Raw genomic sequence first — 71,501 nt, 5'->3', positions numbered from 1 at the left:
TCACCACGCTGTCGTGCTGACGAAACTCTCCCCCGACCTCAGCCGGATCAAGAGTTCGAGGGACGTCACCGAGCTGAACGTGTGCAGATCGCAGAGGTGTCGTACATTTGGTACCTGATCGGTTGGATCGCGAAGACGTTCGACTACATCAACCACGTTGCTTAACGCTTCCGCTTTCGGTCTACGAGGTTACATAAACACACTCTCTCCTCTCGTTGATATGCATCTTCTAGATAGATCTTGCGTGATCGTAAAATTTTTTTTTTCAAATACTGCTTCCCCAACAACTTTTTGTTAGTTTCCCACAAATTTAGGAAATAAAAAATATCACGGTTTTCAACCAAATTGTTAATAGAAAAATTGTAATATAAAAGGTCACAAACCTCAAAAAAGCCCACGGATTGAAAAAAGTTTATGAATCTAAAAAATATTCAAGATTCTAAATGGTTGTGGATTAGAATTTTTTTATGAATTTTTAACTATTTGCAAATACGAAATGCAATCGCGGATTCCAAAAAGGTTTATTGATTTAAAAAATGTCCACAAATGCAAAAAAAAATGTGAATTGAAAAAAAGTTAATGAATCCGGCAGATATTCACAAATTAAAACATGTGTATGAATTAAAAAAAGGTATGCTGATTTGAAAAAATCATTATTTAAAATATTTTGATGAATTCAAAAATTATGGTTACAAAAATGTTCAGGAAATTATTATTATTTTGCTAATTTAAAAACTGTTCACGAAATAAAAAAGTTCTCGAATTTTTAAAAATCATTAATTTAAGATATATGCATGAATTTGAATAGTGATCATGAATGCGAAAAATGTTCACATATTTTTGTTCGAAAATTTACTAAAAGTTCAGGTTTTCAGAAAGTTTTTAAATTTTGAAAATTTTTATGAAATGAAAAAATGTCTTTAACTTAGAAAATTTGATTGTTCACGAATTCTATATTGTGCATGAATTCAAATATGTTCAGAAAGTCAGATTTTTAATCAGAATGAGTGCACGAATTTGTTTATTTTTCATTAATTTAAAAAATGTATGTGGATTTAAAAATGATTGCGAATTTAATAATATTCACGAATTGAAAAAATGTCTCCAACCTAGAACATTTTCGTGAGTTTAAAAAGAGTTCACGAATTAAATATTGTTCATAAATTAAAAATTGTTCACTATTCAGAAAATATTTCTTAATCGGAATGAGTGCATGAATTTGTTTATTTTTCATTAATTTCAAAAATGTATGTGGATTTAAAAATGGTTGCGAATTTAATAATATTCACGAATGAAAAATTGTCTCTAACTTAGAAAATTTTCGTGAATTTAAAAAGAGTTCACGAATTCAATATTATTCATAAATTAAAAAATGTTCAAAAATTTAGAAATAATTTATAATCAGAAACTGTGCACGAATTTATTTATTTATCATGAATTTAAAAAATGTATGTGGATCTAAAATGTTTGCGAATTTAATAATATTCAAGAATTGAAATAATGTCTCCAACTTAGAAAACTTTCGTGAATTTAAAAAGAGTTCACGAATGCAATGTTGTCCATGAATTAAAAAAATTTCATAAATTTTTAAAATAATTTTAGTCAGAATGAGTGCACGTATTTGTTTATATTTAATGAATTTTAAAAATGTACGTGGATTTAAAAATGTTTGTGAACTTAATAATATTACCGAATTCCAAATGTTCGTGCATTTGAAGGACAAACATGATACCAAAACAGTTTGCAAATTTGTATCAGAAATAAAAATTTAAAACCGAAAAAAAATGAAAACCGAGAGAAAACTGGTGAAGAAAAAAGGAAATAAAACCTCTGCACTGTGCCCGGCCGGAGTTAATTGAACGGTCTCTTTCTGATTCAGCCCATATGTCAATGGGGTTTACTTTTAGCCGATCTTCTGAAACTGTAATAAGTGGAGGAGTCTGTATCGATAGATGATACTGCGTGAACTCAGTGCGGTCTTTGCTTTGCTTCTGGGCGAGTGGAGTGCGCCATCCCTGAGCTTTACAGAAAAAGCGGTGGAGTAGAGTGCGGAGATGCGAGGCCAAATTGCGGAATCGAGAGAGACATCCACGTACTGCCGCAGAAAGTAGAGATTGGGATTCCGTTTCTTTGAGAAGAATGCGTGAGAGTTTCATGCCTTCCGGTCTACGCACGTGTAACATCCATCCATCCTTCCAAACGAGTAAACAAAGAAAAACAAAGCGAATAAGCAAGGCTAGCTAATGGGCAACAGAGATGATAACCCGACCGTTGCTCGCGCCGTGGGATGCTGCCTAATGGCATCTCCAATGGCAAACCTTAAAAAAAAACCCGCATTCGTACATGAATAAAGTAGGGATCAGTTCGTGAACACGGATGCGGGAGGCAGCTATCCAACGCTGGTTGTATATATTTTCACAACAATTCAGATCAACCAAACGAAATTTGTGCAAACACAGTCGAATTTCATATAAATAAGACGAAATTCATATAAAAAATCCGCATTTTCATATAAACACGATGGATTTCAATACATTTATATCAACGGTGTAAGTCCGGCTCTAGAGGTATAACTAATACCTAATCTAAATCGCCGCTCGTGGATCCCTTCGTCTTTCTCATGTCCGGCAGCCCAATCACCGGACTGCCGGAAGCCCCGGAGGTATATGCTTCAGCGCAAAGGACGGCTCGCTTCCCCGCTACTCATTGGAGTGGAACCCCCGACTGATACTTCAGCGGGAGGGGAAGGCGACGCCTCCGCTTCCGTGGAGCCCATGTCGGATCGACGGAGGTCCTTGTCGGTGTCAAAATCGGCGGATCTCGGGTAGGGGGTCCTGAACTGTGCGTTTAGCCCGGATGGTAACAGGAGGCAAGGGACACGAAGTTTTACCCAGGTTCGGGCCCTCTCGATGGAGGTAAAACCCTACGTCCTGCTTGATTAATATTGATAATATGGGTAGTACAAGAGTAGATCTACCACGAGATCGGAGAGGCTAAACCCTAGAAGCTAGCCTATGGTATGATTGTTGTTCTGTATGTTGTCTATTCTATCGACTAGCCTGGCCCTGGTTTATATAATGCACCAGAGGCCTAGGTTAACAAGAGTCCTAGCCGAATAAGCCGGTGGGGAGGAGTCCTTGTCTTGATCGCCAAGTCTTGTGGAATCTTACTTGTATGCGGCTGCTGTCCGAACTGGCCCATGAGTATACGGCCACGGGGGTCCTCGGCCCAATCTATCAGATCGGGAGATGACGTGTTGAGTACCCCCTAATCCAGGACACCGTCAGTAGCCCCCTGAACCGGTCTTCAAGTTAGGGACGCTCCTCGATTCTTCCGAATTGTTCTTCATCTTCGGTCGTCGGTCTTGAAAACTGGTTCAACAAATCTTCTTTATCTTCGATCTTGAGGATCGCCGAAATGCATTCGACGGGTTTACACGTCGGGTATCCGAGGAGCCCCTTTAAGTTTCCGGCCTTTACCAATGCCTTGTTATTTTTATGCCGCACCTCGGGTTTGAAGTTATTCCCGAGAGGCAGTGTCCTCTTGTGTCCGAGCTCCAACGCTGGACTGCATTAGAGGTATCTTTTGCAGCCGAGCACCAACTCCGAACTACTTTCGAGCTCCAACGCCGGAATGTATCCGAGCTCCAACGCCGGACTATATCCAAACTCCAACGCCAGACTGTATCCGAGCTCCAACGCCGGAATATATCCGAGGTGTCATATCACCTTGGTTCAAAAAAGTTGAAGGAGTTTAGCCGAGCTTAATACTGGAAATGCCCTCTATGGAGCCAGCCACTAGCGCCCGAGCTTTATGCCGGACTGCTTCCGAGGTGGTGCACCCCCCCCCCCCCCCCCCGCTGTGGGTCGATTTTTCTCAATATTTTTTATTGATGCAATTTATTCTCTGCCGAGATATATAGCCAGTAGCCCTCAAGGTGTGTATCGGTTTAAAACCCGAGATGCACCTGAAGGATGGCGTAAGACCGCTGATCCCAGTAGCCGCTAAGACTCAGGTTGATTTGCAAAATCGGCCTGAGGATCAAGTCCAAGCTCGGCAGAATACTTCAGGACACTAAAAGCGGCGTGCTCAGTCCTTGAGACTCAGGTTGGGTGCGGCCGACCAACCTGAGGATCAAAATCTCCTCAGAAACTATATTGCACATAAAATTTTCTGCATTGGACAAGCAATGCAGTAGCCCCCGATACACTGGTCGGGTGGCAACACCAGATCAGAGGATCGATGTGCCCCTTTAATATTTGTAAATAATAAGCCCGAAGCCCAGTAGCCCCCGAGTCTTAATGCGGGCACGGGTGGCCGAATTAAGGATCAATATCCATAGTAAAATCACAAATTATGTGTAATGACTCTATGTATCCAAGTACTTTACGTCATTAATGCTCGGATCCGCATTGTACAAAACTTTGTTGACCAACCATCGGCTTCCACCTCCTCAGGCAGTAGCCGAGGAGTGTTTGTCCTACTTTATAAAGCCTTTATGAGGGCAAAGATTTACAACAAATAAGGCAATCTGCCATACGGTTTTATAAACAAAGGTACGCAGAGAGATATGTTATATTACTGTTTAACAGAAGAAATGTCTTCCAAAGAAAATAGTCCCGCTATCGGTTCCTTTTTTTGGGTTGTCATGTTGAGCATGATCATTAAACCTCAGCTCTAATGTAAGAGCAAAATATCGAGGATTTAGTTTGAGAGGCCAGTTAATAGCCCCCGGTAGTGTTCGGCGACAGTCGGGGTCAAGCCGTAAACACTTCGGCCAATGTTATGAACGACCTGTCATTTAACATAGTCATCGGATCGCTGACCAGTTTACGCTTATTGTGACAGTCAGTTTTCGGCTTTCTCCACTGAGGTGCTTAACCATGTGAGCTGGAAGCATAATCGCAGTGGTTCTCCCTTTGCACACCTAGCCGAAAAAAAACGGAACGTAGGAAGCAAGTGCAGGAGCCAGGCAACCCAACTATTGACCGAAGACACAATTCAAAACCGATGCATATATAGCAATATCTGAGAATGTTTTTACCGAATCCCTAAAGGTGTCCGGCGTTGCATTGCGAGACTAATGCTGGAAAAGCACAAATAGTTTAAAAGTGCTAAAAAGCTTGGAAAACCAAGAAACGTCAGTAAAAACATGACGTCCGAACAAGATCAAGTGTTCGGTGCCAATCCGAAAATTGGTCTTAGAAAAAAGAAGTGCTTCTGTCATGCTTTAACATGATACATCCTATCTCAAGACTTCGAGCGGGTCAGCCTACGGCTTCAATCTCCTATCCCGAGGCCGGAGTACTTCTCATCAGGCCAGTTTAGCAAACTAAACTCTAGCGGCTTTGAGAGAGAAATTAGGCTCCCCGGCTAGTGACCGCACACTCGTGTCGAAAAAAGGAGTGATAAATAATAATAATAATAATAATAATAATAAAACTTTGCAACGACTAAGAAGAAGAACACTTATTATAAAACGGCTCAAATAAACTTAAGAGCCCCCAAGTGACTTGGGTAGAAGAATGATTGCATGTACCGAAGTACTTATATCATATCTATGTTCAACCGAACTTTAAACGCGTCTTAACCGACCGTCGGCTTCTCCCTCTTCGGTCAAGGACCGAAAAGTGTTATGTACTCCATCGGTCGAGAATATCGACGGTGTTTCCAATAACTAGGCAATCAGGCCATAAGGCTGTAACAGACAAAGCGCGCTCAGGGAACTTATGCTATATTACCGTGAAGTGTAAGAAGCATTTTCGAAGAAAATAGTACCCCCACCGATACCTTTCTTCGGTGCTCATTGTTATTATGAGACTTGTGCAATAGATTTTTTGTACTCATGAGTTCCGTTGTGTGCCGACCATCATTGAAAACTATAAGAGCGCTAGCTTTTGGCTTCACCCAGTCTGAGGTCCGACTCGGGCGACCCGATCGTGACAATCGCAGAGGTGCTCCCTTTACTCCCTAGCCGAACAATCGGGAACGTAGGGGTAAACACAGGAGCGAGGCAACCCAGCTTGCAAATCGCTTAAGTCAATATGGTGCATATTGTGGCGTAATACACGAACAAGGAACGAAGTCGTACAAGTATAATCATATGCAAGTGGAAAAACTTCATGAAGGAAGCCCTCAAATGAATTGGATATTTGAATTTATGTGTCACAAACAAAGTTTGGACAAGGAAATTTTTTACAAGCAACTTTTTTCCAAAAAAGTATAATGCTTGGTCGAACCGAACACAAGTTAGAAATTAAAGCTTTGAGCATGAAAGCGACTTAGCTGGTTAATGTGTTCGGTATTGATGACGCGGTCCGAGCTTGATGCGGGGCAAGGTTCCATCCCCCAAGCTGGTCCCGAGGTGGCGGAGCGGAGAGCTCGACACGCCGAAGTGGTGACATAGCACGGTCAATGCAGACCGGCAGAGTGACGCCGAAGTCCCCGGATCATTTTCCTGTGCATAAAAAATAGTGCAAACCGGAGATAATAGTAATAATGATAATTAAAAAAAATGTTGCATAATAAATAATTTATGCAAAGTGAGGAATAGAAGAAATATGGCCTGGCGCCGAAGTCAATGTCGACGCAGGGCGTCGGCGTGATGTAGTAAAGGCGTGGCAAAGCCTGAATTCACAGGTCGGTCCGAGCTCCGGATGCGGCGTTCGCCGGACTATGTACGGAAACTGATCGAACCACCATGCGACTGTCGTTAATGCGGTCACCATTTGATAGACTTGTGTACATATCATGGACAAATCGGAGTAATAATTCCTTGGGAAAAATGAACCCAAACAAGCAAAAGATACTGGGATTAATAGCACCTGGTTTATTTGTTGTAGCAATCCGAAGGAAGGTGATTCCCAAAATTGGGACTCGCTCCGCACACCCATTTCCTGATGGGCGATAAAACGACGGCATGGCAATGCTGGTAAATGTTGACTCACCGAGGCAAAGCCCTCGGCCCAGCTAACGTGACGGAGCTGGTCGGCTAGTGACGCCGAAGTGTCCAGAGTAGGTTGATGAAGAGATGGCGAAGCCCCTGGTCCAGCCGAGATATCGAAGTCTCGACGTCAGCCGATGAGTCGAAGTAGGTCGGCGTGATGGACACCAGCTTGAAGAAGCAATAGTGCAGCCCTGTCGATGCAGGTCGCGATGTGGTCGATGCCGGCTTGATGAAGCGACCGTGCGACGATGCCGGTATGACCGCTCTGTGTAATTCGTGGCGGTGATGTTGATGATGATTTATCCTTCGCGATGCCGGACTCTTGTTCGGCTTGCCGAGATAATGATCCGAAGAAGTTGAGCTCGGCTAAAGTGACGACGTGTCTAGCGCAGGTCGGCAGCCGTGGAGTAATATTACCGGACTGGTTTGACACCAGCATGATGTTGAAGATCATGTTCAAAAGATCTTAAAGTTAGTGGGATGTGTTCGGGAACAAAACACAATACCCCATACAAAACTTCCTTCAAAAGGGATGTCCGAAATCCCATTCATAAAAAAGATGAACTCGGGTCGGATTCGTTTTCACGCGTAAAACAGATCCAAAAAGTGATGCACTAATCGGAAGGTTCCCAGAGTTTGGACGGTCGGATCGAGCTGAAATTTTGAGAGGTGGTAGATATAGGAATTCCGCAGCCGATCAACGGTTGGATCTTCCAAAGGACGTCCGAGCTAGAAGCTGGACACCACGCCCTAAACTCATCCAAATTCCCATTCAGATTTGACAGGGCTCCGATATATCGTGGATTGCCAGAGATTCCTCCGTCGGAATTCGATGAAATTTTCCAGGGTTGTTATAGACTCAATTCCGCACAATTCCACCAAAGCGATCGTCAAAGCGATACTCGAGGAGGTGGTGGCGGCAGATAGGAGTTTGATGTCCAAAAAAACAGCACGGTCGCTTGAGGGCAATGTTGACATTGAGCCCCCGAGCTCCATAGATGATTCCTCCGTGATCTTGATAGAGATCGGAGTTGATGTTTGATGAAGGGCCTCGTTCGAACATGGTGATCCGAACATGGGGCGCAATTCTTGGTCGAACCAAGGTGACCAGTCGAACTGGTGACGAAGACGCCGAAGTCGCAGTTGATCTGCAGGCGAGCCATCGATCCTTTTATCGATCACACAGCGGAACTCTCAATGAAAGCACCAATGTCGGTGTCAAAACCGGCGGATCTCGGGTAGGGGGTCCCGAACTATGCGTTTAGGCCAGATGGTAACAGGAGGCAAGGGACACGAAGTTTCACCCAGGTTCGGGCCCTCTCTATGGAGGTAAAACCCTACGTCCTGCTTGATTAATATTGATGATATGGGTAGTACAAGAGTAGATCTACCACGAGATCGGAGAGGCTAAACCCTAGAAGCTAGCCTATGGTATGATTGTTGTTCTGTATGTTGTCTATTCTATCGACTAGCCTGGCCTTGGTTTATATAATGCACCAGAGGCCTAGGTTAACAAGAGTCCTAGCCGAATACGCCGGTGGGGAGGAGTCCTTGTCTTGATCGCCAAGTCTTGTGGAATCTTCCTTGTATGCGGCTGCTGTTCGAACTGGCCCATGAGTATACGGCCACGGGGGTCCTCGGCCCAATCTATCAGATTGGGAGATGACGTGTTGAGTACCCCCTAGTCCAGGACACCGTCAGTCCTCGAAAGAGAAGAACCGGGCAAGACACCGGTTGTGTACGCCGGTGTCGCCTAGTCGGTGGCCTTCATGGGACCGAAGTGACAGCATACTCATGTGTTCTACTTCTCGATGATGGCGGCAGACGCGGAGGCGTCGGCTGACGAAGCTATGTACCTAGGGTAGGGTCATGGACCTGTCCAAACTGCCCTACCCAAGGACATCTCTAGAAGAAATCACCTTTCAATCGACTTGGAGGTGTTCCACTCGACAGACTCGAAGACATTCGACCAAGAAGCGATCACTCGACCAAGACCAAACCACTCGACGGCCAGGAGACCTAAAGGCACTCCGCATGCTAACGGTCGGTTATTAAGTAGCCTTTATGGTCATCATAGCACTTTATTAGGGGCGTTACCAGCAATGCCCGACCTTAATGTATTTAAAACCCTGCATAACTGAGGGCCGGAGGGGTCCGGCGAACTCTATATAAGCCACCTCCCTCCTCACTGTAAAGGGTTTGCACCCCTGTAAACCATACATGCATAATCCAGTCGACCGCCTCCAGGCTCCGAGACGTAGGGCTATTACTTTCTCCGAGAAGGGCCTGAACTCGTAAACCTCGTGTGCTTACAACTTCTCCATAGCTAAGATCTTGCCTCTCCATACTTACCCCCCTACATTACTGTCAGACTTAGAACCACGACAGTTGGCGCCCATCATGGGGCAGGTGTTTTAGCGATTTGTTGGAGGAGTTGCGATCTTTTCCGATCCGAATCATTATGGTTTCTGGCGGAGTTTTGGTGGAGGGCCGCGAGATCCGTCTCGGCGCGCTCACGTTCATCGCCGACGACTCCGCTTGGCTTCAGGAGGCTCCGCTCGATGTGGATGCGCTCCCTGTCCGCGGGGCGACGCACTTTCGTGTGTGCGCCTGCGGCATCCTTTTGCGGCAACCGTAGACCAACTATCGGTCGGCTCCTGTGCTGTCCTCCCTTCTTGTTTCCCGCCGGCGCAAGTGCTCCGGTCGGTCGAGACTTCAGCGGTGGGTGAGACACGCGGTGGCACGCCAGTCGGCCACCCCTCAAGTTGTGGCGATCGAGCCCGACGAATCCCTCTACGGCCTGTTCGATCTATCGACTGGCTCTACAGAGACCGCATCCGAGTGCGGCAGCAGTGATCCGGCGGCGGAGGTTCTGATGGTCGATGGACCACCCAGTCCTCCAGGTTTTCCCCGCACCGACGGGGGCACGGGTGGAGGCGACCCGTCGCGTCCCCATGAGGAATATCTCCCCGAGCCTCTCACGTCGTTGCAGAGAGAAGAACTTCGTCGCCGGAACATGGATGCGCTGTACACTCCTATCGTCGGAGAAACCCCCGAGGCTCGTGCCTTGGAGGACGCGCGCCTGGCAAACTTGGCCGAGCGCACTCGACTGGAGAACCTCCAGCGAGCACTCGACGAGTGTGCGTGACAACGGGTTCCCGAATCCAGTCGACGTCAGCTCTTCCCGCCCCCGCAGGTATATCGAACTCCGATTCAGAACTTAGCAGCTGCGGCCCGTATAGCAGAGTCGATTCAGCCTTCCCAGTCGGAGGCTGGCAGAGGCTTGTTGCAGATCAGAGCATTACTCCGGGCAGCAGGAGATCGGAATTCCGTTGTTTCTCAGTCGTGGAACAGGATTCACAGCAGATCCGTTGCTGCAGACACAGTCCAGTCGGCTCATAGCCCAAGATCGCCCCCGAGGCGTGAGGGCGTGGGGACCGGCGTAATCAGTACGGGAACCGTGAGCAATATGATCACCGATTCGATCGTAATGATCGACGTCGAGTGCCCACCCCTCCCCCGAGGAGCGGGTCGTATGCGCCTCGACAGCGGGATGACAGGCGCCCTCATAGTGTTGGGCGAAGGATTCCAGTCGACTCCAAGGAGCCATGCTTTGATGCGAGATCCATTCTCATTCAAGTTTTGGTCGACAGGAATAGAGCCCACCGAGAAGGTCATGACAGAGATGCACCTACCAGCAGACGAGCACATGTTTCGGGGCCAGAGTGCTTTAGTAGAGCCATCAGGGCCGCCGTGATTCCTCCCAACTTCAGGTTGGCGACTGGAGTCAGCAAGTTCACTGGTGATTCCAAGCCTGATACTTGGCTTGAATACTACCCAGTGGCCGTCCAGATGGCGGCGGCAATGATGAAGTGGCCATGAAGCACCTGCCTCTCATGTTGGAGGGCTCGGCCAGAGCGTGGCTAAACCAGTTAGCACCCAGCAGCATTTACACTTGGGAAGATCTCACCCGAGTGTTTGTCACCACATTTGAAGGAACATGCAAGCGACCGGCAGGGCTGACGGAACTGCGGTCTTGCGTGCAGAAGCCGAATGAAACATTGAGGGATTGCATCCAGAGATGGATCACGTTACATCACACGGTAGAGAATGTGCCTGACCACCAAGCAGTCTGTGCCTTCAAAGAAGGCGTCAAGTACAGAAAACTGAATTTGAAATTCGGTCGGACCGGAGATATGTCTCTGAATTAGATGATGGAGATTGCCACCAAGTACGCTAATGGTGAAGATGAGGATCGACTCAGGCGTGGCAAGCTCAAGTCAGTCGCTCAAGAAACCGGAGGAAATTCCAATCGGAAACAGAAGCGAAAAGCCGAGCCAGCTGCTCCTGGGGAAGCCTTGGCCGTAACCTAAGGAAAGTTTAAAGGGAAACCCAAAGGACCTTGGAACCCCAAGAAAGTTAAAGATCAGGACGGAAATGATGTGTTGGACTTGCCATGTCTCGTCCACACCAAGAAAGATGAAGAGGGTAATTTTATTTACCCGAAACATACCACTCGACAGTGTCGACTCTTGATCCAGCAGTTCCAGGGCAAGCAGCCCAAAGATAAGGAAAAGGAGTCGGACAAAGTTGAGGACAAGGAAGATAGTGACGATGGATACCCCCAGGTCAATTCCACCCTGATGATTTTTGCTGATGTTGAAAGCAAAAGTCGACTGAAAGTTATCAACCGAGAGGTGAATATGGTTGCTCCGGCGACACCCAGTTATCTGAAGTGGTCTCAGACTACCATAACATTCGACCGGTCCGATCACCCAACGCACATTGCCACCCCTGGGAGGCAAGCTTTGGTGGTCGACCCAGTTGTTGAAGGCACTCGACTGACCAAAGTCTTGATGGATAGTGGCAGTGGTTTGAACATATTATATGCTGAGATGTTGAAAGGGATGGGAATTTCGATGTCCAGACTCAGTACCAGCAACATGAGTTTCCATGGAGTCATTCCTGGGAAGAAGGCTGAATCACTCGGCCAGATAGCTTTTGATGTGGTTTTCGGTGATTCCAAGAATTACCGCAAAGAAAAGTTGACGTTTGAAGTTGTAGACTTCCAGAGTGCCTATCACGCTATTTTGGGTAGGCCGGCTTACACACGCTTCATGGCCCGACCATATTACGTGTATCTCAAATTGAAGATGCATGGCCCCAAAGGTGTGGTCACTATTACGGGCAATCGGAAGAAAGCGGAAGAATGTTTTCAGAAAGGTTCAAAGATCGCTGATGCTCAGATGGCAGTGGTGGAGCTGCAGGAATACCAAAAGACTGCAGACCCGAGTGATTTGTTGCGAGCCAAGAAGCCCGCTACAGAATCAACTTTTCAGTCGTCTGGCGAAACGAAGACAGCTCACATCCACCTGGCCGATCCCAGCGCTGCTCCAACTCATATCTCAACAACACTCGACTCCAAATAGGAAGAAGCGCTCATCCAGTTCCTTCGTGAGAACTGGAACATTTTCGCATGGAAACCTTCTGACATGTCGGGTGTTCCCAGGGAGCTGGCTGAGCACCGCCTAAGAGTCGACTCAAAAGTAAAACCTGTCAAGGAACATCTCCAACGGTCCGCCGTCCAGAAGAGAAAGGCCATTGGCGAGGAGGTGGCTCGGCTCTTAGCAGCAGAGTTCATCCGAGAAATCTACCACTCTGAGTGGCTCGCCAACGTTGTCATGGTCCTCAAGAAGGACAAGTCACTTCGCATGTGCATTGACTTTAAACATATCAATCGGGCCTGCCCGAAAGGTCATTTTCCTCTCCCCCGCATCAATCAGATAGTCGACTCGACTGCGGGATGTGAGCGACTGTCTTTTTTAGACGCCTATTCCGGGTACCATCAGATCCGTCTGTATGGACCTGACGAGATCAAAACAGCTTTCATCACTCCATTCAGGTGCTTTTGTTATGTTACCATGCCGTTCGGCCTCAAGAATGCCGGAGCCACGTTTATGAGGATGATTCAGAAGTGTTTGCTCACTCAAATCAGTCGGAATATGGAAGCATACATGGATGACATTGTGTTCAAGTCACGGAAGGGTTCCGACCTGCTGGCTGACCTTGCTGAAACCTTTGCCAACCTCAGGAGGTATGATATCAAGCTTAATCCATCAAAGTGCACATTCGGAGTTCCTGGCGGAAAATTACTCAGTTTTCTCGTTTCCGAACGAGGAATCGACGCCAATCCAGAAAAAGTCGGTACTATACTCCGAATGAAAAGTCCTGTGCGAGTGCACGACGTCCAGAAGCTTACTGGTTGCTTGGCCGCTTTAAGTCGATTCATATCTCGTCTCGGTGAAAAGGCATTGCCTCTTTACCGATTGATGAAGAAGTCCGACAAGTTCGAGTGGACTCCCGAAGCTGATGCAGCATTTGCAGAGCTCAAAGCTCTGCTCTCCACCCAGCCGGTGCTTGCTGCCCCAATCAGCAAGGAGCCTTTACTGCTTTACATCGCAGCCACGGGACAAGTCGTCAGTACGGTACTTACGGTCAAGCGGGAAGAAGAAGGAAAAGCCTTCAAAATTCAGCACCCAGTATATTATATTTCTGAAGTTTTGACCCCGTCGAAGCAAAGATATCCTCATTATCAGAAGCTTGTATATGGGATTTATATGACCACAAAGAAAGTTGCTCACTACTTCTCTGATCATTCCATTACAGTCGTCAGCGACGCTCCATTGTCAGAGATCCTGCACAACAGAGATGCAACTGGTCGAGTGGCAAAATGGGCGATTGAACTCCTTCCTCTAGATATCAAGTTTGAGGCAAAGAAGGCTATCAAGTCCCAGGCAATAGCAGATTTTGTCGCCGAGTGGATTGAACAGCAACTCCCGACTCAGGTTCACTCGGAGCATTGGACCATGTTCTTCGACGGTTCCAAAATGCTGAATGGTTCCGGTGCCGGGGTGGTGTTGATCTCCCCCCGAGGAGATAAGCTCAGATATGTTCTTCAAATCCACTTTGATTCCTCCAATAACGAGGCGGAATATGAAGCACTTTTATATGGGTTGCGCATGGCCATTTCACTTGGCGTCCGTCGCCTCATGGTCTATGGCGACTCAGATTTGGTGGTTAATCAGGTGATGAAGGAATGGGACGTCAGAAGTCCAGCCATGACTGGTTATTGCAATGCAGTGAGAAAGCTGGAGAAGAAATTCGAGGGGTTAGAGCTTCATCACATACCCCGACTGAAAAATCAAGCGGCTGATGATTTGGCAAAAATAGGTTCCAAAAGAGAAGCCATTCCCAGCAATGTGTTTTTGGAACACATCCACACACCATCAGTTCAGGAGGATCCCTTCACTGAAGAGGCCCCGCAGCCAAAAAGTGCCACGGATCCGACTGAAGTTGAAATTCCAGCTATAGTCGACCTGATCATGGAAGTCTTGGTCATCACTCCCGACTGGACAGTACCGTACGTCACTTACATCCTAAGGAAAGAATTCCCAGAGGACGAAGAAGAGGCTCGACAGATCGTCCGTCGATCCAAGGCCTTTACAGTCATAAAGGGACAGTTGTATAGAGAAAGCGCGACTGGAGTCAGTCAGAAGTGTATAACACCAGAAGAAGGTCAGATGATCCTTAACGATATCCACTCGGGGACCTGTGGTCATCATGCGTCCTCTCGGACCATTGTGGCTAAAGCATACCGAGCGGGATTTTATTGGCCAAGGGCCAATGAAATGGCAAAAGAGATAGTCGACAAATGTGAAGGATGTCAGTATTACTCCAATATGTCGCACAAGCCCGCGTCAGCTCTGAAAACCATTCCACTCGTCTGGCCCTTCGCTGTTTGGGGGCTGGACATGGTTGGACCACTAAAAACGGGCAGGAGCGGCTTCACTCATGTGCTAGTAGCAGTCGACAAGTTCACCAAATGGATTGAAGCTAAGCCTATCAAGAATCTTGATGCTTGCACTGCTATCAGTTTCATCAGAGAGTTGATATTCAGATATGGAGTTCCGCACAGCATCATCACTGACAATGGGTCAAACTTCGATTCCGACAAATTCAGGGCCTTTTGCGCCTCTCAGGGCACACGAGTCGACTATACTTCGGTCGCTCACCCTCAGTCGAATGGACAGGCGGAAAGAGCAAATGGCCTAATTCTCAAAGGACTGAAACCTCGATTGATGCGCAATCTCAAGCACGCAGCAGGTGCATGGGTCGACGAGCTTCCATCAGTTCTTTGGGGATTGAGGACGACCCCGAACCGATCGACCGGAAGAACCCCATTCTTTCTGGTCTACGGAGCCGAAGCAGTCTTGCCGAGTGACATGCTTCACAACGCCCCTCGAGTCGAGCTCTACTCTGAAGAAGAAGCAGAACAAGCCCAGCAGGACGCAGTCGACCTCTTGGAAGAAGAAAGAGAAATGGCCATGATCCGATCGACCATCTATCAGCAAGACTTGCGTCGATTCCATGCCAGAAATGTGAAGAGTCGAGCCTTCCAAGAAGGAGACTTAGTCCTCCGCGTGGATCAGCAAAAACCACACAAACTCGCTCCTACTTGGGAAGGCCCCTTCATAGTCACCAGAGTCCTCCACAATGGAGTGTACCACCTCTACAATGTCGATCGCCAGATTGATGAGCCACGAGCCTGGAATGCGGAGCTACTCCGCCCCTTTTATACTTGAATTCTCACTCGGATGAGATGTAATAAGAAAAAACTCCTATAGTTTATTTATCAAAGACAAGAGCGTTATAATTTTCCCAGCGATTGTTATTATTTTTTTTTGTATAAGAAATCCCCCAGTGGGTGGCTTAGCTGCGAATCCGCTTCGCCTAAGTTTGTAAAAATAAAATCCTACCGAGTGGAGAGCAATCCTCCCACTCGGGGGCTTAGCTGCGAACCCGTTTCGCCTAAGTATTTAAAAATCCTACCGAGTGGAGAGCAATCCTCCCACTTGGGGGCTTAGCTGTAGTCCAGTACTCGCCTAAGTCTTCTCACTCGGAGACTTAGCTGCAGTCCGGCACTCGCCTAAGTTTGAAAAAATCCTGTCGAGTGGAGAGCAATCCTCCCACTCGGGGGCTTAGCTGCAGTCCAGTACTCGCCTAAGTCTTCTCACTCAGAGACTTAGCTGCAGTCCGGTGCTCGCCTAAGTTTGAAAAAAATCCTGTCGAGTGGAGAGCAATCCTCCCACTCGGGGGCTTAGCTGCAGCCCAGTACACGCCTAAGTTTTCTCACTCGAAGACTTAGCTGCAGTCCGGCGCTCACCTAAGTTTGAAAAAAATCCTGTCGAGTGGAGAGCAATCCTCCCACTCGGGGGCTTAGCTGCAGCCCAGTACTCGCCTAAGTTTTCTCACTCGAAAACTTAGCTGCAATCCGGCGCTCGCCTAAGTTTGAAAAAATCCTATCGAGTGGAGAGTAATCCTCCCACTCGGGGGCTTACCTGCAGTCCAGTACTCGCCTAAGTCTTCTCACTCGGAGACTTAGCTGCAGTCCGACACTCGTCTAAGTTTGAAACAATCCTACCGAGTGGAGAGCAATCCTCCCACTCGGGGGCTTAGCTGCAGTCCAGTACTCGCCTAAGTTTTCTCACTCAGAGACTTAGCTGCAGTCCGGTACTCGCCTAAGTATTTGAAAATCCTACCGAGTGGAGAGCAATCCTCCCACTCGGGGGCTTAGCTGCAGTCTAGTACTCGCCTAAGTTTTCTCACTCGGAGACTTAGCTGCAGTCCGGTACTCGCCTAAGTATTTGAAAATCCTACCGAGTGGTGAGCAAACCTCCCACTCGGGGGCTTAGCTGCAGTCCAGTACTCGCCTAAGTTTGAAAAAATCCTACTGAGTGGAGAGCAAACCTCCCACTCGAGGGCTTAGCTGCAGTCCAGGACTCGCCTAAGTTGGAAAAAATCCTACCAAGTGGAGAGCAAACCTCCCACTCGGGGGCTTAGCTGCGGTCCAGTACTCGCCTAAGTACGAAACACATCTCAATCCTCAAGAACGATGAGGTGCAGGTCGACTGCCACCTTCTCCTGGGGAGCTTCGCCACAAATACAATGTGCGCTCCATCCCACTCTGTAGTAACGAGGTGCGGGTCGACTGCCACCTTCTCCTGGGGAGCTTCGCCACAAATACAATGTGCGCTCCGTCCTGCTCTGCAGTAACGAGGTGCGGGTCGACTGCCACCTTCTCTTGAGGAGCTTCGCCACAAATACAATGCGCACTCCATCGCCGACCCGCAAGGGCAACAAGGCGCGGGTCGACTGCTTCCTTCTCCTTCGGAGCTGCGCTACAGATACAAAATTTGTCTCGAATAAAGAACGGGTTCACTCAGCAGGGGATTCATGAAGATATTCAACGATAAACCAAGTTCAGATAAATCCTAAAGGTTCCGGACCACGGATCGAAGTGCTCAGGCATTCAGCCCGAAAGAGTTTAACGGTTACAAAAACCACTGGGCATTCCGAGGCAAATTTAAGGTGAGGCATAAAAGTTTGTTCACTCCACGGGAGGAGGACTAGCAGGCTCGACGAACTCGTCTAAATCGACGCCATCGGCGATCGGAGTGGCTGCAGCGATGAAAGTCTCCATAAAAGATCGGAAGTCATGCTTATGGGTGTTGGCGACCTTGATTGCTGCCAGCTTATCTTGTCGCACCTCCTTGCAATGGACGTGAACCAAAGACAGAGCCACATCAGCGCCACACTGGGCAGAAGACTTCTTCCACTCCTGCACTCGGTCAGGGATTTCGTTAAGTCGAGTCATCAGGGACTCAAGATCATTTTGGAGCATGGCCTCTGGCCAAAGTGCCGGGTCGATCCATGACATGGCGACCTTCAGTCGAGCCAAGTAGTCCACGGCACCGTCGATGCGGGATTCCAGTCGGAGCAGATTCATGGCAGTTTCATCTTTCACGGGAGAATTGATTGGATCCAAACCTGGTTCGATCCGCCAGTCTCCTCCTCGAAGTTCTGGCAAAACTCTGCATTCACGATCCAAGAATAAGTCAATTTTCATACGCTGAGTCGACACAAAAAAAATCAGTCGGAACAAAATGTGCACCTTCAAGCTTGATGAACAACTTCTTGGCAAGGCTCCTCAGATAGCTCTCCATATCGTCCCTCCTGCGAGCGATGCCTTCCATCTTCTCGCCCAGGTTGAGGTTCTCCTTCTTCTAGCGCGAGCACTCCTTGTTGGCTTCGTTCAGAGCAGATTTCAGCTTGGTATTCTCTTCTTCCAACTGGCCGACCGAAGCCAGTTTCTGTTCAGCCAGGGCGGTTCTGTCGTCAGCTTCCTTTCGAGCAGTAGCCAAATCCTGATCCTTCTTCGCCAGAGCTTCTCTCAGTTTTTCTGCAAAGAAACGATGCTTGATTTAGAAAGAGTGGAAGGGTACTCAAGCCTAAGACAGACCAGTCGACAAACTCGTCTTACCAGTGGCGTCGTCCTTGACCTTTTGCAGCTCTGTCTTGGCCAGCTCCAAGTCAAGGTTCAGTTGAATCTGCTATTTCTCCAAGTCAGCAAAGCGAGCTCCAAGATCACAAGATTTCTAAAATCAAAGGGGAGAAGTTATTTTACAGCGAAAAACGACAAAGACATTAAGTACTAAGACTACGGTCGACTGCCCGTAGTCCACCATAGTCTCGGGGACTACACCCAGTGGGTGCACTTTGCGTGCCCCCACCGGTTCTGATCCCACTCGACCGGCCCGCCGGAGTCGAGTGCAGGGAGTAAAAAAAAGGAGAGAAAGTAGAACTCAGACCACAGTCGACTGCCAGCAGTCAACCGCGGTCTCGGGGACTACACCCAGTGGGTGCACTTGGCGTGCCCCCACCGGTTCTGATCCCACTCGACCAGATCGAGTGGAAGAGACAAACTACCAATTCGGTTTACACTCGACAAAATACAAAGACTACAGTCGACTGCCAGCAGTCCACCGTAGTCTCGGGGACTACACCCAGTGGGTGCACTTAGCGTGCCCCCATTAGTTCAAAAATTTAATCGACGCACCCAGTGGGTGTACAGATACAAAGATTTTCGGAAAGAGTCTTCAGATAGCATATCCTAACAGAACAAGCGACGACCAACTAACCCGAACATTGCTCTGGAGAGCCGAGCTGGCATCGTAGGCGGCTTGGCTGGCGTCCCGCACCGTCTTTGTCTTCTCCATCATAATGCCCGCCTGGCGTATGGCTTCCCTGGAAGCATTTACCTCGTCCTCTGGGACATGATGGGTCGCAAAAACTGAAGGCGGGTCGACAGGGGCCTGAGCAGTCGGCGGGGAAGGCAAGGCACTCGACAATGGCACGGCGAAGGTAACAGAACCCCGATTGGCATCGCCAGCGTCCTGAACGACTGGCTCCGCCCTCAGCGTTGATTGTGGCACCTCGCTCGCAGGAGCTTGCCTATTTTTCCTCGTCAAAGGCCTCTCGGGCTCTTCATCATCATCATCATCAGGGAGGTCAATAATGTTAGGGGCTGTTCAAAGTTCAATCGACAAAATCACATCACCCAATGGTACACATTGCAGTTGAATCGACCAAAATAAAGACAGTATGGCAGAAATCATACCCAGATTAGAAGTGACCGCATCCTCCATCACCTCATCATCGTCCCTGTAAGCTGAGGTCCCGGAAGTAGCAGCGCTGACAGTTCCAAAGTTTGTCCGGTTAAAACAAGAAAAACAAACAGCACAGGGCGTCGAGTAAATATGAAGGGAGACACTCACGCGGAAGCGATGGGGATGTCAATCTTAATCTTCGGCAATGCCTTCCGAAGCTTCGGACCTGCGACTTTGGGATGCTTTGACGCTTTTTCAGTCGGAGTTGGCGAAGAGGTCCGAGGACGCTTTGAAGACTGACCAGCTTGAGCAATCGCCTTTTCACGGGCGCTCGGTCGTTCTTGGTCAAGTTTGGACCGCCTCTCCCTGCGAGGAGGCGACTCGACTTCTTCTTCGTCACTTGGATCGTCGCTTTCTTCGTCCCCTCCACCGTCAGACTCCCATTCGCCACTGTCGCCGCCGCTCGCTTCTCCTTCCGGGTCCTGCTCTTGCTCTCCGTTGGGCATTGAATACATTTCAATAATGGCCTGAAAGAAAGCAGGAAGAACAAAGTCAGTCGACTCAGTATAGGCAGCTGCGCGAGTGAATTCAGATTACAAACAAAAGCTCAGAATCGAACCTTCTCTGGTACATGAGACTGGTCGAATGGAGGAACTCTCCTGGCTCCCCTGGGGTTGTCCTTGTTCCCGGTCATGCCCGACAGCCACTTCTCCAGTGTGTCGTCATCGACCTCCTCCGGGTGAATCCGAGTGGAGTCTTCAAGACCCGAATACATCCACATCAGATGGTCTCGGGCTTGAAGAGGCTGGATGCGCCGCTGAAGGAAGACCTCCAAGAGATCCATACCGGTGACCCCGTCACAGATAAGCTGGACCACTCGCTCTACCAGCACCCTCACCTGCGCCTTCTCCTCCGGGAGCACCTTCAAAGGGGAGGGTTTCCTCACTCGGTCCATGGTGAAAGGAGGGAGGCCAGTCGACTGCCCTGGCATCGACTGGTCTTTGCAGTAAAACCAGGTCGACTACCATCCGCGAACTGAGTCGGGAAGAATCATGGCCGGAAAGGAACTTTTCCCTCTCATCTGGACACCAAGACCCCCACACATCTGAATCACTTGAGTCCTCTCATCACTCAGATTAGCCTTTTTCACCGTCTGGGAGCGACAAGTGACAATGTGCTTGAAAAGGCCCCAGTGAGGCCGACAACCCAGGAAATTCTCACACAGAGAAACAAAAGCGGCGAGATAAACGATTGTGTTGGGAGTGAAGTGGTGGAGTTGTGCCCCAAAGAAGTTCAGAAATCCCCGAAAGAAAGGGTGAGGAGGCAAGGAAAATCCACGGTCGACGTGGGTGGCAAGGAGAACGCGCTCACCCTCCCGAGGTTGCGGCTCGGATTCCTTCCCTGGAAGCCGCGCTGATTCATAGGGGATCAGCCCTCCTTCGGCTAGGTCGTCGAGGTCTTCTTGGGTGATCGTTGAGCGGATCCAGTCGCCCTGGATCCAGCCCTTCGGCAGGCCGGTTCGCGAGGAGGATCTGCCCCGACTGGTCGCCTTCCCCTTCGACCTCGCCGTCGCCTTCTTCGCCCGCTCTAGAGCCGCCGTCTTCTCCTTCCCCATCGTCGCCGGCGAAACGCATACGGAGCGGTGGCGCTGGGGCGAAAGCGAGCGCGGCGAGGGAGCGTGAAGAGGAGAAGAGATAATGGGGACGCACTGTTCGAAGAGGCCCCGGTCCGACGCCTTATATGAGGCCGCTTCCGAGTGGCTGACTGGTAGGCTCGGGCGGCCCTGTCAAATCCCGTAACAATCGCGCGCGTGATACGTGGCGAAAAAGGTGACACGGGGATCGAGGCGGCTCCGCTCTATCCCATCCGATTACTGCGGCCTCCCCCGTCCCGCGCACTTCCCAAAATTCGGATCCCGCGAAATCTGCGGGCAGCAGAACAACTTGTCAGACCGAAGATCTCCTCCGCACCGTCACTCGGAGCCTTTCAAGTAAAGAAACTCACTCGACAAAAAGCTAAGAATGGATCAAGGGACTGAAAAGGAAGTTGCTGTCATCACTCAGGTTCATTGATCCGAAACCAGATATGCTCATGGCATGAAAAATGAGTCGGGAAAATCCCAACTCCTTCCCCACTCAAACCTCGATCCATTTGGGGGCTAATGACGAAGCTATGTACCTAGGGTAGGGTCATGGACCTGTCCAAACTGCCCTACCCAAGGACATCTCTAGAAGAAATCACCTTTCAATCGACTTGAAGGTGTTCCACTTGACAGACTGACATTCGACCAAGAAGCGATCACTCGACCAAGACCAAACCACTCGACGGCCAGGAGACCTAAAGGCACTCCGCATGCTAAGGGTCGGTTATTAAGTAGCCTTTATGGTCATCATAGCACTTTATTAGGGGCGTTACCAGCAACGCCCGACCTTAATGTATTTAAAACCCTGCATAACTGAGGGCCGGAGGGGTCCGACGAACTCTATATAAGCCACCCCCCTCCTCAGTGTAAAGGGTTCGCACCCCTGTAAACCATACACGCATAATCCAGTCGACCGCCTCCGGGCTCCGAGACGTAGGGCTATTACTTCCTCCGAGAAGGGCCTGAACTCGTAAACCTCGTGTGCTTACAACTTCTCCATAGCTAAGATCTTGCCTCTCCATACTTACCCCCCTACATTACTGTCAGACTTAGAACCACGACATCGGCCACTGACTCGTCGCTGTCCGCGCACCCGACTTTTGTCTCTACCTGCATGGCGCGGGCGCAGACACAGGAGGCACGGTCGTCGACGGCAGCGATGACGCCCGTGCCGCTGTGCTCCCCGCCATGCCGGCGTGGAGCGACTCGCCACTCCGCATGGAGTGGCCCTGGAGCGGCGAGTTGCTGAACCACGTGGCGGCTTGGGGCGCAACTTGCTCCGTCGGGTCAGGCGCGGGACGTGGAGCAGAGAGCTGCCTCGCTCGTATCCGGTGGGCCACCCAGGTGGCTTGTATGCGGGAGAACTGCTGTTCAAAAGCCATCGAAAGAGTGGTGAAGGAGAAGATGGGGAGCGACGAAGGGGTGTGGTTGTTGCCCGGCTTCTCGCCTCGTTCAAATAGAGGGCGGAGGGAGATGTTCGGCCAGCGTTGCATTTAATGTCGCCCCGCTCATGAATGGACGTGTGACCGGAGTAGATTTCCCGACTTTCACGTGGAGTTAATGAAGGCACATGAATGCGCGAGGAGGCGTATTCAGCCGGGCGTGCAGCGGGCGGCGCCCTCGGCCGGCACGCCGATTCATTGGTGGAGACGGTGAGAGGCGTATTCAGCCGGGCGTGCAGCGGGCGGCGCCCTCGGCAGGCACGCCGATTCATTTGTGGAGACAGTGAGAGGCGTATTCAGCCGTGCGTGCAGCGGGCGGCGCCCTTGGCCGGCACGCCAATTCATTGGTGGAAACAGTGAGAGGTCACGTCCGCTCTGAGCCGTCTTCAATGCGGGGCGACACGCTCTAAAGCGGCATGAATGCGAGCAGCTGGCGTCAGAAGGAGCGCGCGCCCGCGAATAAGGAAGGTTTTTTTTATGGGCCAGGACGATGAAAAACGGGTTTGAAAGCGGTTCAGACTCCCACAAACTCTTCCAATTTTATTTCCGGCCTGTGAAAAAAATCAGGTCTGGACCGCCCCGTAAAAAGATACAGATCAACGTGAGATGACTTCCACGATCCATACAATACGTTTTGCACGGTTACGTGAGGTTTACGGGTCTGGCTTAGAGATGCGCTAATTTTCAGACTGTTACGCAATCTCGGTATAGTGCTCCGTCGACAAAACCCCGAGAGGACGCAGGACTGACTGCCACGGGCCCGCGGCGTAGGGGACGGGGATGCAGCACAACTTGATTTGAACGCGTAGGATCGACAAAGAAAATTGGTGTATAAGAAAAAGCAGATTCTCGCCAAAAAACAAGACAGATGTCCGGCCGGTCAACGGGTGGGAACCGGCGAGGATTCATAATTTATCACCTGAGTTAGCTGGGCGGCTGGCGCGGTGGGGTTGACATTGAAACCAAGCACGCCCCGTTGCTCAATTGACAATTGAATGCCGTTTGGAATTCGTCCGACCAGGCAGTGGGCATGTGCCATCTCAACCACTGCATTTCATTTCTCGTCGTGCAAGTTTTTAAGACCATTTTTCAGATCAAATGCAGACCAGTTCAGGCTGGCCGGCATTATATATGAGGGACCATATCGGCATGGAAGCAACCGCATGTTATAGAGATCAAGTTATTGGCATTGCGTCGTTGCCGCACTTAAACAATGGATGGACGGATCACGGATGGATAGACAGCTAGGCCGTCGCACTGGCGTGAGATAAGCTAAGAAATTCTCCCACCGAGGGCGCTCCTCCGCTGCTGATTGCTGCCGCGTCGGCAGTCCACCCAGACCAAACGGCCCACACTTCCTTTCTACCCGCTCGCACCGATCCTTTTTTTTTTTTTTGCGAATGAAAATGAGCCGATGGTTGCTTTACCCTGCACGAGAGTGGAGATGGTCCGGTCGTCTTTCCGAGAGAAACACGGGATCGATCGATCGTTCGTCGTCGCTGTCCGAAATCACATGATGCGGTTTGACCCCCTCCTGTCGCCCGCGTACCAAACGGGTTCGCGCTCCTCCGTCACGACTCGACGGGTCGATTTTCTCTACGCGACTCCATCTACTACTATACCCCACTTTCATGCACGAGCAAATGCAGAAACAGTTGGTAAAATATCTGTACGTTTCAAATAGTCAGAGAGAGACAGTGCGACTTGTGCTGGCGCAAGCGGCCAAAAAAAAAAAAGCCTCACGCGTCCGTCTGTAGCTCCGGCAAGCCGACGCCGCTGCCGAAGCTGCTTCGAACGTCACGGGCGGCAGCCAGCCAGCCAGCCGCCGGGAGCGGAAGGGGGCTCTGCCGCGACGAGACATTCATTCCCCCCTTCCACGCGCCCGCAGTCTTCTCATCTCATCTCATCTCATCGTCTTTCGGAAAAGAAAAAGAAAGCAAGGCCTCGGGAGGGAGGGACAGACCAAAAGCAAGAGGTTAAAAAATACTAGTTGCGCACACAGTTTCCTCCCACCCCCCGCCGTCCCGTCCGCCCGCCCCATTTCCGCGTCTCGGCGTGCGGAAGTCAACCCCAACCCACCCCCGAGAGCCCCGCGGCCCGCAGGAAATCGCCGCGAATCCGGCGGCCATGTTCGGCGACTCCGACGGATCCAAGGACCCCGGCGCCGCGCCGCCGCCCGCCGACCAGCCCTTCCCCAACCGCGAGCTCACCCTCAGCAGCTACCTCTGCGACAAGCCCACCCTCGCCTCCGCCGCCGCCGCCGAGGCCGCTGCTTCCGCGGCCGCCGCGGCATCCGCAGCGGCGCCGGGCCCCTCCTCGCCTCCCAACCCCAACCCCGCCGCCGACGCCGCGGCCGACGCCGCCAACGCCAAGCTCTGCGTGGAGCGCGACTTCCTCCACCTCTCCGCGCCCAAGCGCGGCGATCCCCCCGGGGACGACTCCTCCGTGGTCGGCGGGAAGAAGCCCCGCCTCGACTCCCTGCAGCTCTCGCTCTCCCTCCCGTCCGACGGGCCCGGGCAGGGGCAGGCGCAGCCGCAGCAGCAGCTCCCGTCGGCCCCCGCCGCCGATGGAGATCTCCGGGCCGCGTCGGCCGGCGCCGCCGCCGCGCCGCCCCCAAGGCGGACCTACAGCGCCACCACGGGCCGCACCCGGAGCATCAACTCCGACGACATGTCCTACTCCTACTCCATGTTCTCGCACAACCCCAGCTGCTCCCTCACGCACAACTCCACCGACATCTACGCCGCCGGGGAGGGCACCAACGGCTCCGTGCACAGCCGATTCAATTTCCGCCCCATGGGGGACGGCAGCGTCGCCTTCGCCACGCCGCCGATGAAGGAGGGCACCTCCGCCTTCTTCCCCACCGAGCTCCCCGCCAAGATGGCGGCGGGCAGCGCCGGTGGCAGCTTCGACGGCGGCCGCGGCGGGCATACGTCGCGGCCTGATAGGATCCTGCGGGACATCGTGTCTGACTCCGTGTCGGCCATGGCGCATGTGCTGCAGGAGTTCCCCAGCGAGTCCCTGGAGGTGCTGCGGGCGGCGGTGCGGAGCATGGTCGACGCTCCGGAGAAGAGGGACGACCTGGCCAGCCTGCAGCGGAGGCTGGAGCGCCGGTCGGACCTGACGGCCGAGGCACTGGCGCGGGCCAACAGGACGCAGTTGGAGATCCTGGTGGCCATCAAGACTGGTTCGGCCGCGTTCGTCACCGGCAAGGGCCGCGTACCGAGCAGCGAGCTCGTGGAGATGTTCCTCATGACACGGTGCCGCAACCTCAACTGCAAGAGCATGCTGCCTGTGGACGATTGCGAGTGTAAGATTTGCTCCAGCAACAAAGGGTTCTGTGGAGCATGTATGTGCCCGGTGTGCCACAAGTTCGACTGTGCTGCAAATACCTGCAGCTGGGTCGGTTGTGATGTTTGCGGCCATTGGTGCCATGCCGCATGCGGTCTGGAGAGGAACTTGATCAGACCAGGCCCGACGCTGAAGGGGCCGATAGGGACGACTGAGATGCAGTTCCAGTGTCTTGGTTGCAGCCATTCTTCTGAGATGTTTGGATTTGTTAAGGAGGTGTTCAACTGTTGCGCAGAGAACTGGAATGCTGAGACGCTGATGAAAGAGCTAGATGTTGTCAGGAAGATATTTGCTGCTAGTGATGATTTTGAGGGGAAGGGGCTTCATGCCAAGGCTGAAGAGGTCCTCAGCATGCTTTCAAAGAAAGTTATCTCCCTGCCGGATGCATTGAACAACATGCTGCAATTCTTCAAATGTGAGATCTCTTTACTTTATTACATTCTAAAGCACCATGTTACAAACTTGAGTTCTCTAAATGAATTATTACTTGCTTTATTATTTGTGTTAGCATGATCATGTCACATCTGCATACACTTTCCATGTGGGTCCCTCCTTTGAACTGCTTGGAAATGCGATCATTATGTATATTTTGTGCGACACGCCATCTCTGTCAGTCATGTTAGGTATTCACAGTTTCTTCTGTTTGACCCATATTCGGGGAATCCATTTGCTGTGGCACTACAACTCTGGCATTGCTCAGTCATTGTTAGGTGTTCACAATTTGTTTCCGGTTGTCACATATTTGGGAAATCCTTTTGTTATGCATGGCCACATCATCGGTACATTTGTTGATATGCACAATGAACTTCCAGTCATTTAGCACTGCAATAAGGGCAAAGCTGGATAGTGTTTTGGCCGAGTGACTTTGATTGAATTGAGTTTGAAAGGAAAAAAATGATTATAGCATTAAGCCAATGGCTCTAAATGAACGAGTTAACCTTGAATATCTTTCTTTTGCCAACAGTAGCTTTCTTGAACTCTGTTGGAAAACATATTGCTCCTACTGAACCATGAACAGTTAAGGGTTCCAAAATGCGATGTTGGGCATGATGTAAGAATCAAAATGCGTATTCTGTTGAGACTAAATCTATTATAATACTCCCACCTCTCCAAATACAACTAAAATCTGGTGTCATTATATATGTTCTTTTAGAGCAATGGAAAATAATTCCGACATAGTTTTATATAATTTCTCAGGTACCACAGCTCTAATTAATCTTTATGTTTTCACAGATGGCGTTACCGACTGCTCTGTTACTGGCAGCAAGTCCAAAGGCATATTGGCAGCAAATCAGGCGAGCCAATCTACGATTCCCCTTCTATCTCCGACCATCAGTCCACCCAAATCCTTCAATTTCAATGCCAGCACCTCCATTCTCGACTCACAGATTGATGCGCTCAAGACCAGCCCAAAGTCCCTCTCTATTGAACCCCGTTTTGGCTCCAGCTCAAACCCGCTTGCAATTGAACCCCGTTTTGGCGCCAGCTCGAAGCCGCTGTCCGTCGATTCCCGTTTCGGCGCCAGCCCGAAGCCGCTGTCCGTTGATTCCTGTTTCAACGCCAGCCCAAAGCCGCTGTCCATTGATTCCCATTTCAGTGCCAGCCCTAAGCCGCTCTCTATCGAGCCTCATTTCAGCACCACCTCAAAGGACGACGAAGCCTCCACCCTCGAGACCGTCGTCAAGTGCAAGGAAGCCGAAGCAAAACTGTTCCAGAAGCTGGCTGACGACGCCCGGAAGGAGGTGGAGAACTACCGGCAGATGGTCCGCAACAGAATCCAGAGCATGGAGGAGGAGTACGCGTCGAAGGTGGCGAAGCTGTGCTTCCAGGAGGCGGAGGAGAAGAGGAGGAAGAAGATGGAGGAGCTCAAGACGCTGGAGAACTCGCACTACGACTACCACAAGATGAAGCTGCGGATGCAGACCGAGATCCAGGGCCTGCTCGAGCGGATGGAGGCCACAAAGAAGATGTGGGTGTAGAGAGGAAGCCCGGTAAAAAAACAAAAAATCACCACCTGCTGCTCCTGAATGCCTGGAGATGCGTTGCTGTTGTTGTCCATTAGAGTGGAATGGTTTCTAAACCAAAGCTGCTGTGTTCCATCTGTAATCTGTTCTTTTTTACTACCCGTTGTTAACTGTTGTTATAAAGCGGAGGAGGCCTAACCTTGCGCCGGCGGATATAACTTGACAGCATTTTCAGTTCATTGCTTGCCCATTGCCTGATGGTGTGCAGAGTGCAGTCGTTGGGTCATGACCTCTGCATTCAGCCCCATGCTGTGCTACTATGCTATGCTACAATTGGCATCGTCGTCATGAGAATATTTCAACTTCCCAGCGTGTCATTTTCTCCTCTCTTTTTCGATGTTTTTCTCCCTGGGCAGGTCAGGCCACACTGTTGGTGTGCGCGTTGTGATCCCGCGTGGATTTTCTTGTTCGGTTGTTGGCCTGGCCCTGATCCTGGTCACAGCTACAGGCTGCAACTCCTGTTAGGACATCATGGTCCGACAGCAGCAGCGATGGCCTCGACCTCGACCCGTCGCTCACCGTCGTACCACTCCGGCTCCGCCGCCGAGAGCGACGGCGAGGGCGGCGTGTCGACGCCGCACTGGCCGGGACGGGGAGTCTCACACGACAGCATTATTAGCAAGGAAAAGGGGAAAAAACATTCTGGAGTTCATGGACACAGCAACATGATTTTGATTGATCACATGAATCTTTATACCGCGGGAAGTTGTAGGTAGGGTACACGCTACTACCAATACCACAGAAGAGCACCAAAACTGTACAGAAATACTTCCACGAGCGTACCTACGTACGCACGCGCGCATGAAACAAATACGGGTCGTCGTCTACCATCATGGTCCGTTGATCGACGTCGGGAGCCTGACGAGTTGCACCAACCTAGCAGTACGTAATGGCGTAGCGATCGACGGCGTACGGGCGGCGGCTAGAGTCTAAGCGTGAGGTCGGGCTCCTCGTCGGCCTGCACCACGACGCTGCCGCTGCCGCTGCTGCTGCCGAAGTTGGGGCCGGAGTGGAGGAGGGGGAGCACGCCGGCGCCCGGCGGCGGCGGCCTGAAGCTGCCGGGCCACCCGAAGCTGACCTCCTCGTCGCCGCCCACGAGGAACGGCATCGGGCCCAGCAGCGCCCGCGCGCGCGCCGGCGTGGCCGCGAGGACGGCGGCGTCCTGCTGCTGGTGCTGGTGCTGCTGCCGCTCCGCCTGCGCCGCCGCGCCCTGGAGCGCCGACGCGTGCGCCTGGATGCCGATGGGGTACAGCCCGGGGGAGCCGTAGAGCGGGAGGGAGGCCACGTCGGCGTAGCCGTAGGGGTAGGCCTCCAGCCGGTGCACCGCGCGCCGGGCCAGCGTGCGCTCCCGCCGGTGCGCGTTCTGGTGCCCGCCCAGCGCCTGCGAGCTGAAGAACTTCCTCTGGCAGTAGTTGCAGGTGAACACCCGCGTCGGCTCGCGCGCGGCCTGCGCGCCGCCGTTGCTGTCGGTGGTGCTCGACTCGGCGGTCGTCGTGGCGGCGGCGGTCGCGGTGACGGTGAGCGATAGGTCGAGGGCGAGCTTGGGGCGGGAGGAGGTGTTGGACGCCTCGTTGTTGTTGGACGCCGCCTGGCTGCTGATCTCGGACACCTGATCCTCACACGCTTCTTGGACGCCGCTGCCGCTCTTCATCTCTGAACAATCTCTCCCTGTCTTCTTCCTCTCGCTGCACTTCGTTTGCTCCTTTATCTATCTCTCACCTGCATGCGTCCAGAGAACAAGCCAAGTCATGTAAGCAAGTGCATGTGTTCTTCTGTACTTGGTGAGATGATTTGATGCATAAAACTGAAAAGGATCTCTTGTTTCTAGTCTCGGCTGCACTCATTGACTCACTCACCACAGTTGTACAAGGATAAAATAGCATGTGTTGCTCTTGTCAGTGCGGTGATCATGACAGACTGAATCTTAGACATGGGAGTGCTTGCAGTTAGACAGCCCTGTGGATAAGCACTATGGAGTCTGAATTGACACACCTTTTGTTCTCCGAAATTGCTTCGGGCTTACGTGATTCCGAAGACGACTGTTCATTATGCTGTCGAAATAGGAATCTAAGCAAATAGTTCAGATTTATCCAGATGACTAGAGGGCTGCTAGAGGAGCACAAGCAGAATTTTTCAAGCTTCATGTGTGCTGAATAACTGAATGTGTCTGAATGTGGAGTGCAGTCAGATCAAGACAAGTATCCGATCCATTGCTAAGCCTGGATATGCTGCCTCTGATGCCAAATCAGAGGACAAACAGATGAAAAGCGTGGCCTCTTTTCCGGTCCGGGAATCTCTAAAACGGAACCTTATCTGAAAGAAAGAAAAGGGCCCAAGAATAGCACATTGAGTTGTTGTCATGAAAAGATGGAAGCCCTGGTGTTCCCATCCAAAACCCCTGTGGTGTTTCTGGAGATCTGATGAGAGCACGAATATAAATGCTGGACAGCTACGCCGAATTCACCAACAAAGAATGCTTTTTTGTCAAAGAGGCCCAGGAAACAAGGCTTCCCTGGTGGTGTTTTTTATGTGCCTGCTACAGGTGATCTGATGCTGGTGTTTCTGAAGGCCACTTGATTGGCATGGACTTGTTTTTGTCCATGCCATTGCAAATATCACCAGATCACCACTACTACCAGACTGCATTACAAATAAGCTGAACAACACCAACCCTATAGGTTCGAATTGTGCATCGTGGTACTACTCGATGGCAACTGGAGTAATAATACTAAGAATTAATTTCGGGAAAAGTAGTGTCATGCACCACAGCTTAGTTATGGAGTAGTATCTTATTTAGGAGATATATAAATAATTGAGGCACTTGGACCAGGAGATTTGCCAATTTTGGCAAGACACATGAAGCAAGAAAACATAATTATTCAGAGAAGAGACTGCCAAATCCCATCAACTCTATGTATGTATAAAGAACAAAACCCTGATGGAGCGACGTGCTACCAACCGGCGGAGCAGGAGTGGGCGTGGACTGGAGCGCACACGAACTAGATTCACACCACCGCAATATATTTGTAACCAAAAAAAAAAGCCCATGCTTGACTTGAATGAAGCATCAAAGCAAAATTACTTGAAAGATCTTAATAACTAGACCGAATTGTGGTGAACCCCCTTGAGCCGCCGAACAAGACATGCGTGCACGAAGAATTACTCTACTCAGAACCGAGAAGGCAAGAACGGATGAAGTGAAAAAAGAAAACGCCGGAATCAAGAAGAGAAAGAAGATGAGGAAAAGCAGTAGAGATGCATGCGCTTCTGCGAGGAGAAGAACCGAATTAATTACCTCAAGCACACCCCTCCTTGCGTCTCCGATCAGCCCCACACCACTCGCGAAGAAGATCTGAAGAAGGAACCCCGTAAGTCAGGCCATGGCTCCCCGCGTCCAAGACCTAGCGCCGCCTGCGCGCACCGACTCGAAAGGGGGGAGGAAGGGGGAGAGGCGAAGTGAGGAGGAAGGAGGGGAGGGCAGGCGGGCAGGCAGGAAGGTGGTGTGTTCAGTTAAAGTGGCGGCACCCCCACTCGGACGCGAGCCCACCGTGGTGCTTAATTGTGGAGGAATGCAGAGGTTTGGTCTGGTAAATTACTGGTAGGGGGGGGATGGGACGGGAGACAGTGGTCAGAGCTGGGAAGTGGTACAAGAAAAGGATGCATCTCGTCTGATACAACAACACAAGGATGAGATGAGATGAGATGAGATGAGATGAGACTGGGCAATGGGCAATGGGCATACACACCCACACACACGCGCGCTTCTGGCTTTCCTTTCTACTCCTGCTTTCCCTTGTACCATGGCCATCGGTGGCCACTAGCGCCACCACCGTCCGAGAAAAGCAGCCGGAAAGCGCCCCACAATTGCTAGACAATTCAGGCTGGGGCTGCTCCTTCCTTCCTGGTCTAGCCTAGCTAGGGCTAGCAGCCCCTTGTTTATTCCCGGGGTTAAGTGTGCTCCATCTACCCATCCATCCAGTACTACACGATAACAATTATAATTACTAGGCAAAAAAAAAACTGGAGCAAAATAGTACTACTAGTGTGTAGAAAAATAAAAAGAGGGGTCGAAAAGGATGATGATGCGCGTGAGGTGTGTGTGTGTGCAAGATGTGAGAGAGGAGAGTTGCAGGGGGACCAGAGGGTGGCATGATGCTTTAGTCAGGGGTGAGTCAGGATTGTGCCCTTTTTCCGTTGCGCATTGCGGTGAAGCCAGCTCTGGTTGCTGCGCAACATGACATGCCGATGCCATGCCTGCCTCCGACTCCCAGTTTATTACTGGTACTTGCTCGCCGCGTGTACTTGCTTGGGTTTGCTTGGGCGGTGGCCGGTGTACTTCCGCTCATTTTATTTATTTATTTATTTTTTCTTCTGTCGTCTGTGCTGTGCCCAATGGTATGGTCATGGGGTCATGGGGTCATGAGCAGCGCGTGAGTTATTTTCCTTGTCAGAAAGCAGTTTGAGTGTGGCTTTTGCGTTCCCTCTGCGCCTGCGTACTGCACAACATGCCTGCCTGCAAGTTAACTCTGCTCCTCCCACTGCCTCCGTCCTTTGCCCTGCTCTTCTCTGATGGATCCCATGCAATGCCACTGCCACTGCCATCCCATGCCATCTCCTCTGGATGCTCGGAAGGGGGACAGCCCTGTGAAAGCTCCTCCTCCTCCTCCTCTCATGCCATCCCCATCCTTGTGACAAGACTTCTTTCTATGCTCTGCTGTTTGCAACTACTACAATGCGAGTTCTGGATTTTTGCAACTTTTTCTTTCCTGAGGAGAACTGCAAAGAAAGTGCGTGCCATTGAAGTGGCACACCAGATGATGCTGAACAGCTGAAGCCAATCAACTGCGACTGCAATTGCATGCAAAACCGTCCATCCACTTTATCTCTTCTTTTTTTTTGGGATTTTTTACCTTGTGATGGATTAAAGGCAAGAGCATATGCTTGGTCACAAGTGACGAGTTGAACGAGCAGGACCACCACATCTCCTCTTTTCTTTTGAGGAGCCCTGCCCCGGCTGCCCCATATATGTATATGTATGTGTATGCTGTGGTGTTGGCCACGATGATCTCATTCCGTTTGGTCAGCACACACACACGACATCGAAATGCTCCACCAGCTCACACAACAGCATGGAAAAGGGATCAAAAGCGTGCCGTGCCGTGGCCATCCCACTGCCCACGTGATTGACAAAAGCGCCCGACTGGTGACAAACAAAAGAGATGAAAAGGCAGCTGCCGCATCCTTTTTCCCTTCATGTTTGAACAGGATGATGGATCATGGATGCGAAGACCTTTTGTTTCAACTGGGCATAGACTCTACTAAGGCCAACTCCACCGCGCGATCCCAAACGGACGTCCGTTTTATTCTGTTTTTGTCCCTTTGGGTAGGGATTTGGGGTCGTGTCCGGGCCTGTCCTGGGATGCGGTGGCCGTGCGCCCAGCGCGCGGTCGCATCCTTTTGCCCCATCCTGTCCGTCAGGGCCAAGAATTGTCCAAATTTGCATTAAAACTAGTTTCGAACTCAAATATTTGTCTGAAAATTAAAATAGTTTTACAACCCAATTGAAATTGTCTTTAATAAAATAGTTTTACAACCAAATCGAAATTGTCTTGACTGAACATAAAATGGACAAATACATCTATTGGTTGGCAACGTGATCCCACACGTACTCAACCAAGTCATTTTGAAGATTCACATGAGTGTGCCAATCACGCATCTCACGGTGAAATTGGGCAAACTGTTCAAATGTGCATGATCATGTACAATCAAATCCTTGGTCGAAGATACTCTCATCACGCTCGTCCTCGACGATCATCTTGTGCATGATCACACAAGCAGTCATCACCTCCCAAAGCTTCCTTTCATCCCATGGCAATGCAGGGTTTCGAACGATACCCCACCGGGATTGAAGCACACCAAAAGCACGTTCCACATCCTTTCTAACACTCTCTTGCATTTGGGCAAATCTCTTTCTCTTCTCACCTTGGGGTTTCGAAATTGTCTTCACAAAAGTTGACCACTGAGGATATATACCATCTGCTAGATAGTATCCCTTGTTGTAATGGTGGCCATTGATCTCAAAGTTGACAGGTGGGGAGTGGCCTTCTGCAAGCCTCGCGAAGACTGGAGAACGCTGCAGCACGTTGATATCATTGTGAGAACCTGCCATGCCGAAGAAAGAATGCCATATCCAAAGATCTTGTGATGCCACCGCTTCTAATATGGCAGTGCACCCGTTAACATGCCCCTTGTACTGGCCCTGCCAAGCAAATGGACAGTTCTTCCACTCCCAGTGCATACAATCTATGCTGCCAAGCATACCTGGAAAGCCTCTAGCTGCGTTGGTCGCCAACAATCTCTCTGTATCAGCGGCAGTTGGCTGCCTCAAGTACTCTGGGCCAAAGACCTCAATCACAGCCTGGCAAAACTTGTACATTGACATCAGACATGTTGTCTTACTCATACGCACATACTCATCCACCAGATCGCCTGAAATTCCATATGCAAGCATGCGGATGGCCGCGGTGCATTTCTGGTAGGAGGAGAATCCAAGCTTGCCAAGGGCATCCGTCTTGCACTCGAAGTATGGGTCATGAGCAACCACTCCCTCTCGGATACGATTGAACACATGCCTGGCCATACGAAAACGGCGACAAAATTTATCCGGTCTGAAGAGCTGGGTGTTGGCAAAGTAATCTGCATAGAGCAGGGCGTGGCCTCTCTCCCTGTTGCGGTTCAGGTTGGGAGCACGGCCAGGGACTGACCCCCTGTACCGAGGAAGCTGCCGTTGAATATGGTCGTGAACGGCCAGTGCAGCCACCACAAGATCGTCATCATCCGACGACGAATCGTCCGATGAACAAAGGAAGTGATGGTAGAAAAACTCGTCTCCACTGTCCATACCTTTGTTGGCAAAAGGTCGAACACCTTGCGCTCGTGGTGGCGAAGAGGCCGCGATGATCACCTCGACGCAGCAGGGTGGTTGCCGGCCGGCTACAGGCCGCTCTGGAGCTCTCGTGGGAATCTGCCTCGGCCGCCGTGGTACGTCGCCGGCAGTCGTGTCCCCTCTGCCACCGGCAAGGACGGCGAGGGCCAAACCTCCTTCGATCGACGACCAAAACTACGGCGGAAGCGCGGGCGTGGTGGCGGCCATGTCGAGACGTGGTTTGGTACGGACGGCGGGGGGCTGCGCGGTGAGGAGGCGGCCGGAGAATAGCGGCGGCGCCGGCGGCGGGGCGGGGCGGGGAGAGAAGGTGAAGCGTTGGGAGCGGAGGGACTGCTAGTGTCCCCGACAGGCGGGCCACGGGGAGGACAAGGGCGTGCGTCGAGGCCGTCCGCGCGCGTCCGTTTCACCCCAAATCGAGCGCAAGTTTGGGCCGGGGATGGGTCGAAAACGGACGAAATCCGGACACTTGTCCGTTTGCGCCCGCGCGCTGGGCCGTCCCGTTTGTCCGTTTTACTTCAAACGGACGAGGGCGGACAGGATAGGGTCGCGTGGTGAAGTCGGCCTAAACAGACGGGTAAACAGAGGAGAATGTAAGCTGCCAAAGTGCTGCTTGGAGACCAAAAGGACAGAAAGTAAAAGAGTGGATAGATCGGCTAAAGCGATTGGGCTAGAGCTACGGTTGCGCGGTCAACATGTATCTCGCAATCGATTCAAGATTGGTACGAAAATGACCGGGAATGTTTCGCATAAACTTGCAGGCTATATGCGAGAATTGTGTGTCTGAGACTGCCGACGTGCGCTAATATTTGACATAAATTTGCAAACTATCATGAAAATTATGTAGCTCAGACCACTTACATTTTCAGAAACGACATTAGTGAAGCAGAATTCCTGTAAAACCATCCTTTTGTAATATGATGCAAGCAGGAGTGCCTCAGTACAGCATACACATTAGTAACTCTGAATGTTATAAATCATAACTATAACAAGCATCAGTTCAGGTCAACCAGCAGCTCTACAACAAGCATCTTATAAGCTAATCCCGCAAAGTCTCAAATATAGCTTGGGGATCTTTACATACTGCTAAGGTAGCATCTCACACAAACGCAGGAAAAAGAAAAAAAAACACCATAGAGCACGGCAGCTGCCACGTCCCGACAAAGAAGACGAAGAAACTGTAGCCATCATGTTGAATCCTATGATACAATCCTACCATCTCAGCCAAAAATCTAATCGCACACATGAACACCTACTAATTATCTCCGGCCTATCATGTCACCTCCAGTTTATCTGAAAAAGTGCAAGAAATATTAGGTTTCGTGCTCTGTAATGGCAGTGGAAGCTAGTACCGGGTAGTTTTATGCCTTACATCAGCAGTCAGAAAGTGAAGCCGCGGCCTTCACTGCTTCACAAGTTTCCATTTGGTTTCTCACTATCAAGCGCTTTAAGCTTTTCCTGCAATCATTAGGAACGTCTCACATATATAATAACTACTACCAGCTTTGAGGATCTACACAATAGAAACACAAGGAAAAACTTACATGTAAAGATGTATTTTCTGAGGTCAAGTTATCACACTTCTCCTGAAGTTGTTTCAATTCTTCCTTAAGTGAACTGTTCTCCTGCTTCAGCAAATCAGCTCGACTGGCTACTTCCTCCCATTCAGCCTGTAGTATAACACCATTTATAAGGCAACATATGTAATACATCGCAAATAAATAGTAAATTTCCATTAAGGCGTCCTTTTAGCATAAAGAAAAAAATGTATGCACAAATTTTGGAGGATTGGGTCCCTATAGGAAAAATTCCTATGGTGCCGTTTGGAACAAACGAATAGCTAGCAGATCTGATACTGGTCGCTTGCAGTTGCTGAACTATACTCCGCTGAACTCTGTTTAAAATCCGTTGTAAAAAAAAATCCACGAGCGCAGGAAAGACTTGGTTAGCAAAATGGTAAAATAGACAAATGCTGGCTATGCAAAAGGGGTTGTCATAATCTACCGCAATGCCAAATACTGTTTTAAGCAGTCCATCTGAAGTCAATCCTGAGCTATCTCCTCATCTTATTGCAGTCTGCAACTAGAGAACCATCACCAATTGGTTCTTTTCTCCAACTTGATCTCTCCTAGATAAGTTATCAACAGTCCAAACTACCCTGAAGATGCACGTGCCCACAAATAACACTGAACCGTTCATGTGAATTATGCAAAAACTACAGACCTGCTTGCGCAATCTAGAGCGACGAGCTGATTCCCTGTTTGATTGCTTCCGTTTTTGTTTCTTCACTTCTCGTTCATCCTACATTAACAAAAAAAGCATACCTGAGAAAAAAGTACATGGCAGGGCCCTGGGATAAAATAACCAGGAGAACTAAAGCCTAAATAATAACAGACCTGTATGACCGGATCACTAAGAACGATATCACGAGAATTTGATGAAGGAGCAGATGTCGGTGCAGCGACAGCTTTGCCATGCATAGGTACAGAAGTAGGAGCACCCCAGTAATCCACTCCCATGCTTACACCAGTTGCTTGGCCAGGCATGGGAGGGGGAACAGGCCAATATGGCATCATAGGGTTAAGCACAACTGGCCCAGAAGATACTTGTGTGGGCTCAACTGCTGTGCCCTGAGCAGTGACTCCTTTATTGCTAGCATCTGGCCAAAAGAAACAATCAGATTGTAGTTATTTCCTAACAAAGATAACTTGGCAAGTACTCAATATATATGCATTTTATAAGATTCATAGTACTTCCTCAATCCTTTTCTCCCCGGCCCCCGCTTCCCAATGAGGCGCTGAGTACCAATTTTTAAATATTACACTAGAGGAGATTTTAGGACCTACCATTAGCCGGGCCGTGCTCAGAACCATCCTTTGTGTGTGAACCCTGCAGGCAAATTATTCGTTTATGTCGGTCTTAGGTAAGCATGATGACGGTAATATCAACCATACAGGTCAAAAATCGGAAAGTTTGGTGGTTTCTCATGCCAAACAAGACCTACAACTGGGGGAACAGTGAAACAAAAAGTAGACTGTTTGGAATCTGTACCAGAATACTCATGAGCTTAATGAAGATAAACATAAAAAAGGTAAATATGATGAAATGACATACACTTTTAGAATTTGTACTGCTCCCTCCAGAATAACTTCCGCTTCCACTCTCGCTGCGTATCGAATTATTGAGGACTCGTCATTCATCCATTAGAAACACATGAACGGAATAAAAGGAATTACCTTTGTGAAGAACCTTCATTGGAGGATGACACTAAAGGTTTTGTAGGTGGCGTTTTATCTTTTACTGTAACTACGTCCAGACTACCTAAGCTTCCTTTGGATCTCTTCAGGGGAGTCTTCCGCTTATTTTTGTTTGACTTATCTGTCTCCGACCCTCCAGCGCCAGATGTCTAATAATGATGAAACAGAATGGGAAATTTTAAAACATGAATCCCTATGCAGGACAATAATTGAATAGTGATAATCGTTAAGTAACAAGTTTGGCAGTAATGTTTCCAGACCCGAAATATAAGGACACAACAGAAAGACTCTAAGAATAAACTTCCGAAAAGTATCAGGTGAAATTGTTCTTTTGTTCTACCGAGCAATAGAGCAGCTAAAAGATGTCAATAACTTACAGGAGTTTGAACTGTCCCATTTGGTGCTTGAACAGGATATGGGCTGTATGGGTGTGAGCCCTGATGTGGAAACATTTAGAGCCATACAGAAGCATGATAAAATTATACAGCCAAGTAAAATAAAAGAGAGTGGACTACCGGTGGCATAGGAGCCTGCTGATATGGTGTGCCTTGAGCATACATTGTTGTGTATGGTGGCGGTGTCCCGTAAGGAGGCATCATCTGCCAGCGGATGAATCCAAATTAAATGTTAGAATACTAATTCCCCAAGACTTTCAGAGGTTGTACTAGCAAATAATGTCCTTCATAAGTATTAGAAAACCCTATGACTGAAGGTTAAAGGATTTGCCTAACTAGCACATCCATAGTTAACTAGCATAATTCTTGAATAACAGATTAAGTGATAGTAGCCATCCAGTCATTGATTACAACATTATGTCGAAAATAACAGTAATTAAACACTAAAAATATAGATAATGTACCTGTGGACCCCACATATATGGATGCCCCTGAGGACCTGGAGTCACCGTTGAATGAAAATAAGCTGGTGGGGTCATTTGAGCCGTACCAGGGACATTATAGTATGCCTAAAGATGTATGCTAGTTATTATAATAATAACAATAATAAAGATACTAGATCATTAGAAAGGAAGGATAGTCTCATTCTATGAACCTGAAACTGGGACCAGTCAGGATATGCTGTACGAGGATTAGTAGGTGTACTCTGTTCATTCTGAAACAAGTAAAACAAGGTAAGATAGTGATAATAATTATTCATGCAGTTCAGTTTGTTCACACAGACCTGTGCTGTCGACGATTTCTGGGATTTGGACCTAGTGGCCACATCTCCCTTTCCCATTATGAATTCCTCGTCTCTAGTCCTCTCTTCCTTTCACCTCCTAAGTTACAGAAAGTAACGCAGGGTTTTCCCTTTATAGCAAGAGAAAACAACTTGGGTTGATGGCTATAGGCAACACATAATAAAGTCCATCAGAAATCAACGATTATCGAAATCAAGGACCTAGACTAACATTAAAATCTGCGAAGAAGGAACAAAGAAGATTGACACTACGCAGATAAGAAGTACATTGGAAATATCTAGTTCTGACCTACAAAAGGTAGAAGCACCGTCAAGTGGGAAATTCTACACCCTACATACCAACCAAGGGGTCATCCGGATAGTGCTGTTAAACAGTCAAAAACTGTTTCAACTGGAAATGTACAATTTTACGAGAAAAGCATGTAATGTACCAGGTTAGCGCTTTTCAATCAACTAAAAAAAGGACAGACCCAGTGCTAGAAGCTCCCACGCCAGGTGGGGTCTTAGGAAGGATTATATGAGGCAAGCCTTGCCCCTGCACAGTGCAATGCAGAGAGGCCGCACCGAGCCCAGGATCTCTTGGCACAAGTGAGGAGTACTTCACCACTGCGCCAGGCCTGTCCTTTCTCTTTTCAATCTTATATGGAAAACAATAGTTCTGAGAATCAGTTATAATGGGGAAAAAATGAGCATCTACGGCAATATGTGTATAATTAAAAATTCATTCTATTCTCTCCAATATGACTCAACATTGAAGTACTGTATATTTTATCACCCCAAGTGATCTTGTGAGATTTGGAAAGATTAGTTCTTGTTTTAAACTACTAAACTTGACAAATGTACACAAACAACAGCAAAACCACAACACCACATTGATTCTCCAACTCATGTACTCAGAAATACATATGCCGTGATTCACAGAACCAACTTTCGTTGCTTGATCTACATTGTGCACCTACCATACATCATTTAAGTGATCATGTTCACCAGAATTACTACAACTCTACTGGCACTATATATACCGCAGAGGCAAGAGGCTTTGGACGAATCATAATAAAAACCACATTCTAAGTAAAAACAAACAAAACACTCGCACAAAAATTCAGAAGCGATCTTACATCACTTGCCTTAATGGCTTCATTTTCCATTATATCTTTCATGGTGCTTAAACCAGATCTACCTCTTGCCCGAATGAAATTAAAAAGTAAATATATAGGCAAGCAAGGAGGCTACATCATGGTGATACAAAAGATAGAAATTTGGCATTGCAAGAACATCGGATAATCCAAAAGTGAATCAGAACTATAAAAGGCTAACATACATGAAATAAATCCATGAAATAAAATGGCGAGCATATAAAGTTAAGGTAGCAGCTTCCTACCCACAGGCACCTTTGTTCTTTATGTGTCCTTCGTTTCGTAGATGGAGTGATGGAATCTCTAACCAGACCTGAATGCCACAGCGAATTTTCTTCTTTATTACAAAGAATATCATAGAATGTATTGATAACATTTGCTAAAAACAAAGGATAGAAACACTAATTATACCTTGCTAAAAATAAACAATAACTATAATGTTCCAGACTAGCAATGCACATGAAATATCTGTATCCATAGCATGATTAAATTTATACCACAAGTATCCAATAAGATAAGAAGCGTTACCACCATTAAGCGATTGTCATTACAAACTAGTATCACAGGGTTCATCATCAGAGTCTATAATGGGAACTATATTAAGACCATCATGATGGTGAACTTTGAGAGCAAAAACTATTAGGCGGTGCAATAATTTTCTTAATTGGGCTCCTGCTTACTCTTAAGTTGTCCTGGCAATGAGATATAGGCATAATTGGTAGATGTTGATGGTAACTATTTAAGGTAACAACTTAGGGTGCCATCATCATCCAGCATATCCATCCAGCTGCATTTAGCGGTTAGCATTATGGGGTCTATCATCATTCATCAGCTATTATTTTTTATTAGTTGTAGTAGTTTTTGCCTCTCATATTTTTCATGTAAATTAAGGGGAGATGAAATGTCAAGATAGCCTTTGCCCCAAAGAATTTGTATAGCGTGGATAAGGGGTTGAGTCGTGCAGCCAGCATAGGAAACGGCAGGGGCCTTGACAGCATCATGGTGACACATCGCAGAGCGGACAATGGTGAGGCTGTCAGCCTGCCAGAGATGGATAAGGTACACAAACATGCTCTCTGTGCTAAAGAATCCAAGCGCAACTCAACTACTCCATCAGCAAGTAGTAGAGACCTCAAAACAAGTTCTCCCTGTGTTACTACCCCCATTCCAAACTATAAGGTGTATTAGTTTCTCCAAAAGTCAAATGTTCCTATGCTTGACCAAGTTTATAGCAAAATATATCAACATCTACAGTTATTAACAAAATATAATATGAAAATATGTTTTATAGTTAATCTAATAATAATGATATGATATTATAGACATTTGTATTTTCTCTATAAATTTGGTCAAAGTTAGAGAAATTTGACTTTTTGAAAATAATAATCACCTTATATTTGGAAACAGAGGGAATAAAAACAAAGAACCCTACTTAAATTCGACCATTTCATTTCCCTAGATCCATAAAGGTCACAGCTTCGCACCAAATTCCTTAATTCTTTTGGAGTAATGGAAGCCAACAGACCATTGTTCTTGAATCACGAAGCAACAGAGAATACCAGACCAAGCAACAAGAGTGTTAAACGTTTATTTTATTTTTGAATAGTTGCATCGCAAGACAGCTACGTGTTTCAAACAAGGTGATCGAACCAACTGGTAGAAATAAAGATATAAATTTCTTTTGAGGGAAAAATAAAAATATAAGTTCGTTGTGACTAAGATTTAACGCACTTGAACCTGCTCGGGTATTCACATTACATGATTATTAAGTACGCAATGGGCGACGTCGTGTCAAAGTGGCACGGGCACTAACAGCACTAAGTAATACGCGTCAGAACAAAATTAACCAACGGGGCAGACAGAAATCAAAAGTCTACGGAGCACCATAAGAAAGAATGGCAAATCCAGGGATCCTGAGGAGCAATTCCACACGACAATCCACCAAATTGGCCCCGAACACCACGCAGATCTAAGTAGCACCCCTAGCTGGCCCCAAATTCAGGGGCGGGTTTGGATTCGATTCCTCACGGGCGAGAGAGAACAGAGCAAATCCGACAAGGCTAGGGCTTTACCAGAAGAATGAATCAGCGGGGGCGGATCTCGGCTCCGCGCCGGCCCGGTGCAAGGGGGCAGAAGAATTCCGTGGAGGCGGCGAGCTTGCTTCGGCGGCAGGAGGCCCGGAGGCCGTGGAATTGGGAATTCTGGGTGGAGGCGTGGCGCATGTATGGAGATGGGAAGAGAAAATGGTCTGAACGCACTCCAATCGCAACGTCGGACAGACAAACAGGAGAGGAGGGCGCATAAAAAGAGGAATCGAGTGGCGAAGCGTGGTGTTTTACTACTTGTCCAGTTCCTTTCCTTTTTTCTTGTCATGGAGTAATGGCTAACTTTTTCAAGATTTCTTTTCTTTTGCAAATAATTTTGATTATATAATTGTACATAATTTTGATGTGGTTAACATGTACTCTCTCTAAACGCTCTTATATTTTTCTACGGAGGGAGTACAATACTAGTATTATATAGGAGTATATGTTTATATATGCCAAATCCAACCTTAGTGTATCAACAAATAATCATAGTTAATTTAAAAAAACATAGGTTTTCTTTTTTTTTTTTGCGAGGAAGAAATAATAGTAGCGGGAGCGACTAACCAACGGGCTAGTGCGCACTTACTTATCGACTAGGCATCGATTGCATATACTCCCTCCTTTCCAGTTTATAAGGCTTATTTAATTTTTTTTTGTTTTTCCAATTTAGAAAGCTCATCTTCATTTCATTTTTAGTTTTCAATGCACATTAAATCTTTGCATGCAAGAATTAAAGAGGAACACACCAATGCATGTAATGTTCCTACTCATCTAGTGGCCAAGCATGCATGCACTGCAATTAATCCAAATAATGCATAAGTTTAATTTGGGTAGTTTTGTAAAGTACGAGATACATTCCTCCACTCACAAAATGCCTTGATTGATGAGATTTGAGATTTGAGCCTTATAAACCGGAAAGGAGGGAGTATCTCGCTCCATAGTATTTTGTTTTCGGGTTGGACCCCGTTGTATTTGTGCACGCGTCAATGTATTTTCTTTTCCTCCCACATAGCTAGTTTCGTGTTTTTGCTTTCTTCTATCTTGAGAAAAGCAATTTGTAGTTTTTAGAAACCATCGAAAGCAGTTTGTAGCTTATAAAAATATGGACACTCATGTCTTGATGCCCACGCTCTGAGTGTTTGTGAGGGGTTTACACATAAAACCCTCTCTGCGACTCCGACCGTGAAGTATTACGAAGAATGAAATGTAATACATAAGAATAACCAATATACAACCATCATATAATTTCAAGTTCCAAGTGTGGGTATCTCTATTCAACAAGAACAACAAAAGCAATGGTCAATACATCATGAACAAGCTGAACAGTAAATATTATCTACCTAACCGGATTTGAGGGTGGCCTACACACCAATGCTAGTTCAAGGCGCTGGCCAATGCCTTGATGCCCACACTCCAACACGGCTAAATTAACACAAAGAAAAACAATCATATTACTGGTGCAAATTAAGCGAGCAAACTTCAGTACAACGAACACGAATGAAGAGGACGGACGGTCAGCCGAATCGAAGGACAACAAAATCGACGTACAGTGAGAGTGCAAAAGAGGCGACACACGCCCAAGAGACCATGGCACACCGATCGCAACCTCCTCCTAGACCTTTCTCCAACGAAACAAGAAACAACCGTCGGCTGCCCCCGTGCTCCCGCTGCCATCGCCCACTTTCAGCGTGTAACAATAGCCGCCTGGACAAGAAGGATGCCGCACTGACACAGACCCGCAGTCAGACCGACGAAGAAGCTCACGAAAATACTTCCATTCGAGGGGAGCGAGAGGAAGCTGGTGTGCTCTGGTGAGAAGAAAATAATATGGCAAGTGATGCCTAAAGCACAGGACACGCTTTTATGGAAGGACCGAGACGGGTAACTGACCTTGCACTGCAAAGAAAAGACATATTCGTGACATTATGGCCCAAACAAAAAACCTTTTCTAGTATGGGCAAAGGTGTCCCGTCTTTCAATGAGATGGTAACTATCTTTTTTAGGATGTTGACTTTGACGATCCGACTACGAACGTGTGAAGATGTCGATCCTTAGCAATCGCTAAACCAACTTCGAGAGGTTATTGACCACGCCGGAGCACGATCAACCTGACCATGAGGGTCTATTTCCTGCAGGCAAACGAAGAACAAGCAAGAAATTGATATTGCAATCTGAATATTGTGAATTTAAGAGGAAAGCTTTATTAATCGAAGCGGCGTTCTGTGATGTCTTGGCGTCGTTGTTGAACACAAACGAAGGACGCGAGTTGCAGCTATAGCAAACATTAATCTAAACAAAACCCAAGTCTAAAGGGTGCCCCAAGGGATGTATTTATAGGGGAAAAGAGAGGGGATTTCGTCCACCCTTGGTAAGGTGGGACTAAAACACCTCCTGAGTCGTTTCCACAACAATACAAACTCTAAAAATAGCATACGAAGAGAGGTCACCCTTTTCATATTTATAGGGGAAAAGAGAGGGGATTACGTCCACCCTTTGGCAAGGTGGGACTAAAACACCTCCCGAGTCGTTTCCCCAACAATACAAACTCTAAAAATAGCATACGAAGTATTATTTCGAAATTACATGGGCCTAACCCAAAAATAAGGTGGCACAACACCTATAAATAAGCTATGGACGAAATTTATGAAAGGCTATCTTGTATATTTTGTCAATGTTCTTGTTGTTGGAAATATGCCCTGGAGGCAATAATATTTGTATTATTATATTTCCATATTCATAATTAAGAGTTTATATTTCGTGCTATAACTGCTATGATCCTGGAATATGCGATTCACTGTAAAACTCATATGCACGTCGATGTGGCTTGAACTACGTCGGTATTTTTCCAAAGAGGAAGGGATGATGCATCATAGCTACGGTAGGTATTTTCCTCGATGATGAGACCAAGGTTATCGAACCAGTAGGAGAACCACGCAACACCATGTAAACAACTCCTGCACATAAAGAAAAAAATACTTGTAACCCAAAATAAGAGAAGGGTTGTCAATCCCTCACGGGTAAAGGATAGATAAAATTGTAGTAGATTGGATAAACAGATCTCGCGGGAACGCGAGATAAAATGAATAAAAATTGCAGCAAGGTATTTTTGTTGGATTAATAGATCTGAAAATAAAAGCAAATAAAAATATATCTCGAAGGCAAATATAATAAAGAAGAGACCCGGGGGCGTAGATTTCACTAATAGCATACGATGGGTAAACAAATTACTGTTGGGCAATTGATAGAACTTCAAATAATCATGACGATATCCAGACAATGATCATTATATAGGCATCACATCCAAGATTAGTAGACCGACTCCTGCCTGCATCTACTACTATTACTCCACACATCGACCGCTACCCAACATGCATCTAGTGTACTAAATTCATGGAAAAACAGAGTAATGCAATAAGAACGATGACATGATGTAGACAAGATCTACTTATGTAGAAATAGACCCCATCTTGTTATCCTTAATGGCAATGATACATACGTGTCGATTCCCCTTCTATCACTGGGATCAAGCACCGTAAGATCGAACCCATCAGAAAGCACCTCTTCCATGGCAAGAAAAATCGATCTAGTTGGCCTAACTAAACCAAAGATTCGAAGAAGAAATACGAGGTTATAAGTAATCATGCATGTAAGAGATCAAAAGACTCAAATAACTTTCATGGATAAAAACATAGATCTGATCATAAACTCAAAGTTCATCGGATCCCAACAAACACACCGCAAAAAGAGTTACATCAAGTAGATCTCCAAGAGACCATTGTATTGAGAATCAAAAGAGAGAGAGAGAGAGGAATCCATCTAGCTACTAACTACGGACTCGTAGGTCTACAATGAACTACTCACGCATCATCGGAGAGGCACCAATGAGGATGATGAACCCCTCTGTGATGGTGTCTAGATTGGATTTGTGGTTTCTGGAACTTACGGTGACTGGAATTGATTTCCGTCGACTCCCCTAGGGTTTCTGGAATATTGGGGTATTTATAGAGCAAAGAGGCGGTGCGGGAGGCCACCGAGGTGGGCACAACCCAACAGGATGCGCCTGGGGCCCCAGACGCGCCCAGGTGAGTTGTGCCCCCCTCGGGGCACCCCTCTGGTACTTCTTTGGCCCATCCTGTGTCTTCTGGCCTAGAAAAATTCGCCAAAAAGTCTCGTTGCGTTTGGACTCCGTTTGGTATCGATTTCCTGCAAAGTAAAAACAAGCAAAAAACAGGAACTGGCACCGGGCACCATGTCAATAGGTTAGTCCCAAAAAATGATATAAATTTGCTATAAAATGATTGTAAAACATCCAAGAATGATAATATAACATCATGGAATAATCAAAAATTATAGACACGTTGGAGACGTATCAGCACCCCCAAGCTTAATTCTTGCTCGTCCTCGAGTAGGTAAATGATAAAAACAGAATTTTTGATGTGGAATGTTGTTCATCACATATTCTTTTCTTTGTAGCATGGACATTTGGACTTTTATATGATTCAAAGCAATAGTCTAGTTTTGACATGAAGATTTCAATACTCAATCATATCAACAAGCAACCATATCTTTCAAAATATCAATACTAAAGCAAGTTATCCCTAGCCCATTATGCTCAAGTATTGATCCATTCATGAAACACACTCGCATATTAGCTACACCCAATGCTCAAGTACGATCATAGTGCCCCTTAGTTGGTGCTTTATAAGAGAAGATGGAGACTCAAATAAAAATAAAAATTGCATAAAGTAAAAGAAAGGCCCTTCGCAGAGGGAAGTAGGGATTTGTAGAGGTGCCAGAGCTCAAAGTGAAAAAAGGTATAGATAAAACATTTTGGTGGCATGCCTTTCATGTCAACGAAAACGATCGAGTACTTCCCAATACTTTCCATGCTAGATATATCATAGGCGGTTCTCAAACAGAAAATAAAGTTTATTCCTTTTCCACCATACTTTCACATCCACGGCTAATCGAATCCACAGGTGCCGTCCATACCAACACTTTCCAAGGAATTTATTATTTGACAACATAAAGTAAATTCATTTTTCATTTCGGGACTAGGCATCCCTAATACCTTTGCCGTACTCTCGTGCAATGATAAGTGAATAAACACTCATCTTGAGAATAACACATCTAGCATGGAAAAATATCAGCCACCCCTTACCGTTTCATGAGCGGTACAAGCACACAAAAGAGAAATTTATTTTGAAAATTAGAGATGGCACATACAAATTTGCTTAGAACAGCAAAAGAATACCGCATATAGGTAGGTATAGTGGACTCAATTGGCAAAACTAGTTTAAGGATTTTGGATGCACAAGTAGTGATCATACTTAGTGCAAATGAAGGCTAGCAAAAGATTGAGAAGCATCCTACCAAGAAACGAAAAATCTCATAAGAGAGCATTAAGCATAACTAACACCGAATAATGCACCACAAGTAGGATGTAATTTCATTGCATAACTATTGACTTCCGTGCTTGCATAGGGAATCACAAACCTTAACACTAATATTCTTACTAAAGTATAATTACTCATCAACATGACTCACATATTATATCAACATATCGCAAAGCTATTACAAGGAATCAAGTTTGTTTTATCCAATGATCTTCATGAAAGTTTTTATTATATCCCTCTTGAATATCTATCACTTTGAGACTAATTTCATATGTTGCTTTTGATAGCTCAAACAAATCTAAGTGAAGAACATGAGAATAAATTTTTCTTCTCTCAAAATGATTTAAGTGAAGCAAGAGAGAAATTCTAAAAAATTACTAACTCTCAGATAAATCTAAGTGAAGCATGAGAGCATTTCTTCAAAAATACTAAAGCACACCGTGCTCAAAAAGATAAAAGTGAAGCACTAGAGCAATTCCATAGATCATAAAGATTTAATTGAAGCATAGAGAGCAATTCTAACAAGTCATAGCATAATTTTGGCTCTCTCAAATAGGTGTGTCCAGCAAGAATAGATGACACAAAATAAAAAGCAAAACAGGCAAAGACTCAAATCATACAAGACGCTCCAAGCAAAACTCATGATATGTGACGAATAAAAATATAGCTTCAAGTAAAATACCGATGGTCGTTAGAAGAAAGAGGGGATGCCACTCGGGGCATCCCCAAACTTAGTTGTTTTCTTCTCTCTTAGATAATTACTTGGGATGCCATGGGCATCCCCAAGCTTAGGCTCGTGTTACTCCTTATTGTTGGGAATCGTTGCATGGAAAACAAAAAAAAATTCTATGCACATGCAATGATCTATCCATGGAGATGCATAGCAACGAGGGGGAGAGTGTGTCTACGTATCCTCATAGACCATAAGCGGAAGCATTTAACAATGTAGTTGGTGTAGTCGAACTTCTTCTAGCTCTAACCAATCAAGTACCGAACGTACGACACCTTCGATTTCTGCACACGTTCAGCTCGGTGATGTCCCTCGCCTTCTTAATCCAGCAAGTGGTCGAGGTAGTAGATGAGTTCCGTCAGCACGATGACGTGGTGACGGTGATGGTGGAGTGATCCTCGCATGGCTTCGTCTAAGCACTACGAAGATATGACCGATGGTGTAAACGGTGGAGGGGGCGCCCACTACAAAAAAAAGACACATCCGTGACATTTTGGGCCGAACGAATTTTTTTCTATCATACATATGACACTTCTATGACGATAATTGTGACAAAACCCGGTATCATCATAGATGTGGTGGGCTCCTACTTCTATGACAAAAAATCATGACAGAGAATGGGTTTTTCGTCCTGGGCGGGCCGGAGACGCAGCTGCATGACATTCTTTGGGTCGTCCATGACGGAAAAAACCGTGGTAGAAGCGAGGGGGAGGAAAATTTCGGGGAGTTCCCGGTTACGGTGGGAGGTCGGGGGCCGAGCGATGCGCGTTTCTCTCGTACACGTACGCACGTGTGTGCGAGGCGTTGGCTCTAACTGAACCCGAGCGAGGCGTTGGTCTCTAACTGAACCCGAGCGATTGCACTGCAGGCTACACGTTACTGAACCCGAGCGATCGATCGATGGCTATTAACTGAACCCGATCGAGCGATTCCTTCGCTACTGCTGCTAACTGCAGCCGATCGATGCTGCCTATGGATGAACAGTGAGCGTTTGCGGGGGGGGGGGGGGGGGGGGGGGGGGGGGGGGGGGGGGGGGGGGTTGGATGAACAGTTCCCGGTGGGGGTGGATGAACAGGACCCCGTGGTGTTGCCTCTGGATGAACAGGACCCCGATCGATCGAGCCGGTTGGGGCTAGATGAACAGGACCCCGTGGAGGGCTGGATGAACAGGATCACCCCGTGGAGGGCAGGATGAACAGTAGATGGTGGAGGGCAGGATGAACAGTAGCCCGTGGAGGGGTGGTTGAACAGGAGCCCGTGGAGAGGGCTGGTTGAACAGTAGTCGGTGGAGTAGCGCGCGGTGGAGGCTGGATGAACAGGAGCCCATGGATGAACAGTCGCAGATGGAGGCTGGAGGAGGTCGACGGTGGATGAACAGTAGCTCATGGAGGCTGGAGGGGGTCGACGGTGGAGATGAACCGTATCCCGTGGAGTCTCGTTTTGCGGTACGCCACACCCCTCCCGATGAACAGGACTCCCGTTTCGACCGTAGTGCTCCAACACAAGTCCGTTTCGTCCGTTTTGCGGTACGCCACACCCCTCCCGATCAACAGGACCCCCGTTTCGACCGTAGGAGGTCCATTTTTCCGTTCTACGGTACGCCAGACCCCTCCTGATGAACAGGATCCCGTTTCGAACGTGGCCGGTCGAACCTTCGTTCTGCGGTACGCCAAGCCTCGTTTCCATCGCCTGTTTCGTCCAAGCCCTCCCGATGAACACGACACATTCCGTTGCCTCCCCATGAACATGACGACGATGTTGTTTCTCCGTTCCGATCCAGCAATGTACACGAGCCCTGGCCGTACGTATGCGCGAGTAGGCGTTCGAGACCCCGCTCGTATGTACACATACGTGGTCGTATTTTCTTTCTTGCACCCTGGCCGCTGTACATACGTGTACATGCTACGTGCGCGCCCCTACTACGACACATGCGCGCCTCTACTACGACACGTGCGCGCCTCTACATCGACCAGTATGTACGTACACGTTCGCGACCAGAATGACAACGCTATGTATGCTTCGACCAGGTGGGTCCCGACTGTCAGGCACTTGCTTGCCTGCAAAGATGTAGCTGGTGGGTCCCAGCAGTCAGGGGGCGAATCGTTTTTGTTTTTTTGCCCAGACGCACTTCCTTGCGTGCGAAGATGTAGCTGGTGGGTCCCAGCAGTCAGGGGGAAACGTTTTTTCGTGAAATACAGTGGCCCGTCCGGTGGGTCCCAACTGTCAGATGGAGGAATCATTATTTTCCGTGTAATAAGGAGGCACTTCCTTGCTGCTACCGTGGACCCAGCTGTCAGCCTCTCCACGTACAGTCCACGTCCGATGGAAGTCGTTCCTTGACAACGCCGCGCCGAGAGCACCAGGGCGGTGGACGACGGCGAGGCCTAGGAAGGGGACGACACGGAGGCAGGGAAGACTCGACAGTTGTTTCCCACACGGAGGGGAGTACGATTGTACGAGGGTTTACTAGTTCGTCTGCCGTCGCTGGAGAATAACAACAGGTGTGGGTGAGTAGAGGGATGGCTAAGCCAGCGATGGGAGTACGGTCGGGCGGTGAGGCCTGTGCGGCAGCATAGCCGACCGCGAGGAGGAGGGAGCAGGCAGTCCCGCCGGCCCTTGTTTGAGCGGCTGGAGCAGGAAGAGCAGAGATTGAAGAAGCACGACGGCCGTTGGATGGACATCCAACAGTCAGTGCTTGTGCGTCAACCTTTTTTTTAGGAAAACCTCAAATCTGTGGAAAACAGCATACATCCCATCTACCATTATTTCTAATAATTTACAGCTCATTTGCTAATTCTTAAGGTTTTTTGGAGCCCATATTCTTTTTGTTAGCATTACAGCCCATATTGTGGCAATGGTTAAAAAATTATACGAAATTTTGCATATTTCGGTGCGGTCCAAACTGTTTTTAATCCCGAAATTTCGACTCACATTCAAACTGATTTTAAAAATAAATATATATCAATATAAAATCCAACAAATTCTCCACGCATAAAAATTAATGTAATTTAAATTCTTGAAATGAAAAAAAATTGAAACTAATTACCGATTTGATGTGTTTTAAAAATGTACAGCCCATTTCTCATTACTGATGGCCCATTTTCTCGGCCAGCCGAATGAAAGCTCTCATCGTCTTGAAAGATTTGCAGCCCAACAGGCCTGACAAAGTGACTTACTTGGCAAATCACAAAAAAACTGTGCTGTGGCCGTGGACCCAGCTGTCAGCCTCTCCACGTACAGTACTCTTCCGATGGAAGTCGTTCCTTGACCACGTTGACCACGCCGCGCGGAGAGCACCACGGCGGTGGACGACGGAGAGGCCTAGGAAGGGGACAACGCGGCAGTGGAAGCCCGCGCGGAGAGGACTACGAGGGTTCACTGGTTCGGCTGTGGTGTGAGGATATCGTTGCCGCAGGGCCTGGCCAGCAGTGGGAATAGTAGGGGGCGGTGAGGCCTCTGCGGCAGCACAGCCGGCCACGGAAGGCAGGAGCATGCGGCACGACCGGCGCTGCTTTGGATGGTTGGAGCAAGAAGACCAGAGGTTGAAGAAGCACTACGGCCGTTGGATGGACATCGTACGATCACTGGAGCTAGAATCGTTCATATTAACTAAGTTGACAAAGCCCTTCGTCCCCGTCAACTTAGTAGGCCCACAAGTCAGCCTCCCAGCAAGGTGGGTCCCAGCTAGCCGGGGGAGTATTCATTTTTTTGTGCGTAATAAGGAGGCACTTCCGGTGGGTCCGAGCTGACAGTGGGGGGAACGGTTTTTCGCGAAATACGGTGGCCCGTCCGGTGGGTCCCAGCAGTCAGGGGGAAACGATTTTTTTCGCAAAATACTGGTGGCCCGTCTGGTGGGTCCCTGCTGTCAGGTGGAGGAATCATTATTTTCCACGTAATAAGGAGGCACTTCCTTGCTGCCGCCGTGGACCCAGCTGTCAGCCTCTCCACGTACAGTCCACGTCCGATGGAAGTCGTTCCTTCCACGTTGACCACATCGCGCCGGGAGCACCAGGGCGGTGGACGACGACGAGGCCTAGGAAGGGGACGATGCGGAGCCGGTGAAGACGCGGCAGTGGATGCCCATGCGGAGAGGAGTATGAGGGTTCACTCGTTCGGCTGCGGTGTGAGGCTGTCATCGACGCAGGGCCTGGCCAGCGATGGGAATAGTAGGGGGCGGTGAGGCCTCCACTGCAGCACAGCCGGCCACGGGAGGCAGGAGCAGGCGGCACGACCGGCACTACTTTGGGTGGCTGGAGCAAGAAGACCAGAGGTTGAAGAAGCACTACGACCGTTGGATGGACATCGTACGGTCACTACAGCTAGAATCTTTTATATTGACTAAGTTGACAAAGCCCTTGGTACGTCAACTTAGTAGGCCCACAGGTTAGCTTCCGAAACGGTGCACCCCAGATGTGAGGGGGAGGAATCATTTTTTGGGTGGGTGAAGCTAGAATATCCGAGATTGAAGAAGAAGCACGGTATCCGTTGGATGGACATCCAACGGCCACTGCTGCTAGAACCGTGTGTTGACTATAAGTTGACAAAGCCTTGCATACGCGTCAAATCTGTTTTTTAGGGACGCGTCAACTTAGTAAGGCCAGAAGTGTGTGGCAGAGAACTTATAGCCCATTTGAGATTTGTAAGAATGTGTAGCCCATTTTTGAATTCTAATGGAATTTACTACAACCCATTTATAGTTTGTTAAAAGTACAGCCCATTTTAACCAATCGTTCAAAACAGAATTCAATAAAATTTCCCACATTTTGATGGGATCCGAAATATTTTTATCCCAAAATTTCTAATCAGATTAAATACAATTTCAATATAAATTTATATTACGTAAAAATCCAACGAAACATTGCGCTCACAACAATTAATGAAATTAAAATTTTCAATATCCAAAAATAATATTTTATAAAGTAATCACGTGTTTGGTGCATTTTTTTATAGTTACTGCCCAGTTTTTATAATTACATCTTATTTATTATTTTTTAAAGCCCATTTTCTTGTTAAGCCTAATGCATCCCTCCTAGGAAAGATTTGCAGCCCATCGGGGCAGAGAATAACAACTTGACCTTGCCTGGGTATTCCTAAAAAAAAGTATAGCTGGGCTAGCCATTTTCAGCTTGAAAAAAATTAATATCTGGGCTGGATATCTGGCATGGGCTAGACGGGCCACAGCCCGCCCAGTTAATACCTGTAGCGATGTTTTCGTTGTTGTTCAGAGGAGAAAAATTAATATCTAGGCTAAACATCGAAAAACTCTACAGTGCTCACACCTCAAAAACACAAATATTGCTCGAGCTGCTTGGTCCCAGCTGTCGACCACTTCTTGTGCAATTCTCTCGTTTATTGACTAGTACTACATAGGTTGACAATGGTATGGGACTGTGATGTCAGGAAACCAGGGGAAGCAAAAAAATAACTCCAGCGAGCGCTTCCACCTCTGCCTCGTTGTCTCCCGTGGAAACTCCTTTCCTCCTTTTTTTGCTCGGACAAGGACCAATGCACGCAGCACGTCCATGCGGTTATTAGGCAAGAAATAAAAGCGCTTTGCATGCTATGAATTACGATGGCCTGCATGGGTAGCTAATAAGGCATCCTCATAACTGCTGTGATTAAATGTTGTGTTCAGAAGAGAGAAATATTTTTCTTTTCCACCAATCTGCTTGCACCTAGGTCGTGATGCACCTTTTAAGACGACTTATTCACCTAGACAGAGGGAGTATAGTTTTATACATATATATATATATATAATAAGGAGGCACTTGCGTACGTAGGCTATGGACCTGGTGGGTCCCCATTGTCATCCTCTCCAAATAAAGTCATCTCCTCGCCCGCACGCGCTTTCCGCCTGAAACAGTCAGCGCCGCCCGCCCCGCTTCCCGGTGCAGGCGATTGCTCCGCCTTCAAACAACACAAGTGACGTCCGTCCGTCCATCTGCCGCCCACATTAATGATACGCGATTGCCGAGGCAGCTACTCCGGCGCCACACGTCCATCCCTTCGCCCGCCCACCATTGCTATATAAACTGCTGCGCCGGCCATAGCCGCAGTCATCCGCATCCGTTCCCTTTCTCCTGTCCACACCACTACTGCCCACCATGGCTTCCTCACGCTCTAGCGCTCTTCGGGACGGGCGGACGACGGACCACAAGGAGATGGCAGCCATTGCTGCCGACCGGCTGGCCGGCAGGCAGTCGGAGGACGACGATGTCCCAATGGAGAACATGGTAGTCGATGATCCGGCGCCATCCCCCTCCTCCGTGCCATCCTCACCGGTGCATTGCACCATGACCATCGGCGAGGCCCGTGCCCAATATATGGACACTGTGAGGCAGATGCGTCAGGAGCAGTTCCGGGAGGCGCAGGCCGACGCCGCCTACAACCACCATCTCCTCCAGGAGCATCTGCAGGCAGAGGAGCAGATCGCCGCGGAGCGGGTGGAGAAGGAGGCGCTGCTCAACTCGTACCGCTCCGCTCGCAAGGGCCGCCTCGAGCGCTGGCGGGAGCGCATGCGGGTGGCAAAGGCTGCGGCCGCCTACAAAGAGGCTAGCAAAGAGGGCAATGAAGCGGGCGAGGCGCTATTTGGCGAGACCGAGGACGAGGCAGAGGACAATGCCGGCTCCGATGAGTCCCCGCTCCGCTGGCGTCGACGAGGCCCCGCGGCACCAACAACGAGGCAGAGGACACCACCGGCTCCGCCGAGGCCCCGCCCCGCCAACAACGAGGCAGAGGACATCGCCGGATCAGCCGAGGCCCCACCCTGCCAGCAATGCGGGGGAGGATTTCCACCGCTCCGCTGAGGCGCCGCCCGCCGGCAACGAGACAGAGTACATCTCCGGCTCCGCCGAGGCCCCACCCCGCTGCCAACGAGGCCGCGCCACATAGAAAACGAGGAAGAGTAGAACACGGTAGGTCGCCGCCGCTCGGGTCCAAGTAAGGCCACCGCTACTACCCTCCTGTTAAAGCCAAGCTAGGCGGGTTGACCATTGACGGCCGGTTAGCTTCTTGGCGGCGACGTGGAGTCGGGGAGTTCTGCTGGAGAATAACGCTGCTTCTACTTAACTGCTGGTGTAGTTGGCTGACTGACACGTGGGCCCAACAGGCCACATGTCAGTTACGCAACTGCACCTACAGTTAAGTCACTGAAGCTTCTGTTCGGCTCAGCGGGACACAGGTGGGTAGCTTCGGTTAATTAATTATACCTCCAGCGCACCCTTTTTTAGTTGACGAATGTATGAAATGTAATGAAATCTGGCATGTTTATATGAAATCCGACCATGTATGAATGAATTTATTTCGATTAGTTCGAATTCCTGTATCACTGGCATTGGATGAACATGCAAAACAATATGTACTAGCATTATTCCCAGGGTGATCACCTCGTTTGCAGCAGTTTCACATGTACTCCCTCCGGTCCTTTCTAGTCTGCATACAAGTTTTGTTTGCAGTCAAAGTATCTCTACTTTGACCAATCTTATACAAAAAAGTATGCACTTTCACAATGTGCGAAGTAAAAAGGAACAGAAGGAGTACAAAGAGTTTGAGCGGGTTTTTAACGTTTATGTACATTGCAATCAAACACACAGGCCTGGCAATTCATAGAGAACATTCAAAACAATCGATGATTATGCATCTCAGTGACTCACATGTCAGAGGCAATATTTACTTCACAACTAAAGAATAAAGAAAAAATTAATCGACGATGCTGATAGCAAGGGCGTCCCATTCGAAAATATCAAACGCATGTCTTGCTAAAATCAATGAGCAAAATTTGACAAGGTTGTCCCATTCCAAAATATCAAATGCCTATGATTGTGGAATGGGCAGGGTTTGCCATCAGTTCGGACATTGACATGGCACCTCGTGCTAAATAAACCAGCTGTTCTTTTTGTGCAGTTCCACCAAAATCAACCAAATTCGCGCGTAGCTTGTATGATTTCGCCCTTATATGTTGCAACGCCTTGAACTTATCGGCACCTCCTTTCTTGTGGTGGAAATGAATGATTCGATGTATTCGTGAACATTTTGTGCAGTTCCCATTGAAATCAAGCTGAGCACCCCTGTTTGCACAAATACAAAAAAGTGATTAGTATAGAGCAAACTGTACTATGAATTGATAGTTTCAACAGGCACATACATGGTCCATGTAGAGCACAATTTTAGAAAAATGGAACTCACCAGAAAGAATCCTAGAACAATATTGTACTCGCGCATCACAGCAAAAAATGGAGATTTTGTCAGTCCTTTTGAGCTGAAGTTAGTTTGGTCTTGTGGGGAGTAATGTAACCATCCTTCAACTGCTCCTTCTGATGATAAGATAGACCTGGCTTCTTCATCCTGACATAATCGGAACTAATCACTTCACGTACTCCATATTCTTCTTCAGAGGAAGATGATCCTGTTGTTGCAAAGACAAGAGGACTACTAAATGCTAGCATCACTGTTTGCTCGAAAAAAAGGAAAGGAAATATTTAAAACAACACAGATGAAGCACTTCTCAAGGACAATACCACTTTTTCATGACAGCACTGGGAGTTGATTTTTGTTTTTCTTCCCCTTCATCACTTGGTTCAATAACAAACAAGCTTCGCCTTTAATGTAAGATTTGGCATGTCAATTAGGGAGCACAAGTATAGTACTAAACTTAATTTTATGATGAAAGTGGCAAAATATAGGCCATCAGTTGTGAAATATCCTTATCTTACCTCAATGGGATATTACGGTGCACATACAGATTGGAAGTCTTGTCTCCATTTGTGCAGTTCACTAAAATCAAGCAACATTATCGTACAAGTAGCACAACATATGAATGCACACTGCAGAATCATGTGAAAGAAGGCTAGTACTGACCTCTCATGATGCGGAATTCAAACAACTCACAAGAAGAAGATCTGAACCAAATTCACCTTAACGGATAGGAAGTAAGATCTCTTCTTGTGCAGTTCCACTAAGATCAAGCAATCAAGCAACATTATCGGTGTGACATTTTGGTTGAACTGCACAAAAAACTCTTAAAACAAAAGTGTTTTGTGTACTGCAACAAAAGGTCACAATGGCAATGAGGTGAAGCAGATAACCCTGTTTACACAGAGGTGCAAAGGAAACAATTAGTGGTCAATAACGGTGGATGACACAGAAGCCAACAAAAAGAAGCATCTACCTTATCTAAATGGGAAAGAAAGCAAGACAGTAGCATTTCTCAAACGGTGGCATTGATTAATATTAACATAGAGATTATATTAACAATAAAATTCGTTAAACATGTAATTTGCTTTTAACTGTGGCATTGCATCAATTTTCCAGCGGCATTATTAGAGGGTGTTTGTTTACAGGGACATTTTGGTGTAGGGACTAAAAAAACTCCGTGTCAGTTCCATCTAAACCAAAGAGGAGGGACTTTTAGGGACTAAAAGTGGGCATTTGGGACTAAAGAAAGAAGACCCCGAGGGAGTCTTTTTGGGACTTTTTCCAACAGTTGCCCCTGCCACGCATCGCACCTTGTCTCTATTAGTTCATTACTAGGGGTAACATGGTCTTTTAGCATGTCATTTAATAACCTCTAGTCCATGTTTAGTCCCTGCAACCCAGCAGGTAGGGACTAGGAAGCTTTTAACCAAACAGGGCCTTAGATTAACAACAGCTAATGAGTTGCACAAGACAGTGGACGCACCAGCACCATGTGCATCTACCGATGTACTGTGGTCATGCACAATCTGTTGCAACAAAGAACAAGCAACCAAGGAGCATATTTGTGTTGGTCCCAGTTTTGTTATCTTTAGACGCCTTTCCCTATGTGAGCGCAGCAAATCTAGTCCTGCTCAAACTCTACAGCCTTGTCCCTTCCTTTCCTTTTTGAACTAGTACTTTCGCCCCTTCCTTTCCTCTTTGAACCACGTCCTAGATTTATGCGATACAACTTTCCCCACTACTTTCCCCCATTCCTTTCCTCTTTGAACCACGTCCTAGATTAATGCTATACAACTTTCCCCCTTCATTTCCTCTTTGAACCACGTCCTAGATTCATGCTATATACAACTTTTCCCACTACTTTCCCCCACTCCTTTCCTCTTTGAACCACGTCCTAGATTCATGGTATACATGCAGCTAGAGCAATGCATGTGAAGTAAGTAAGTTATACCTTAAGGTTCTTGGGGCGTGGTTCGGTGGGCGACGGGACGGCGGCGAAGAAGAAGGGGTCGGAGGCCCTCCCGCGCCGCCGCTGGGTGGAAAGTGAACAGCTGCGCCGGTAGTCCCTCGCCGACGGCGACAGCGTTAAGCCTCCTTCCCTTCCCGGCAGACGGATCCTGCCGGCTCTTTGAGCAGCAGTGAGGGGAGAGAGAGGCCAACTAAGTCTTGTTTAGATCTGGAGAGGGCGAGAGAGTGTGAAGAGAGCAACTACAAGCGTTGAGGATCCAGCGGGAGAGGGCGAGAGAGTGAGCGAACAGGCTAACCAGCTACACAACCCTCCCATTATGTTCAACGAGAGGGAAATAACCTTTTATACATTCCTGCATTCGTGTGACAAGCATGCCGTGTTTTTTTGTGTGTGGGAGTCATTGGGATTTCAATCATAATCGTGTCATGTGGCTTTGGTGGTAAGACTATCCACAGTGGTGCAGAAATAATGCAGCCTTAGTCACCTTACCTCTCTCCATGTAGTACGTTGGGTCCCACCAGTCAGAGGGTGAAACAAACAAATTAATAAGAAAAATTAAAAGCGCCAGCGGTGTATCTTACCTCACACATCTCGCTACTGCTCGGGAACACTGTCCAATTGATCCCTCTATTCGCTCACGTACTATTTTAAGTGAATCCTTATTATAACATGCACACAAATTTTGGCCACTTGTATTCGACTTAAGTCAATGTGCCACCGTATCTCCTATACTTACTACTCCCTCCGTCTAGGTGTAATAAGTCACGTTAGAAGGTGCAACGGGACCAAGGTGCGTGCGTGCGTGTGTGTGTGTGTTAGAGAGAGCGACAGATCGACCTACTCCTACAAAGAGATGTTGTGTAGTGTACGATTTTAGCCGCGAGAGTCGGTGCATCCTCTCGTTTCCGGGCGTGTCCAGTAGGGACATGCGGACAGCTGCCACGCCCGCTCCTGACCAGCCTGGCCCACCCAAAGCCCCTCCATCGCCCGCGCGCGCTTCCCGCCTGAAACGGTCAGCGCCGCTCCAAAGAATCGGTGCCGCATTCATGCCCAGGCAGAGCGGACGCGACCTCTCACTAGCGCAAGAGTGATGGTCGCTTCATCCGTCCAACTTACTGCTGGGTCTATGTGATTTGACGGCTCATTGGTCTTTATTACTGAGGTGGTAGGACTGCTGGATGTCCCACGCTTTCGGCGAAAGGAGGTATACTACTACTAGATTACAATTTTCTCCATTCTTACAGCGGAGGCGTGCAAGAGCAGTTAAAACACGCAGGCTCAGTGATTACATGGCCCACCTCACACTATCACCGTGCGACACCTAACTCTTTACATAGTACTCCCTCCGTTCCTAAATATTACTAGATGAGTCCCTGCGCGTTGGCGCGGAACAACGGTATATCTCTCTGCGCAAAATTATTGATTTCATAGAACAAAAAAAACTCTATAACCGCATGACAAATGTGGTAGCCAAACTAAATAAACTCCCATCATCATTTAGATCATCCCACGTAAGGAACAAAGATCAGCCAACTCCTGGACTCCTACTGCATAATGGGATTATATTTTTCTTTTTGACATGTTAATGGGACTTAAAAGCTCACTTACATGCATGCTACCGGTGCATGCTTGCATGCAGACATGTTGATGTGATTTAAAACCCACTCACATGCATGTGGCACGGTATTTCTGCATGCTTGCATGTGGCTTAGTGCAGAGCCTCTCAACGTCAAGATCAGACGACTATTATGGACTGATTTACTTCATCTAATGGCTACATCAATTTTGATGACGTGGCTCAATGAGAGGATAGAGAATTCCTAGTAGTGGGGGCTAGCTATTACTAGTAGATATAAGTCTTTGTAGAGATTCCACTACATACGAAACAAAATGAATGAATCTACACTTAAAATGCATCTATATACATCCGCATGTGATTCATGGTGAAATCTCTACAAAGACTTATATTTAGGAACGGAGGAAGTACTAGTATAGTACGTACTGTAATTTATCAGCGAGATAAATTTGTACAATGCTATGAAGCTTCCAGCTTCTGTTACATGTATCTTGCATCCAAGGTTGCCCGTTGCAACATTTCATCAAATACAAAGGAGACTAACATGCATGCTATTGCATCTCAATGATTGACAGATCATAGCAAATATGTACTCCCTCCGTTCCAAAATAACTTTCTCAACTTCGTGCAAACTTTAGTACAAAGTTGTACTACTAGTAAAGTTGACACTTATTTTGGAACAGAGGCAGGTAAAGAAAAAAACGACCCATGCAGTCCCTAGCCCTTGAACCGTGAACCCTGACCAAGCTTCAATTTGCTGGCAACGTTCGAGCTTCCTAATAAATGAAGTTTGCAACCTTTTGACTATCGGATCATTTTGTGCAATTTCACCAAAATCGAGATGAGCATCCCTATGGCAAAGAAATTGAACAAGCGTGATTAGAATAAGATTACTGGGACTAGTTGATGAGACATAAACTCATCACAAATACAGTACGTAGAAGCCAGTAGAGGAATGTGCGGGGCAAAGAAGTAGAGAAATATCCACAGGGAGTGATGTGGGCAGCTAGAGCAGTGGTGCAAGCCGGCTGTAAAGGGAGTTGTACCTGAGGGATGTAGTGTTGGAAATATACCCTAGAGGCAATAATAAATTAGTTATTATTATATCATATTTCATTGTTCATGATAATCATTTATTATCCATGCTAGAATTGTATTGAAAGGAAACTCAGATACATGTGTGGATACATAGACAACACTATGTCCCTAGTAAGCCTCTAGTTGACTAGCTCGTTGATCAATAGATGGTTACGGTTTCCTAACCATGGACATTGGACATCGTTGATAATGGGATCACATCATTAGGAGAATGATGTGATGGACAAGACCCAATCCTAAGCCTAGCACAAGATCGTGTAGTTCGTATGCTAAAGCTTTTCTAATGTCAAGTATCATTTCCTTAGACCATGAGATTGTGCAACTCCCGGATACCCTAGGAGTGCTTTGGGTGTGCCAAATGTCACAACGTAACTGGGTGTCTATAAAGGTACACTACAGGTATCTCCGAAAGTGTCTGTTGGGTTGGCACGAATCGAGACTGGGATTTGTCACTCCGTGTAAACGGAGAGGTATCTGTGGGCCCACTCGGTAGGACATCATCATAATGTGCACAATGTGACCAAGGAGTTGATCACGGGATGATGTGTTACGGAACGAGTAAAGAGACTTGCCGGTAACGAGATTGAACAAGGTATCAGGATACCGACGATCGAATCTCGGGCAAGTATCGTACCGATGGACAAAGGGAATTGTATACGGGATTGATTGAATCCTTGACATCGTGGTTCATCCGATGAGATCATCGTGGAGCATGTGGGAGCCAACATGGGTATCCAGATCCCGCTGTTGGTTATTGACGGGAGAGTTGTCTCGGCCATGTCTACATGACTCCCGAACCCGTAGGGTCTACACACTTAAGGTTCAATGATGCTAGGGTTATAGGGAAAGTATGTACGCGGTTACCGAATGTTGTTCGGAGTCCTGGATGAGATCCCGGACGTCATGAGGAGTTCCAGAATGGTCCAGAGGTAAAGATTAATATATAGTAAGTATGGTTTTGGCCATCGGAAGTGTTCCGGGCATCACCGGTAGTGTACCGGGACCACCGGAGGGGTCCGGGGGTCCACCAGGTCGGGCCACCAGCCCCGGAGGCCTACATGGGCCAATAGTGGGAAGGGACCAGCCCCTAGGTGGGCTGGGGCGCCTCCCACCAAGGCCCAAGGCGCCTCCAAGAGGGGAAGAGGGCAAACCCTAGGGCAGATGGGCCCTAAGGCCCACCCTAGGTGCGCCTCCCCCTCTCCCCCTTATGGCCGCCACCCTAGATGGGATCTAGGGCTGCCGCACCCCTTGGGGTGGGAACCCTAGGTGGGGGCGCAGCCCTCCCTCTCCCCCTATATATAGTGGAGGCAAAGGGGTAGGCCAACATACGATTCAATCTCCCTGTTGGCGCAGCCCTACCCCTCTCCCTCCTCGTCTCTCGTAGTGCTTGGCGAAGCCCTGCTGGAGTCCCGCGCTCCTCCACCACCACCACACCGTCGTGCTGCTGCTGGACGGAGTCTTCCCCAACCTCTCCTTCTCCCCTTGCTGGATCAAGGCGTGGGAGACGTCACCGGGCTGCACGTGTGTTGAACGCGGAGGTGCCGTCCGTTCGACACTAGGATCATCGGTGATTTGGATCACGACGAGTACGACTCCATCAACCCCGTTCACTTGAACGCTTCCACTTAGCGATCTACAAGGGTATGTAGATGCACTCTCCTTCCCCTCGTTGCTTGATTACTCCATAGATTGATCTTGGTGATGCGTAGAAAATTTTGAATTTCTGCTACGTTCCCCAACAGTGGCATCATGAGCTAGGTCTATGCGTAGTTTCTATGCACGAGTAGAACACAAGTTGTTGTGGGCGTCAATTTTGTCAATTTGCTTGCCGTTACTAGTCTTATCTTGATTCGGCGACATCGTGGGATGAAGCGGCCCGGACCGACCTTACACGTACTCTTACGTGAGACTGGTTCCACCGACTGACATGCACTAGTTGCATAAGGTGGCTAGCGGGTGTCTGTCTCTCCCATTTTAGTCGGATCGGATTCGATGAAAAGGGTCCTTATGAAGGGTAAATGGAAATTGGCATATCACGTTGTGGTTTTTGCGTAGGTAAGAAACGTTCTTGCTAGAAACCTATAGCAGCCACGTAAAAACTTGCAGCAACAATTAGAGGACGTCTAACTTGTCTTTGCAGCATATGCCTTGTGATGTGATATGGCCAAAAGGATGTGATGAATGATATATGTGATGTATGAGATTGATCATGTTCTTGTAATAGGAATCCCGACTTGCATGTCGATGAGTATGACAACCGGCAGGAGCCATAGGAGTTGTCTTAATTTATTTATGACCTGTGTGTCAACATAAACGTCATGTAATTACTTTACTTTATTGCTAAAGAGTTAGCCATAGTAGTAGAAGTAATAGATGACGAGATAACTTCAAGAAGACATGATGATGGAGATCATGGTGTCATGCCGGTGACAACGATGATCATGGAGCCCCGAAGATGGAGATCAAAAGGAGCAAAATGATATTGGCCATATCATGTCACTGTTTGATTGCATGTGATGTTTATCATGTTTTACATCTTATTTGCTTAGAACGACGGTAGCCTAAATAAGATGATCCCTCACTAAAATTTCAAGAAAAGTGTTCCCCCTAACTGTGCACCGTTGCGAAGGTTCGTCGTTTAGAAGCACCACGTGATGATCGGGTGTGATAGATTCTAACGTTCGAATACAATGGGTGTAAGCCAGATTTACACATGCAATACACTTAGGTTGACTTGATGAGCCTAGCATGTACAGACATGGCCTCGGAACACGGAAGACCGAAAGGTCGAACATGAGTCGTATAGAAGATACAATCAACATGAGATGTTCACCGTTGATGACTAGTCCGTCTCACGTGATGATCGGACACGGCCTAGTCGATTCCGGATCATGTTTCACTTAGATGACTAGAGGGATGTCTATCTGAGTGGGAGTTCATTAAATAATTTGATTAGATGAACTCAATTATCATGAACATAGTCTAAATTGTCTTTGCAAATATGTTGTAGATGAAATAGCTCACGTTGTAGCTCCCTGTTTCAATACGTTCCTAGAGAAAGACCAAGTTGAAAGATATTGTAAGCACTGATGCGGACTAGGTCCGTAGTCCGAGGAGTGTCCTCACTGCTACACAGAAGGCTTACGTCTTTGATGCACCGCTCGATGTGCAAACCCCTACAACGTCGTCTGTGGATGTTGTGAACACCTGACAGACACATCCTGATGACTACTTGATAGTTTAGTGCACCATACTTTACGGCTTAGAATCGGGATTCCAATGACGTTTTAAACGCCATAGAACATATGAGATGTTCCAAGAGCTGAAATTGGGATTTCAGGCTCATGCCCGTGTTGAGAGGTGTGAGACCTCTGACAAGTTCTTAGCCAACAAGATGGAGGAGAATAGCTCAACTAGTGAGCATGTGCTCAGAATGTCTGGGTGCTACAATCACTTAAATCAGTGGGAGTTAAACTTCCAGATAAGATAGTGATTGATAGAGTTCTCTAGCCACTATCACTAAGCTACTAGATCTTCGTGATGAACTATGACATGCAAGGGATGGAGTTGATCCCGGAGCTGTTCGCGGTGCTTAAGACCGCAAAAGGTAGAAATCAAGAAGGAGCATCAAGTGTTGATGGTTTAACAAGACCACTGGTTTCAAGAAGGGCAAGGGCTAGAAGGGAAACTTCATGGATGGCAAACCAGTTGCCGCTCCAGTGAAGGAACCCAAGGTTGAACCCAAACCCGAGACTAAGTGCTTCTATTGTAAGGGGAACGGTCACTGGTAGCGGAATTACCCCAAATGCATGGTAGATAAGAAGGCTGGCAACTTCAACAAAGTATATACGTGTTATTAATGTGTACCTCACTAGTACTCCTGGTAGCACCTGGGTATTGGATACCGGTTCAGTTACTATTATTGGTGACTTGAAGCAAAAGCTACGGACTAAACGGAGACTGGCTAAGGGCGAGGTGACGATGTGTGTTGGAAGTGTTTTCCAAGTTGATGAGATCACCATCGCACGCTCCATCTGCCCTTCGGGATTAGTATTGAACCTAGATAAATGTTATCAGGTGTCTACGTTTGAGCAATGAATATGATTAGATCCATGTTCATTGCAATACAGTCATATCTTAAGTTAGAGAATAATGTTATTCTGTTTACAATGAATGATCCTTTCATGGTCATGCACCCTATGTGAATGGTTCATTGGAATCTCGGTCGTGGTAATACACATTTCACGCCAAAAGATGTAGAGTTAATAATGATAGTAACACTTTCTCGTGGCACTGCCGCTTTAGGTCATAATTGGCGTAAGATGCCATGAAGAAATTCCATGTCAATGGATGTTTGGAGTCACTTGATTTGAATCACTTGACACATGGCGAGCCATGCCTCATGGGCAGGATGACTAAAGACCCCGTTTTCAGGTACCAATGAAACGGGCAAGTGACTTGTTGAAATCATGCATGCTGATGCGTGTGATCCAATGAGAATTGAAGCGTGCGGTGGATATCGCTATTTTCTCATCTTCACTGACGATTTGGGTAGATATAGGTATATCTACTTAATGAAGCACAAGTCTGAAACGTTTGAAAAGTTCAAGCGATTTCAGAGTGAAGTTAAGAATCATCATAACAATAAGATCATGTTCCTACGATCTGATCAAAAGGGGATTTTCTGAGTTATGAGTTTGGCAATCACTTAAGACATTGTGGAATTGTTTCACAGTTGAAGCCACCTGGAACACCACAAGGTAATGGTGTGTCCAGACGTCGTAATCGAACCTTATGAGATATGGTGCGATCTATGATGTCTCTTACCGATCTACCGCTATTATTTTGAGGTTATGCATTAGAGACAGCTGCATTCACTTTAGATAGGACACCATATAAGTCCGTTGAGACGACGTTGTATGAACATTGGTTTGGCAAGAAACCAAAGTTGTCGTTTCTTAATGTTTGGGGCTGCGATGCTTAAGGCTTCAGCCGGAGAAGCTCGAACCCAAAGCGGACAAACACATCTTCATAGGATACCCAAAGGTGACAGTTGGGTATACCTTCTATCTCAGATCCGAGGGCAAATTGTTTGTCGCTAAGAACGGGTCCTTTCTCGAGAAGGAGTTTCTCTCGAAAGAATTGAGTGGGAGGAAGATAGAACTTGATGAGGTTGTCGAACCTTTATTTCAACCAGAGAGTGATGCAACACAGAAAGATGTTTTCTGTGGCGCCTACATCTGTTGATAGGAAGTTAATGATAGTGATCATGAAGCTTCGGATCAAGTTGCTATCGAACCTCGTAGGTCGACAAGGATATGTACTACTCCTGAGTGGTACGGTAATCCTGTCTTAGATATCATGTTGTTAGACAACAATGAACCTATGAGCTATGGAGAAGCGATGGTGGGCCCGTATTCCGACAAATGGTTAGAAGCCATGAAATCCGAGATAGGATCCATAGATCAGAACAAAGTATGGACTTTGGTGGACTTGCCCGATGATCGGCAAGCCATTGAGATAAATGGATCTTTAAGAAGAAGACGGACGTGGGCGGTAATGTTACCGTCTATGAGCTCGACTGTGGGAAAGAGTCTTTCACAAGTTTCAAGGAGTTGACTACGATGAGAATTTCTCACCTGTAAGCCGATGCTTTAGTCTCTGTCGGAATCCTGGTTAGCATTAGCTGTATTTTTCGATTATGAAATCTGACAGATGGATGGACGTCAAAAACAAGTTTTCTTACCAGTTTCGATAAGAAAGAGGTTGTTATGTGATTACAAATCAAAGGTTTTTGTCGGATCCTAAGGATTGCTTAAAAGGTATGCTGGTGGCTCAGCAATCCTTCTATGGACTATAGAGCAAGCATCTCGGTCAAGTGAATATATGTTTTGATGGAGGTGATCAAGCTTTTAGGTTTATTTAACAATGTTTGCTAGAAACTTGTATTTACAAGAAAGTGAGTGGGAGCACTACAACATTTCTGATAAGTATATGTGGATGACATATTGTTGATTCGAAATGATGTAGAATTTCTGGAAAGCATAAACGGTTGTTTGAAGAGTGTTTTTCAAAGGAAGACCTGGATAAAGCTGCTTACATATTGGGCATCAATCTATAGAGATAGATCAACATCAAGATCTATAGAGATAGATCAAGACGCCTGATGATACTTTCAAAGAACGCACACCTTGACATGTTTTTGAAGGAGTTCAAAATAGATCAGTCAAAGAAGGGGTTCTTACCTGAGTTGTAAGGTGTGAAGTTGAGTAAGACTCAAAGCTTGACCACGGCATAAGAAAGAGGAAGGACGAAGGTCGTCCCCTATGCTTTTGTCATAGGCTCTATACGGTATGCCATGCTGAAGTACCACACCTGATGTGTGCCTTGCCACATGTCTGGCAAGAGGGTACAAAGGTGATCTAGGACTGGATCACCAGATAGTGGTCGAAATTATCCTTAGAGGAATAAGGAAATGTTTCTCAGTTATGGAGGTGATAAAGAGTTCGACGTAAAGAGTTATGTCGATGCAAGCTTAACACCTATCCGAATAGCTCTGAGTAGAGATACCGGATACGTATAATGGAGCAATAATTTGGAATAGCTCCAAGTGGAACGTGGTAGCAGCATCTACGATATAAAGTTTTGCGAAATACATAGGGATCTGAATATGGCAGGACCCGTTGACTACAACCTCTCTCACAAGCATAACATGATTCAAACCCAAAACTCTTTGAGTGTTTATCACATAGTGATGTGAACTAGATCATTGAGTCTAGTAGACTCTTGGATGTTGGTCACATGGCGATGTGACCTGTGAGTGTTAATCACATGGCGATGTGAACTAGATTATTGACTCTAGTGCAAGTGGGAGACTGTTGGAAATATGCCCTAGAGGCAATAATAAATTAGTTATTATTATATCATTTCATTGTTCATGATAATCGTTTATTATCCATGCTAGAATTGTATTGAAAGGAAACTCAGATACATGTGTGGATACATAGACAACACCAATGTCCCTAGTAAACCTCTAGTTGACTAGCTCGTTGATCAATAGATGGTTACGTTTCCTAAACATGGACATTGGACGTCATTGATAATGGGATCACATCATAAGGAGAATGATGTGATGGACAAGACCCAATCCTAAGCCTAGCGCAAGATCGTGTAGTTCGTATGCTAAAGCTTTTCTAATGTCCAAGTATCATTTCCTTAGACCATGAGATTGTGCAACCTCCCGGATACCGTAGAGTGCTTTTGGGTGTGCCAAACGTCACAACGTAACTGGGGGCTATAAAGTACACTACAGGTATCTCTGAAAGTGTCTGTTGGGTTGGCACGAATCGAGACTGGGATTTGTCACTCCGTGTAAACGGAGAGGTATCTCTGGGCCCACTCGGTAGGACATCATCATAATGTGCACAATGTGACCAAGGAGTTGATCACGGGATGATGTGTTACGGAAAAGTAAGAGACTTGCCGGTAATGAGATTGAACAAGGTATCGGGATACCTGACGATCGAATCTCGGGCAAGTATCATACCGATGGACAAAGGGAATTGTATACGTGATTTGATTGAATCCTTGACATCGTGGTTCATCCGATGAGATCATCGTGGAGCATGTGGGAGCCCAACATGGGTATCAAGATCCTGCTGTTGGTTATTGGCCGGAGAGTTGTCTCGCCATGTCTGCATGACTCCCGGAACCCGTAGGGTCTACACACTTAAGGTTCAATGACGCTAGGGTTATAGGGAAAGTATGTACGCGGTTACCTAATGTTGTTCGGGTCCCAGACGTCACGAGGAGTTTCTGGAATGGTCCAGCAGGTAAAGATTAATATATAGGAAGTATGGTTTTTGGCCACGGAAGTGTTCCGGGCATCACCGGTAGTGGTACCGGGACCACCGGAGGGGTTTCGGGTCCACCAGGTGGAGCACCAGCCCCGGAAGCCTACATGGGCCAATAGTGGAAGGGACCAGCCCCTAGGTGGGCTGGGGGCACCCCACCAAGGCCCAAGCCTCCAAGAGGGGAAGAGGGCAAACCCTAAGGGCAGATGGGCCCTAAGGGCCCACCCTAGGTGCGCCTCCCCCTCTCCCCCTTGTGGCCGCCACCCTAGATGGGATCTAGGGCCGCACCCCTTGGGGTGGGAACCCTAGGTGGGGGCGCAACCCTCCTCTCCCCCCTATATATAATGGAGGCAAAGGGGCAGCCAACATACGATTCAATCTCCCTGTTGGCGCAGCCCTACCCCTCTCCCTCCTCGTCTCTCGTAGTGCTTGCGAAGCCCTGCTGGAGTCCCACGCTCCTCCACCACCACCACGCTGTCGTGCTGCTGCTGGACGGAGTCTTCCCCAACCTCTCCTTCTCCCCTTGCTGGATCAAGGTGTGGGAGACGTCACCGGGCTGGCACGTGTGTGAACGCGGAGGTGCCGTCCGTTCGGCACTAGATCATCGGTGATTTGGATCACGACGAGTACGACTCCATCAACCCCCGTTCACTTGAACGCTTCCGCTTAGCGATCTACAAAGGGTATGTAGATGCACTCTCCTCCCCTCGTTGCTTGATTACTCCCATAGATTGATCTTGGGTGATGCGTAGAAAATTTTGAATTTCTGCTACGTTCCCGAACACGTAGCTCAACCTTGAGGAGGGCGGCGGGAGGCGGCAACTGCGCACGTCGCGGCAGTGAGCAAGGGACGAAGGCAAGCTCACCGGCTTTGTGAGAGAGAACGGCGGGGACCCCTGATCGGGACGTGCCGACAGTGGGTTTTTGCCGTCGGCGACGGCCACCGCATCTACACTAAGCATCCACCCCTTCCCCAAGCGGACGTGATCCACCGGGATGTTAGAGATGTGGCCATAGTCATTTTGTGTGAGAGAGTGTGAAGAGAGAAACCCCAGCAAGCAACCGTGTAGGCTGGCCCGTCCTGACTATGTACTCCTTTTCTGTCCATATGAACCTATCATATTGCGTACGTGCCACTTAAGAAAAAAACTTTATTTATAAATGACGCGACACCTACTACTCGTTCTCCTATAACCTTGCGCTTGGCATCTCCAAAATATTGACCTTGCGATTGGCTCTTCGCCTCTTTGGGAAGTCGAGCAATAATGGTGGTGCAGTATATATCATTCTGGCTATATGAGACGAATGAATTGCTGCACGTCCACCACGTGGGCGAGGGTCGAGGGGCGAGGGAGAGTGCTACATACAGAGCAAAATGAGTGAATCTACACTCTAAAATACGTCTATATACACCAGTGTTTGGAGTATGTACTAGTAGTTCATATTGAAATCTATTAAAGGACATATATATTCCAAACAATATGATATAATCTCTATAACCAAGGTAGTAGGGACGAGGAGTAAACGGAGGGAGTAGTAATTTTTTCTCTTCATCCTGCGAGCCACCGCGCGCATGAGCGAGGGAGCGGGCGTAAGGCGTAGTAAGCAAGCTTCACCTCATCCTGCGAGCCACCGCGCCCGTGGGCGGGGGAGACGGCGTACTAAGTAAGCTTCTCCTCGTTCTGCGAGTTGACGAGACACATCAAAAGTACTCCAGTGTATAGAGACTTGCCTCTAAGGTAGGCCCCACATGGTTTGCCTCTTTTTTTAACAAAACACGTCAAGTCGCAATTTATTTGTTCACCCGTGGTAGACGATCCTCCCTCCACCAAGTGGACAACCAGTACACGTGCCAAATTACCACGTGGGCTGCCTTTTTCGTACAGAAATGAGCTCCACCGTGTACCCGCGCGGGTGTGGTTGGGAAAGAGACGGGAGTACGTGCGCCGTGCATGCACCTCTTCTCTTCGTGCACATTCCCCACCTACGTGGGTGTGTGTGAGAGATACAAACCACATTCGTGAGTGTTTTTTGTTTTGGGGTGGGGGTGGGGTGGGGGGTTGATTTCATGAATTATTTGTGGGAATATGTGTCGATGACATCTCAAACAAAATTTTGCATGCAATGTGTGTGAAATGGAGGCCTATCCATATCA

At 47.8% G+C, this 71,501-nt stretch overlaps 3 protein-coding genes across 9 annotated transcripts; 1 reads left to right on the top strand and 2 right to left on the bottom strand.

Moving 5' to 3' along the window:
* Positions 1-24,369: 24,369 nt before the first annotated feature.
* Positions 24,370-28,090, top strand: LOC125552370 (protein TITANIA-like). The gene is made up of 2 exons (XM_048715892.1): positions 24,370-26,302; positions 27,121-28,090. The coding sequence occupies exons 1-2, from the start codon at positions 24,664-24,666 to the stop codon at positions 27,864-27,866; spliced, it is 2,385 nt and encodes a 794-aa protein (XP_048571849.1). The 5' UTR covers positions 24,370-24,663; the 3' UTR covers positions 27,867-28,090.
* Positions 28,091-28,565: 475 nt separating this feature from the next.
* LOC125552371 (zinc finger protein 7-like) lies at positions 28,566-31,648 on the bottom strand. Of its 2 annotated transcripts, none has more exons than XM_048715893.1 (2): positions 31,207-31,648; positions 28,566-29,630 (listed from the first exon to the last, which is right to left on the bottom strand). In XM_048715893.1, exon 2 carries the CDS (start codon positions 29,560-29,562, stop codon positions 28,834-28,836), a length of 729 nt encoding a protein of 242 aa, XP_048571850.1. In that variant the 5' UTR covers positions 29,563-29,630; positions 31,207-31,648; the 3' UTR covers positions 28,566-28,833. The 2 variants fall into 2 exon arrangements, with proteins under 2 accessions (XP_048571850.1, XP_048571851.1); XM_048715894.1 differs by lacking the exon at positions 31,207-31,648 and adding an exon at positions 29,768-31,188.
* A 4,160-nt stretch (positions 31,649-35,808) lies between these two features.
* Positions 35,809-42,761, bottom strand: LOC125552369 (bZIP transcription factor 16-like). Of its 6 annotated transcripts, none has more exons than XM_048715886.1 (15): positions 42,517-42,761; positions 40,690-40,757; positions 39,291-39,452; positions 39,162-39,221; positions 38,971-39,075; positions 38,627-38,710; positions 38,489-38,548; positions 38,091-38,260; positions 37,969-38,020; positions 37,701-37,743; positions 37,251-37,513; positions 37,078-37,155; positions 36,399-36,524; positions 36,227-36,312; positions 35,809-36,147 (listed from the first exon to the last, which is right to left on the bottom strand). In XM_048715886.1, exons 3-14 carry the CDS (start codon positions 39,345-39,347, stop codon positions 36,265-36,267), a joined length of 1,146 nt encoding a protein of 381 aa, XP_048571843.1. In that variant the 5' UTR covers positions 39,348-39,452; positions 40,690-40,757; positions 42,517-42,761; the 3' UTR covers positions 35,809-36,147; positions 36,227-36,264. The 6 variants fall into 6 exon arrangements, with proteins under 6 accessions (XP_048571843.1, XP_048571845.1, XP_048571844.1 ...); XM_048715888.1 differs by having other exon boundaries at positions 39,291-39,418; XM_048715887.1 differs by having other exon boundaries at positions 39,291-39,387.
* Positions 42,762-71,501: the final 28,740 nt, after the last annotated feature.

This window comes from Triticum urartu, chromosome 4 (assembly GCF_003073215.2).
Source record: "Triticum urartu cultivar G1812 chromosome 4, Tu2.1, whole genome shotgun sequence".
NCBI lineage: Eukaryota > Viridiplantae > Streptophyta > Magnoliopsida > Poales > Poaceae > Triticum > Triticum urartu.
This window is presented reverse-complemented; position numbering and strand designations above follow the sequence as displayed.

Coding starts and splice junctions, on each gene's coding strand:
- LOC125552370 (XM_048715892.1), top strand. CDS start 24,664: ATGTTCGGCGACTCCGACGGATCCAAGGACCCCGGCGCCGCGCCGCCG. Junction 26,303..27,120: donor CATGCTGCAATTCTTCAAAT/GTGAGATCTCTT, acceptor ATGTTTTCACAG/ATGGCGTTACCGACTGCTCT.
- LOC125552369 (XM_048715886.1), bottom strand. CDS start 39,347: ATGGGAAAGGGAGATGTGGCCACTAGGTCCAAATCCCAGAAATCGTCG. Junction 38,261..38,488: donor ATGGGACAGTTCAAACTCCT/GTAAGTTATTGA, acceptor CATCATTATTAG/ACATCTGGCGCTGGAGGGTC. Junction 36,313..36,398: donor CAGAAAATACATCTTTACAT/GTAAGTTTTTCC, acceptor TAATGATTGCAG/GAAAAGCTTAAAGCGCTTGA.
- LOC125552371 (XM_048715893.1), bottom strand. CDS start 29,562: ATGAAGAGCGGCAGCGGCGTCCAAGAAGCGTGTGAGGATCAGGTGTCC.